The sequence below is a fragment of the Symphalangus syndactylus genome, chromosome 7 (genome assembly GCF_028878055.3).
Source record: "Symphalangus syndactylus isolate Jambi chromosome 7, NHGRI_mSymSyn1-v2.1_pri, whole genome shotgun sequence".
Classification (NCBI taxonomy): Eukaryota; Metazoa; Chordata; class Mammalia; order Primates; family Hylobatidae; genus Symphalangus; species Symphalangus syndactylus.
In genome coordinates, this window is record NC_072429.2 from 28,431,557 (window position 1) to 28,503,645 (window position 72,089).

General features: G+C 38.9%; 1 long non-coding RNA gene across 1 annotated transcript; it reads left to right on the forward strand.

The window, feature by feature from the left end:
* The first annotated feature begins 13,414 nt into the window (after positions 1 to 13,414).
* LOC129486087 (uncharacterized) lies at positions 13,415 to 35,654 on the forward strand. Its single transcript, XR_010121676.1, has 4 exons — positions 13,415 to 13,611; positions 29,968 to 30,068; positions 32,249 to 33,450; positions 34,570 to 35,654. It is a non-coding gene; the product is annotated as an uncharacterized lncRNA (long non-coding RNA).
* Positions 35,655 to 72,089: the final 36,435 nt, after the last annotated feature.

A 72,089-nucleotide genomic window follows, 5' to 3' on the forward strand; every position in this document is an offset into this window, starting at 1 on the left:
ACCTCTTCTGGTATAGTCATCTGTGGCTAAGGATAGAGTCAAGCTGGACCAACATGAGTTCTGGGAGCTTGTCTCCATTCCCTTCTGGATGGTGGGAAGGAACATCCCTGAGAAAGCAAACTGGGCAGAAATTGAAAAGGAAACCTGTAAAATCCTAATGTCTATGATCCTAGAAACAAAATAGCGCTTTAGGTTCATTTATCCCAACCACCCATTCATGGTAGGGATAAGTTCTGCCACATACTTGACTAATAATTGATAATCCTTCAGCCCTGCTGGATTCCCCCGCATGAGGATGGAGAGTTTACACCTTATGATCCATTTAACAAGAAACACATAACTCAATTCAGTTTAAAATTCTCAGGGTTACTTAAGAATAATTATGAGTTGTCCATGTGTGCTAGAACAACAGTCCAGACTTCCTCAAGAATGAGAAGATTATTTGTCTCTCTGGGGTAATGTTTCTCCTGGTTGAGTATGCCCAGTGAAAGAGTTTGCTCAAAAAGTGACCCTGAGTTTTTCCCTGAAAAGTAGTAGACGGGCTTCATGAGTTTCACCCCCAAAGCCATTTCAGAGGTGATTTATCATGTGAACCAAGGTTCTCTATGAACTATGAGGTCTCGGTATTATTAACATTTCTTTCTTAGGTTATAACAAAAATTCTTGCAGCAATGCCCATCCAAAGATAGTTCTAACTATTAAAGCAGCTTGTATCTCTAACTTTGAAGTATATATATATAAAATATATATATTACAAATTACATATATTCATATATAATATATTATCTATAAATTCAAGAGCTTAAAAAGAGGTTAGCAACAGGAAAGATGGTATGAGAAAAAGAGCATAGGTTCTGGTGATAGACTGCCAATTTTCAAATCACTATTCACTAGCTCTGCAACCTTCAACAAACACTTGATCCTCTATTTCTTCAATTGTAAAATGATCACAGTGTCATGAAGATGAAATACTGCAAAGTGGAAAGAACGTTCAGCTAAGTGCCTGACACAGAGTTGAAGCTTAGTATGTGCTAGCTGCCATCATTTTCCTTTAGCATTACTTACTTGTAGAAATACAACAAAATCACATATTTTCTAGGCCTTCTGTCATTCTGCCACTGATATTTCTCAGTTTGACCAGATAACTTTCCTTAAAGGACCTTGTCCATGCCAATGTGTAAGGCAATGACACCGCCAAAATGTTTTTCAGACACAGCCTGGGACTTGTTTCTGGTGAGCAGGCTGGAGAAACATTCGCACTTCACAGACCACCTGTCAAAGGGGCGGGTACCATTCTATTTGTTATTCAAGCATGAAGCTGAAGCCTTCTCGCTCAAGCTGTAACGATGGGAACTGAGTGGAGAGACTACTGCATGTATAGTTTACAGAATTGAAATACAGAAGTTGACATTTTTATGATTTTCATAATCTTTGTGAGTAAGTCGTGTAGCCAGAGTCAAGGAACTCTGCATCCGTTCTCACCTCTTGGGATTGGTGTAAAGGTGTAGAGAGAGAAAAGAAATGGAAACAATTGGAGCTGCCTGAGGGATGCATTTGCTCTTTCCTCTCCCTAAGGAGCCAAGGAGGGTTGCATAATATCAGGCTGCCCTAATGCATGGGGACAGCATTACTCCCTAGGCTGCAGGTGCCCTCAAAGCAAGAGGTACCAAGAATGTGGTCAGCTAACATCTGTTTAAGAGAATTACTATTGCATTTTGGCCTTGCTGTGAATAGTGTGCCTGTGGATCTTCCTGGCAGCAAAATGGAATAGAATTGAGTGGGTATCTTGAAGCAGAGCTTCTTCCATGTTCTGGGGTCACTGAGGGCTTTGGGAATCATGCCTGGGCCACATGCACCACATTGGTTTCCATAATGGTTGCTGGGCAGTCAGAACTTGTCAGATGTATCCCAAGATCTCACTGCTGTGCAGAGATATAATATTAAAAAAGAAAAAGGGGCTGGAGGAATGTCACATGTCCAAGCTAACCATTTACTAAACACAAGATCTATGTGAGGCATGATCTTTAAATCAGCAAACATTTACTATGCACTTGCTATGCACTCTATATGTGGCAGTGCCATTACAAGGGAGGACAGAATATATCCAAGAGCACTAGGAGTGTAGAATATAGCCAGATTCTACCTGGGGTCAGGGAGAACTGAGAAAGTTTCTCAGAAAGTGTGATATTGATGAATGCTTTAAACAATGGTGTCAGTTTCCAAGAATATGTAATCACATGAAAAATGCCCAAGGTGTAATGCTGAGTGAAATACATATATACTAAATCTTTTATAGCACAATTGAATTTGATTACACAAAGCATAAACAAAATATAAGGCAGACACTTTTTTCTATTTTATCTTCTATTTATACCTACCTGATTAATAGATGCAATTATTATCTGCATTTTGTTATATATTTAAGTAAAAAAAAAAAGCCACCAAAATGTTAATCTGAGTAGTTGATTATGAGTAAATTTTGTTTGCCTTTTAATAGGCTATTATAGCATTTAAGGTATGAGATAAAAATAACAAACATGTTATTTTTAAATAGACTCTTACATATATCGCCAATTAACTATATATATGGTCAATTGACAAAGGTGCCAAGACCATTAAATGAGACAAAGGATAGTCTTTTCAACAAACAGTGTTGGGAAAACTAGATATCCATATGCAAAAGAATAAAGGTAAACCCCTACCTCACACCATATACAAAAATTAACTCAAAATGCATCAAAGACCTAAACAAAAGAGTTAAAACTCTAAAACAGAAGAAAGCATACAGGAAAATAATGACATTGGATTTGGCAGGGATTTCTTGGATATGAAAACAAAAGCACAGACAACAAAAGAGAATAAATAAATTTGGCTTTATCAAAATTAAAAACATTTGTGCATGAAAGTACACTATCAAGACAATGAAAAGACTCACTCAAAATCTCACCGTCTTCCTTCTGCTACTCAGTGAAGGCCAGGAAACGCATCCTGGACGCCCTGACCCAAAGCATGGGGCAGTCTTCTCACTCTCCCCACAGCTGATCTATTATTGCTAGGCCTCACTAGCCTTTCCCATGCCACTAAGGGACTGGGGAAATGTGACAACTCAGTTTTAAAGCTTACCGCCCAAATTTTAGTGATGCCACTGAGTGTACAAAAGGGACGCCTGTGTTTTCCTTTCCACGTGATACAGTTACTACTCATAAAGATTGATTTTTCATTTTTTGCAACCCAGGACAAAAAAAGAGTCTTGGGCCAGCAAACATTTCCCAAGTATCATCTCCTAAATGCATTTCCACTTGAAACAGTCCTTGGAACTTGGTGCTAAACTTAAGGCTCACTTATGGGGTTGTCTGAAGACCCATTTTTAAATGAATATGAGGTTTCCTGATTCTTGATTGAGCACCTACCAGGAACACGGCCTATGGGATATACACAAATAAATAACAAGGCTATTGTCCATAGGATATATACAAAGGTAGGGGTGGAAAAGATAGATATTCCCACCTAACTCAAAAGACAGAGGGAAGTCATTACCACACCAGACACACAAATAAAGCATTGCATGGAACTGCAGGGGAGGATCATTCTGTTCCAGGCCAAAAATTACAATTGATATGACCCTTAGATGAATACAGATTCAATGAAGAAAAGTGTTTCAGCTTAGGAAGCAACAGGCACAGAGGCATGGAGGGAAAAAGTTCTAGGAGTGAGGGTATTTCTGACATGGCAATAACTAGATTGTCTGGAGCTATGCTGCCCAATATAATAGCTAATAGGCCCACCAGGTGATTTAAATTTAAATCAACCAAAATTAAATAAAATTTAAAATTCATCTTCTCAGTTGCACTAGCCATATTTCAAACTTACATAGATTAGCCACATGTGGCTAATGGTCACTGTATTGGACAGCACCAACATAGAATATTTCTACCATCACAGAATGTTCTATCGGACAACAGTAGACTAGAGAGGAATAGGACCAAGAAGTAGTTAGAGTTGAGGCTTATTCCTTACCTAGACATTTGGTAGAAAAAGTCAACATAAATTTTAAATTTTAGGAAAGTATTTTCATAGAGTATGCTATGCATTGACTATTGCTCCACATGTGAACCAAATCACATGATTCACATATGTGATTTCTCTATCTTGTCAGCCAAGACGATTAGATTATGCTGCAGTAACAAATAGTCCCTTATCTCCATGGTTTAATACAACAAAGAATTATTTCTTGTGCTCACTACATTTCCAACATGGGTGGTCACTCAGGGACCCAGGCTAGTGAAGACATCATCTTGACAAACACTTCCTTAATTGCCAAGACAGATAAAAAAAGAAGGTTGGTGCTGAGCACCAGCAGCTAAATGCCTCAGACAGAAGTGACACACATCACTTCCATTCACATTTGTTGGTCAACGCAAATCACACAGCCACTGTCAAGGGAGTAAGAAAATATCTCTTCATGTCACCAGAAAGACAGACTGCAATCAGAATACTTGTGTATAACCCTAAAAACTGCCACTTATGTTAATAATCAATTACCCACCAAGATGTCCAAGCAGAACAATTGACCACAAGTGTAAAAAAAATGTCAGAGCTGCAAAGATTGACAGAAACCTGACCAATGAGAGGCCTTAAACAACATCCAGGGACTGTTCTAGAATAAGTACCACTTATTTGCTTCACATTTCTAGGACATCATTTATAAGAAAGAAGAATGAGAAGCCACAGCCATGACTGTGGGGCTTTCTTCCCTTCCCAGAATTGCTCCTTATGTAGCTGTCTATGCCATAGTGGCTCCAAGTTTTCTATACGAGGGGTCTAAAACACAAACCTAACCAAGAGGAATGGAACGAGATTTGTCTTAAGGCTGGGTTTGCTTAGCAAGATTGCTGTTTTTACTTAGAATGAATGTTTATTTGGAATGGCTTATGGTGAGGGGACTGCTGACCAATGTTATAGGAGGTAAAACACTTTCAAGCCTCCACCTTGCACTGTCATCAGTCTGTGACCATGGAAGGGAATCAAAGAAACGTGTGTTGTTCTGCCTCTTCAGACCAAAAAAAAAAAAAAAAAGGTAACCCACTAGGGTGGCCAACCATAGTGGTTTGCCTGGGACGGAGTGATTTCCCAAATGATTTACCAGTGCTTTGGCAACTTTTTAGTTGCCTGGGAACAATCCCAGGCAAACTGAGATGGTTGGTATCCTATGGCCTAGAGAACACGCAGCTCTCAGACATATTTTATTTTGTCATTGGGTGTTATTTTTAAGTTTCAGTAAGTTAGGATCATTTAAGAATTAGGTTTCCGGCCAGGCACGGTGGCTCATGCTTTTAATCCCAGCACTTTGGGAGGCCAAGGCGGGCAGATCGCGAGGTCAGGAGATCGAGGCCATCCTGGCTAACATGGTGAAACCCCGTCTCTACTAAAAAATACAAAAAATTAGCCAGGCATGGTGGTGGGCCCCTGTAGTCCCAGCTACTCCAGTGGCTGAGGAAGGAGAATGGCGTGAACCCGGGAGGCGGAGCTTGCAGTGAGCCGAGATTGGGCCACTGCACTCCAGCCTGGGTGACAGAGCAAGACTCCATCTCCAAAAAAAAAAAGAATTAGGTTTCCTTACCCTCCAGATACATGCCTTTTAAACAATTCAGAAGATGTACCCACTCTGAGACCTGTATTCCCCCAGGGCAGTCATCAACCAGGGACAAGTGGTGGCAGCTGCCCCCTTTAGACAGTTCATGTTCTTCGCATGTCTTCACAGACCTCACCTGAGCTGTTTTCACTTATTTATGTCACCTTTCTGACCTGAGGCATAAGGCTGCACATTAAAAACACCCAGGTGGCCTTTACAGTTCCAATATTTAGACTGCACCCCAAAACAACCGTATAAGGATCCTAGGGGTGGAACTCTGGCATCCACATTTTTCTTAATATGGTAAAATACATATAACATAAAATTCAGCATTTTAACCATTTTGAATGTACAATTCTGTAAATTAAATACATTCATATTGTGCAACCATCACCACCATGCATCTTCAGAACTTTTTTTCATGATTCTGAATATAAACTCTGCACCCATTAAACAATAGCTCCCCATTCTTCCCTACCTCAGCCTCTGGTAACCACTGTTCTATTTTCTGTCTATAAATTTGTCCATTCTAGGTAGCTCACATAAGTGGAATCATACAGTATTTGTCTTGTTGTGTCTAGTTTATTTCACTTAGCATAATATTTTTAATGTTCATCCATGGTATAGCATGCTTCAGTATTTTCTTCCTCTTTAGTGAATAATATTCCACTGTAGGTATATACTACATTTTGTTTATCCATTCATCCTCCTATGGACATTTGAGTTATTTCTGTTTTTTGGCTGTTGTAAATAGTACTGCTATAAACATAGAGGAACATGTATCTACTAGAGTCCCGGCTTTCAATGCTTTGGGGTGCATACTTAGCAATGGAATTGCTGGGTCATGTTGTAATTATATGTTCAATAACATTTGTATTTTTAAAGCCCCCCCAGGTGACTCTATTGTGCAGACAAGGCTGTGGACTTCTGTATTAGAACTTGTAAACTCTGAAGAATCTACACTTTCTCGTTTCCATGAGTGTGTGGCAGGGAAAAAATGAACATCGTAGTTAACTCAGACATAAAATAGGAGTTTAAAAACAGTTTTGAGAATACATAGAATGTCTTTCTGCCATCTTCCTCAAGCCTCTGAAAACAATTCTCTGCAGTCCTTTATTGGATGCTTCCATCAATCTTTCAGAAGAACTACCCTCAAAGAATATTTCAAATTTCATTATATATACTGCTTTAAAATTTTAACTCAATCTGTAGAATTTTATAAAAATGCACTGGATTAGAAAATGACACAAAAATAATATCCACTGGTTTTCTTTTATAATATCATGCAACTAAAGTGACACATTTTGGAGTAGTACAGTTATGAAAATGCAGCCCTGTGCCAGTATGAACGTCACTTATATTTAAAAGGAAAGTAATTTTACATGATTTGCTCTCTTATCTTTTGTCCTAGCAATACAGAGAGATTTGTGGATTCAGTGACTTCATCAGATGGTCTTATTCCCTCTACCATACTACTTTAAATTAAGACTGGAAGCTTTTAGAATCCTTCTTCCCAGGGGAATTTATAAAATGTCGAAATGGTCACATCAGCCACTTGGGGCTGGCCTGGGAATAAAGACTTAAATTTGGCCATGGGAATAGAAGAGGAATATTTCCTTGAACTTCTTTCGCCCTCCTGGTCTTTCTCCTATGAAAACATTCCATTGTGCTGTATCATTGTCCAAACAGAAACACAAGCAGCTGAACTCAATTTATCAGGGAGCTCATTTAGGTATCATCTAGGGATAGGAAACCCACTTCAGTGACTTGAACACTGAAGGGAGGTTATGAATTCATGTAATCAGGAGGAAGAAGGGTAGGCTTCAGAGGAAGTGAGATCCAGAGATTCAATATTCCCATAGTATGCACTTTCCCTCTGTTGGATATCCTGTAGTGTTGTCTTCATCCTAAAGTGGCTGCCCAGCAGGTCCACACTCTCCCCTTATGTGACCAAAAGATCTGCTATAGTTCTGTATTTTCCCTCTTTACACCACGCTGCCCAGAGGGGGTCATGAGGGTCTCCTCTAATAAAGCTAATAACGTCCCCTCCTTGATTGGGAGGCACCAATCCCACCTATATCAGGTGACTGAGAATGGAAAGAGCGTGTTCTCCCATAGGAAACTCAGCATTCTCTTACCAAGAAAAGAGAGTAATCGATTCTGGGCAGCAAACAGTAAGTGTCTACGATGCCAGGTGTGTTCTGTCCAATGCAGAGCACAGAATGACTCTTAACCTCCCTTGTTCCTAAGAACGCTGTCCAGTGGAACTTTTTGCAATCACAGAAATGTTCTCTATCTATGCTGTCCAGTGCAACAGCTACCTAACTATGTGTGACTGACTCTTCAGTACCTGACATGTGGCTTAATGCAACCGAAGCACTTGATTTTTGAGTTGTTTTAAAAAGTAAGTTTAAATAGCCACATATGGCTAGGGGCTGCCATATTGTGTAGTGCAGTTCTAGAAACTGATACTCCATTAAAGCAACAGAAAATCACATTTTTTTCTCTGGGAAGCACATAATATTTATGGCGTATAATGGAGCATATTATCAATAAGCTTTCATATCTTTTTTCTGTTTATGAGGCTACTGTATCATATCCATTCTGTATATTTGCAATTAATTATTTAGACTTAAGTACAAAATTTTACATTTATTTCAGGTTAAGTTTTCAGAGGATCCCCATCCTTAAAGATATTTCTTATCCTGAATTTTAAAAATTCATAATATTACTTGCTCTACCAATCCTATGTTGGTCTCTATCATGAAGGGAATCTATCCTGTAACAGAGATTTTTTTTAATCTGTAGATTATGAATGGCTTCTAAGAGGATGTGAAACTACTGAAGATTTTTGTGTGCTTCTACTATGCTGTTTTTGTTCCCTCCAAGAGAAAGTTAAGTTCATTAAGTTTTCAAAGATTAAAATCAGTCATCAATAATTTACACCTTTGCACAAATTATTAAAGCATGGCAGAAATCTATGACCTGCTGTTAAAAATGGCCATCCAGGTAAACAGGTAAACACCAGTGTTTAAACTACAGGCTCTGTCTCTGGTCCCTGACTGCTGCTCACCATGTGGCAGAGCCACAAAAATCAGAAACTTACACATGTTGGTCTCTTTCTTTAAGTTTTGACTTCTTCCCCAAATTTGCTAACTGTTGTTCACGCTCTAGGGCCCTTGGGTAGTTTTTGTATTTTGTCTACAGTTTATAGTTGTTGTGTGTGAGAGTGTCCTTCTTATTACATTATGCATAACATTTATTTAACCAGATCTCTATTAATGACCATTTAGAATCTGACTTTTTTTTCCAGTCCAATCATTTCTGAAATGAACATCCTTATTTGTGCCTCTTGAGCAAGAATGCAACTAAAAATTGAGAAGTGGAGATGTAGCTTATGGAGTAAGCACATTAAGATTATAAAACATGTGGCAGAAGGTCTGGAAACCAATAATTTTATCATAAATAATATCATCATATGAATTAACTATTTGGTATGAATTAATATACATAATACAAGTCCAACATTTATTCATTGTATCAGACGTACCAAAATGCTTTCAGACAGGGTGGCCGCCCTGTAGTTACCACCAACATGCTTTCCAAAGTGCCTAAGTGCTGCCAATGCCCTGGTATATACAGCTAAAGGAACTTTGAATTTTTTTCCTCTGGAACATTTGAAGAAGAGGGATTTCTATCCATTTGTAGTGAATTTTACATGACTATCAAAAGCCACAATCTACAATGAACTCAAACAAATTTACAAGAAAAAAACAAACAATCCCATCAAAAAGTGGGTGAAGGACATGAACAGACACTTCTCAAAAGAAGACATTTATGCAGCCAAACAACACATGAAAAAATGCTCATCATCACTGGCCATCAGAGAAATGCAAATCAAAACCACAATGAGATACCATCTCACACCAGTTAGAATGGCCATCATTAAAAAGTCAGGAAACAACAGGTGCTGGAGAGGATGTGGAGAAATAGGAACACTTTTACACTCTTGGTGGGACTGTAAACTAGTTCAACCATTGTGGAAGTCAGTGTGGCGATTCCTCAGGGATCTAGAACTAGAAATACCATTTGACCCAGCCATCCCATTACTGGGTATATACCCAAAGGACTATAAATCATGCTGCTATAAAGACACATGCACACGTATGTTTATTGCGGCACTATTCACAATAGCAAAGACTTGGAACCAACCCAAATATCCAACAATTATAGACTGGATTAAGAAAATGTGGCACATATACACCATGGAATACTATGCAGCCATAAAAAATGATGAGTTCATATCCTTTGTAGGGACATGGATGAAACTAGAAAACATCATTCTCAGTAAACTATCGCAAGGACAGAAAACCAAACACCGTATGTTCTCACTCATAGGTGGGAATTGAACAATGAGAACTCATGGACACAGGAAGGGGAACATCACACTCCGGGGACTGTTGTGGGGTGGGGGGAGGGGGGAGGGACAGCATTAGGAGATATACCTAATGCTAAATGACGAGTTAATGGGTGCAGCAAAACAACATGGCACATGGATACATATGTAACAAACCTGCACATTGTGCACATGTACCCTAAAACCTAAAGTATAATTAAAAAAAAAAAAAAGCCACAAGGCCAGAGAAAGTAGAAGTAATTGGGCAATCCAAAGCACTTATTTATCCTTGATATTCTTGCTTACATCTTAAAACTGGGCTCAGGACCACAGGGACCAACCCCGCATGCTTTGCCTTGTCTCATGCTGTGAGGCCATCAGGGAAACATCGTATTTGTACAATCCCGGAGCCGCAAAGTTTGCAAAAGTGCACGCTGTGAGGACAGGATGATGAAAAGGAAGCTCCTCTCAACTGTCCACCCCTAATGTATGCCAGCCCCACTCTGAACAAACAGCAGCCTTCCCAAAGAGCAAACGTTAAGGATTATTAAACCTTCATTTCTTAATTTCCATTTTGATTCAAAAATCGCAGGAGGCTATGATCTTACTTTATGAGTCTTTCCCTATGCAGTTGGAATTGGTGATCTGACATTTATAAGCTGGGAAATGTAGGGTTTTTCTTTATGGCATTAAATATTCTCTTTCATGATGGTGTTTCACTTTACAAATGGCAAATATATCATGATGTGACCTGCGTAGAAGTGTTTTCAAGGGAGGTTTGGGAGTTCTGAAAAATTCGCCTTGCCGTGTGGCATGTTGAAAGCCCGCTATCACGTCTGATGCACTTTATGCTGGCACCATGCACCATATTGGTGAGAGAAAGCTAACCAATACGGGGAAAGACTTGGAGTTTCCGTTTCATATTCAGCAAAGTTATTTTTCTAATAAATTCTAAGAACATAACAAAGATGCCATTGGTATCAAGCTGTTTCATATTTTTTTTTTCAGTCAGGTGTTTATGCAGGAAATACTAAGCATTCACATGTGCCAAACCTCAATCTAGACCCTGTGGGGAATACACACATGAAATATCCTTAGACCAGCTTAGGGTAGGGTCCTAGTTAGTTTCTTGCTCAGGAGAGCTTCCAAGGTCAGGCTTTTTATGCAGTTCAATGTGGCAGTGTTGACATTTTAAGAGAAATACAGTTTGTACCTTTATGGAAAGAATATAGAGCATGTGAATGTTAAGTAAAAAATTACAACTGTGTGAATTCACAATGACGTGAAAGTTCTCACCCTGCTTTATAACTTAAAACCAGCTGAGTTCGTGTCCCTCCCTCCCCGTTAGAGAGCCGACATCCAGTGAGCAATGAGCCTCTTGCTTTTTATCCTCCCAGTTCATTTCATTCTTTCTCCTCCCTTATTGACGGAGTGACCCCTATGTGCCCAGCACCCTGTAAGAATAGGAAATGCACACTATGCCCCCTGGCACTCTTGCTTATGCTACCTGAGGATTCGAGGGCAGGCTTTACCTTCATGGTTCCTACAAGGTGATCATGGCTTTTCCTTCTCTTAGCAGAGTTCTAAGAATGCCCAGGACCATAAATCAACAAGTTGTCCATAGCAAACAATCTACCAGGGCTTCGGGATAGCTGGGCAGTATTTCTCTAGGGAACGAAGGCTGGCTAAATAGCCAAAGTTTATTGAAGTGCTCCATACATTGCTTAAGACTAGAATTCACAGTCAACTGCCTGGGGTGGCTTTCACTCCATCCTTCCTTCCAAGAACCACAGAGATGAAGTAAATGAGCCACAGGAATAGGGATTTCTTCCAGGCTGGAGATATTACAACCCTTCTCTCAATATAAGAGTTGGCTTGAAAAGGCAGCATTCACTATTGAAGGGATAACTCTAAAGAGGGCTTGTGGTTATAATGGTTTTATGATTATTTTGGATCTTTGTAAAGACTCCTGTGTTTGGGTAACTGATTCCACACTGGAGAGATCACACAAACATTCCTTAACATTAGTCTGTGGCTTTGTTAGACAGAATTGAAAGAGCTCTGTGTCCATTCCAGTCCCCACTCACACCCAAAATCATCTGTCATTCACATGACTGTGGATTTTTTTTTTTTTTTTTCAGAATTAGACTCTTAGTCTTCTGGGGTTTTTTTTGTTTGTTTTTGGTTTTTTTAAATTACATATAAAAAAACAGTCTCCAGGAAGTCTGTGCTATGTGTTGAAAACAAAGGATACTTAAGTGAGGTTGTTGTCTTCCAAAAGCCTATAGATAAGAAGGTAACATTTGCTAGTTTAAGTGCAAACATACATACACATACATATATATGTATAAAAACAAGCAAATAAACAAGTTGGAAAAATATCTGCCCCTTTTATCTATCATTAATCAATGGATCAGGAAATATCACCTGAGAAGCTATCCTTTGGGGGAAGTCTACACTATATGTTGAAAATAAAGATGTTTAAGTCAGGTCACTGTCTTCCAAAAACCTATAGATGAAGAGATTTTTCATTGAAATACACACATACGTACATACATAAAAATAAATATTGCATGTTCTCACTGATATGTGAGAACTGAAAAAATTGATCTCATGGAGTTGGAGAGTAAAATGATGGTTACCAGAGACTGGGAAGAGTAGTGGGTGTGGCGGGCATTGAGGAGGAGTAAAGACCCAGTTAATGGGTATAAAAATACTGTCAGGGAGAAAGAATAAGATCTAGTGTTCAGTGGCACAACAGGGCAACTATAGCTAATAATTTATGGTACATTTCAAAATATAACTAGAAGAGTGGAATTGGAATGTTTTTAACAATATTTTTGCTATATTTCAAAATAACTAGAAGAGTGAAATTGAAATGTTCCTATCACAAAAATATGATAAATGTTTGAGGTGATGGATACCCCAATTACCCTGATTTGATCATTATATATTGTATACTTGTATCGAAATATCACATGCACCCCATAAATACGTACAACTATTATGTATTCATAACAATTAAAAATTTTAAAAAATTTAAAAGAATTTAGCAAAAAACACCACACAGACATACACAAAAAAACAAATTACCAGGTTGGAAAAAAAATACCAAAGATGACAAAAGATATGCATTGAGCAAATATTTTCAGAGTATTTGTTTACTAGGCATGTTGTAGTGCCAATAGAGAGCTGTTATTTTAGGGAGATAGACAAGTAATAAACAAGTAAATATATAATTTCAGGGAATAGAAAGTTCTATAGAGAAAAAATAAAGTAGGATAAAAATGAATTATGAGAGAAGTATGATATTTACATAGAGTGCGGTCAGGAAAGTCCCCTCTGAAAAGGTGATATGTGATATTAGGCCATGTGAAAATGTGTGTGGGAAGTAGTCATATGTCCAGATCATGCAGGACCCTGAAGAAAACAGAAAGGGCTCTTCATTCTGTTATTTTCAGTAAGATGGAAGAGAATTTGGGGGTTAAAGGTGAGGACTGGCATGGCCTAAAGTGTGTTTTAATAGGATCACTGTGACTTCTGTGATAAAAGCAGACTGCAAGGACAGAAGCTGAAGCAGGAGGTGAGTTAGAAGGTTCCTGCAATATCCAGGTGAGAGCTGATGATGGCTTTGCCTGGGCTGGCAGTGGAAGTGATAAGAGGTGGCTGAATGAATATTTTGAGGATAGAATTAACAGAAATTGTTTTTTGGTTAGAAGTGAGGTGTGAGAGGAAGAGAGGATTCAAGGAAAATACCAAGGTTTCTGCCTGAGCCTGAGCAATTGGGAAAATTGGTAGCTAAAATAGGAAAGACTGTATGAGGATCTGGACTGCATGGAGGTAGAGATGAAGGGAGGGGTGGTGAATGTCAGGAGCTCAGTTCTGGCACATTGAGTTTGACATGCCTATTAGACTTCCAAGTGGAAATGTTAATTATGCAATTGAATAAACAGGTCTTGAGTTGCAGGGAGAGGTATCAAATTGGGGATACAAATTTGGGTGTATTTAAAACCTTTATTCAACCTAGGGAGTGTATATAAAGAAAAAAAAAGGTGTATATAAAGAAAGAAAGGACTGAACTAAGAGTGGCCCCAAAATTTAGAAGTCAGAGAATCAGAAAGACTCTGCAAAAGAGATTGAGAAGGAGTGGTCTGAAAGAGAAAAAGAAAACCTGGCACATATGATGCCCTGGGATTCAAGAGAAGAAATTGTCTCAAGGAGGAGAAATTTATCAACGTCAAAAGCTATTGCTTGTGCAAATAAGGACTGAGAAATAAATTAAAAGCTAATTAAAGTAAAAAAAAGAGGTAGAAGTATATAGCTAAAAAGTGAATAGAGAAGATTAAATAGAATGTCTAAAAACAAACAAAAAAACCCCAAAAAACTGGTTTACTACAAAATAAAGTGGGAAAAAAGAGAAAAAGGCAAAAGAAGATATAGGACTTTCTTAAATAAAATATAGGACATATTTAAAACCAAAGCGTATTAGTAATTATATTAAATATAAACTGCTAAGTACTCCAATTAAAAGGCAGAGACAGTCGGGCGCGGTGGCTCACGCCTGTAATCCCAGCACTCTGGGAGGCTGAGGCAGGCGGATCACAAGGTCAGGAGATTGAGACCATCCTGGCTAACATGGTGAAACCCCATATCTACTAAAAATACAAAAAATTAGCTGGGCTCGGTGGCGGGCACCTGTAGTCCCAGCTACTCAGGAGGCTGAGGCAGGAGAATGGCGTGAACCTGGGAGGCAGATTTTGCAGTGAGCCAAGATTGCGCCACTGCACTCCAGCCTGGGTGATAGAGCAAGACTCAGTCTCAAAAAAAAAAAAAAAAAAAAAAAAAAAAAAAGGCAGAGATTGCTAGACTAAATAAAAGTAGCAAAATTCATACATATGGTGTCTACAAGAAAAAAACATTTTAAATATAATGACATCGTTTACATGTAAAAGGATGAAAAAGGTATATCATAAAAATACTATTATATAAGAAAACTGGAGTGAGTATATTCACATCAGATAAAGTGGACTTCAGAACAAAGAGCATTGCCAGAGGAAAAAAAAAGGGATATTTCATAATGATAAGGTTAACTTGTTACGATAATGTTATAACCATAATGCAAAACCATGTGTTCCCACTGGAATGGTTAAAATTTAAAAGACTGACAGCATCAAATACTTTCAAGAATATAAAACAACTAGTATTCTCATACATTGCTGATAGCAGTGCAAAATGGTATAGCCAGTTTAGAAATCAGTCTACTAGTTTTTCATAGTTAAATTTACATCTACTTATGAACCAGCAATTTATTCATGTGTATAGAGCCAAGAGAAATGAAAACATATGCTTTTAAACGATGTGGATAAGAATGTTTATAGCAGCTTTGCTCAAAATAGCCCCGACTTGAGACAACCCAAATTTCCAGACAAGAGAATGGAAAAAAATATGATATAATTATAAAATGGAGTACTACTCAGCAATTCAAAGGAATGAATCACTGTTACGCATAGCAACGTGAATGACTCTCCAAACTATTTTTTTTTAGCAAAAGAATTCAGATACCAAAAAAATAAAATGCGGTTTTTGCAATTACTTTTACTTTAAAATTGTAAACCATAATTATGAAGTCCTGGGACAAGCAAAGCTAATCTACAAGGATAACTCAGAAAAGTATGTGCTTCTGGAGTAGTGGATCGGTGGCAGGGTTTAACTGGGATGAAGCAGAAGGCTGCTTTCTGGGATGATGGAAGTGTTCTTTAGCTCTATAGGGGCATGGTTACTTCGCTACAGTTCATCTCACTGTATGATTATTATAACTCAACAAAACTGTTTATATAAAAGGAAAAAGTTTAGAAATAAAATATTTTAAAAGTAAAAAGATAGAGATCTATGATACTTGTCACTTATGCACAAAAAAGCCAAAAAATCTCTATATTTCTATTGATACGATGCATATGTGTAGAATTAAGAGCAGCATTTTTACATTAAAAGAATCTGACTCAGTAGCTGTTCCTGTCTGACTCAGCACTAATCATAACTAACAATAGCATTTTCTCGCTTACATTTCACAACACTCTTTATGTAGTGGTTTGTTTTACTTACTCCATTTCACACATGAAACAACCGAATACTAGAGAGTAAAATGACTTGCCCAGGGTGATATCATTGTCGAGCAGTAGAGTTAGAACTTGACTGCATGTTTTGATTACCCTAGAGTTGGTACCTTTAACCACCACGTTGTACTTCTTTTCTAGAGGGGACACAGGCACTCTCTAAGGGGTCTCCTGAGTCTCTGTAAGATCTCAGACAATCTCACCACGTATTCTGTCTGTCTCCGATCATTCTGTCTTCTGGGGCTTCCAGATTCTATCTCACCCCCTTGTACCTGGTTCTAAGCTGCCTACCTAGCTCCTTTAGACCAATGCTTCATTTAGAGTCACTGCCCAATGCTTCATTTAGAGTCACTGCTTGGCTTTTGTCTTTGGTTTTATGCCTATGTACTATCTTTTGTCTTTGGTTTTATGCCTATGTACTGTACTACTCACTAAAGCAAAACTTGAATGTGTTGGATCTTAGGAAAACCAGTCCTTATCAATCAGAGTTTTAAATGTCTGACTTGCAGATTCTGATAATTCAACTACTTTGTGTTTTCCAAAATTCAAAATTTCTAAAGGCTAAGGCTAGATCTGGCAAGAAAGCAAGAGAAATAAGTAATAGGTTAGAATGTAAAACAAACAACCTTTCAGCAAGCTGTGCCTTTTAACCCTGGGAAATACTCTGGTGCCTTAGAGAACACAGGTCAATGTATCGCTTTTCCACTTTATTAAATTATTAGTATTAAAAAATAACTCTGAGCAAGCAACAAAACACAGCACAGTGCTTTCTACCAATAAAATTTAATTTGCTATCTCAAGAGCTGCTGGCTTTTATCGCCATAGATTGGAGCATGGTATTTTCAGGGATAAAGTTTTTTTTCTTCTTTTTATCTAGTTTGGAGGAAACATGGCCAACATTAGTTCCAAATATTTTATTTCAAACATAAAGCACAGAACCAATACTAATAAACAACAGGCTCTTATGCCAACATTGGTGCATGTTTTTGTTATTGCATTATATTCCATGAGAGTTATTGTGCATAATTAAATAGAAAAAAAACCCTTGAACTTGGAATTATAAAACCGTCACCACAAACCAACGATTCCACTTGATGTGTATGAAGTCATTAAATGTATTATAAAAAAAAAAAAGGAGAGGGAAAAATCTTTTCCTTGTAAATCATTAAAAATGCATGAGAGTTGAAAGCAAAGCAAACAGCCCATACATTTGCTTAGGGAACTACTACTGAAGAAGGCACTGCAATTCAGAACAGAAAATAAGGTTTTTTGAAATCAGCATGCCCTGTTATCCAAATGACTACCATGTGGGCTGTTGGGTAGAAAAGACTTATAAATTCCAAGAATATAAATATTGGTCCTGGCATCCTGTAATAAAAAAAATGCTTGGAGGGTGGCTGTGGTCTAAAGGAGCCTCATGATTGAACAATTCAAAGGATGGGCTGCCATGGGATCTGTGAATGGCAAGAAGATCCAGAAAAACACATGCTGAGTTAGGACCTGTCTTCTGGACAAGGGTCAAGATGCACCACCTTCACACCAATAGCAGAAACAATGGGTTTACAGCCAGTTATTTAGATATCAGTCTATTGATTCTGGAGGATCACCAAATTCATGTCACAATTCAGTCTATGTCAGCAGTGCATATCTGCTCTGAAAAGCTTTTGTTTAATATGCTATAACCACGAGACATTAACAAAATGGGCAGAAGTAGAAAGGGACCAGGTGGCACATATGTCAATCAGCATTCTTTCCCTTGCTAGGAAGATCTTCATTCAAACTGGCTCAGGTAGAAGCATATCTTTACTGAAAGGAAAGTCTAAGACAGTCCAAGACTGGTGTATTAGTCCCTTTTCATACTGCTATGAAGAAATACTTGAGACTGGGTAATTTATAAAGAAAAAGAGGTTTAATGGAATCACAGTTCCACATGGCTGGGGGTGCCTTACAATCATGGTGGAAGGCAAAGGAGGAACAAAGGCATGTCTTACATGGCAGCAGGCAAGAAAGCATGTGCAAGGGAACTGCCCTTTATAAAACAATCAGATCTCATGAGACTTATTCACTATCACAAGAACAGCATGGGGAAACCCACCTTCATGATTCAATTACCTCCCACCAGGTCCCTCCCACAACATGTGGGGTTAATGGGAGCTACAATTCAAGATGAGATTTGAGTGGGGACACAGCCAAACCATATCATTCCACCCTTTGCCCCTCCCAAATTTCATGTCCTCACATGTTAAAACCAATCACAACTTCCTAACAATCCCATAAAGTCTTAACTCATTTCAGCATTAACTCAAAAGTCCACAGTCCAAAGTCTTCTCTGAGAAAGGCAAGTCCCTTGTGCCTATGAGCCTGTAAAATCAAAAGCAAGTTATTTCCTAGATACAACGAGGATACAGGCATTGGGTAAATACATCCATTCCAAATGAGAGAAACTGGCCAAAACAAAGGTGCTACAGGCCCCATGCAAGTCCAAAATCCAGCAGGGCAGTCAAATCTTAAAGCTCTGAAATGATCTCCTTTGACTCCATGTCTCACATCCAGGTCACTCTGATGCAAGAAGTGAGTTCCCATGGTCTTGGGCATCTCTGGCCCTGTGGCTTTGCAGGGTATGGCCTTCCTCCTGGCTTCTTTCATGGGCTGGCATTGAGTATCTTTGGATTTTCCAAGTGCAAGCTGTTGGCAGATCTACCATTCTGAGGTCTGGAGGATGGTGGCCCTCTTCTCACAGCTCCACTAGGCAGTGCCCCAGTGGGGACTCTTTGTGGGGGCTCCAACCTCACATTTCCCTTCCATACTGCCCTAGCAGAGGTTCTCCATGAGAGCTCCGCCCCTGCTGCACACCTCTTTCTGGACATCTAAGCATTTCCATACATCCTCTGAAATCTAGGCAGAGGTTCTCAAACCTCAATTATTGACTTCTGTGCACCCACAGGCCCAACACTACATGTAAGCTGCCAAGGCTTGGGGCTTGCACCCTCTGAAGCAATGGTCTGAGCTTTACATTGCCCCCTTTTAGCCATGGCTGGAGCTGAAGCAGCTGGGACACAGGTTACCATATCCTGAGGCTACATAGAGCAACAAGCCCTGGGCTAGGCTCACAAAACCATTTTTTCCTCCTAGTTCTCTGGGCCTGTAATGGGAGGGGCTGCCATGAAGACCTCTGACATGTCCTGGAGACATTTTCCCCATTGTCATTGTCTTGGCGATTAACATTTAGTTCCTTTTAACTTATGTGAATTTCCGCAGCTGGCTTGAATTTCTACTTGGAAAATGTTGGGTTTTTTTTTTTTCTATCACACTGTCAGGCTGCAAATTTTCCAAACTTTTATGTTCTGCTTCCTTTTTAAACATAAGTTCCAATTCCAAACCATATATTTGTTAATGAATAAAACTGAATGCTTTCAAGAGCACCCAAGTTACATCTGGAACACTTTGCTGCTTAGAAATTTCTTCAGCCAGATACCCTAAATCATCTCTCTCAAGTTCAAAGTTCCACAGATCTCTAGGGCAGGGGAGAAATGCTGCCAGTCTCTTTGCTAAAGCATAGCAAGAACCACCTTTGCTCCAGTTCCAATAAGTTCCTCCTCTCCATCTGAGACCACCTCAGCCTGGACTTTATTGTCCATATCACTATTAGCATTTTTGTCAAAGCCATTCAACAAGTCTCTAGGAAGTTCCAAGTTTTCCCACATTTTTCTGTCTTCTTCTGGGCACTGCAAATTGTTCCAACCTCTGCCTGTTACCCAGTTCCAAAGTTGCTTCCACATTTTGAGGTATCTTAATAGTAGTACCCCACTCTACAGGTACCAATTTACTGTGTTAGTCTATCTTCATACTGCTATGAAGAAATACCTGAGACTGGATAATTTATAAAGAAAAAGAGGTTTAATGGACTCACAGTTCCACATGGTTGGGGAGGCCTTATAATCATGGTGGAAGGCGAAGGAGGAGGAAAGACACATATTACATGGTAGCAGGCAGGAGAGCATGTGCAGGGGAACTGCCTTTTCTAAAACCATCAGATCTCATGAGACTTATTCACTGTCATGAGAAACGCATGGGAAACCGTCCCCCACATGATTCAATTACCTACCACCGGGTCTCTCCCATGACACATGGGGATTATGGAAGCTACAATTCAAGTGAGATTTGGGTGGGGACACAGCCAATCCATATCAACTGGAGACCAATTCAGTTAGGCCACTTAGAAAACTCTATTGGAAGATGGGGCAGGGAGTCTCCCCTCCTTTTCTGCTTCACACAGAGTCACATGTAGGCCTTTTAGAAGAAGGGGCTATATGTGAATAGAGTACATTTCTATTAGTCATCTATTTTTCTAGGCTCATTGGACACATGGTTTTTTAATCCATGCCAGTTCTTTCTGATCAACTGATGGCTTTGCTGCTCCTTTCTAATTTAGGCTATCTGTAACATTGTCATGGCCCAACACTGGCCCCAACTTTACAACTTTACCTCCCATGTAATTGACTTTGCCTTTCCCCTTTGGTTTTTGTTTGTTTGTTTTTTAGAACAAGTTGTCCTGGTTTGGATCAAGGATTTATTCCTGGCCCAATCAGTAATGGCCAGAAGAATTGGTCAACTTCCCAATCACCAGGGATCAGGATGAAAACAGATTCTCTGAGGAAGGGGTGAGGACATGGCAAGCAAATTGACTGGAATATCCACAATCATATCAGGCTCTATAAACAGCCCTAAAATTACCAGAAATTGAACTTGCAGAAAATATATCCTATCCCAGGGTTGAAGACATATATTACTTAAATAATTACTATAGTTCTTCAATTCTAAAATGAATATATTTTTCACATTTTAACATTTTGCAAATTGAGACATAAGACTGCAATCAACCTGTACATTTAACACAGTGTTTTCCCCCTCCACATAATAGCTGCTATTAAATTGATGATGCATCTTAAGTTAAAGTTTCTCTAAAAATTAAGGAAACATGGAAAGCATAATTCCACTGGCTCATAGTTTTGTCAAAAGTGAGAAATTAAAACTTTTTATATAAAATTACTGTTAAGCACTATCTTCCTAATTGTTCTGTTTTTCTCACTTTCGTGGGGAAGATGACAATTTCATCATTTCCTCAGGTAATTCCCCAATCTCATTGTGTTACTCTGTCCTCTGATATCATGCCTAAATCATGTCTCCCTGGATTAACTCATTATTCCAATTAAAGTCCTTGATATATGTCAAAGGCATGCCCTTATTTGTGACAAAGCCATAAAAAATGTGTTGCTTTAATTCCCTCTATAAATCAGTTTTTCTACTCCATTCCCTTAATTATGTGCCAGTTTTCTCCGGAATCACTCCAATGTCTAGGATTTTTTTTCCTTAACCCAGAATGTTTCCAAAATACAAGTGTGGGATACCAATATGGTCTGACAAACCTGCTCTTCCTCGTTAGTGATACCCTTTACACCCAGTTCCAGTGACTCCTCTTTGTCAAATGATTCAAAAAAGAACAAAACTATCTCTAGATTCACCCTGCATGCTTACTTGTGGGGGCATTTGTTCATCATAAAGACTATCCAATTTGAATTATTTTTATATAGATAGCTAATTTTTCACTTTTTATCCTCCTATGGAATCTCTTATTATTATTTTAACTCCGGAGTTATTTATTTAGTCTGGTAGTTAGCACCAGGTGCTGTGGACCCGCATCATCAAGGAGTGGCATATGGTATAACAGGAAGACCATCCTACCCCAATAGAGGTTTTTGGTTTTGTTTTTTGTTTTGAGACAGGGTCTTGGTCTGCCATCCAGGCTGGAGTGCAGTAGTGCAATCTCAGCTCAGTGTAACCTCTACCTCCTAGGCACAAGCAATTCTCCTGGCTCAGCCTCTTGAGTAGCTGGGATTATAGGTGCACACCATCAAGCCTGGCTAATTTTTTTTTTTTTTTTTTTTTTTTTTTTTTAGAGATGGGGTTTCATTGTGTTGGCCAGGCTGGTCTCAAATTCCTGGCCTCAAGTGATCTACCCACCTTGGCCTCCCAAAGTGCTGGGATTACAGGCATTAGCCACCATGCCCCACCCCGTATCCCAATAGAGTTTTAGTTCAGGTTGTGATACTGACACACTATTTGGCTTTAAAGAGGCATTTAATGTCTCTGGGCCTAGCAAGCGGTTAGGAAGACAGAAATGGGTGATTCCTAGGACTTCTTCAGTTCTAACATTCCACAGTATCATTTCTTAATGGTCTGGTTAATATCTTTTCTGAGTTCTCATAGGCTCAAAATCAAACAAAGTCCTGGACCAACACCTGCAATATCTCGCCAAGCCTGCATTCATTACTCATATTCTGCATCTGTCAGGAGGTGACCATCCAGGCTCTTTCAAAGTCCATACCAAATGTACATGTGTGTTCACGCACACACATGCATGCACACACACTTAGCTTTGAAAGTGAGCATTTATGAAATCCAGTCCCACAGAAGTTCAGCTCTGTATCTTTTTTCCTGCTGGATACGCAAGAAAAAAGAAATGGTGTCCTTGTCCTTCACTCTGATAAGAAGGTGGCACACTGCCTTCCCCTCTGATAATCTAAAGAAGGAACTATTTATCTGGAATGATTTATGCCATTTTCTAATATTCTGATTATAAAAACGGGTGAATATACCACAAACTTACCTTAATAGACTGTGGCCTGCCCTGTGCAATCTTTTTTGTGTATTTTTGGTTTAGGACATCCCTCCTGCGTGCCCAGTCCCGTTGATAGGAAGCAGCCATGCCTGGACTGAATAATCGCCATTATGTGACTTCTCCCTAGTTTTAAGATTCCATTTGTTTGGCTTCTGGGTTCATCTCAGATCACAGTTCTGCTTGCTAAATGAAGAAGTAACTACCCAAAATCACATAGGCATGTATCAACACCTTTAATCTCCTAGGAGGCATATTGTCCTGACCTGCTGATTCGTATAGTATGTGTTATGCTCAAATTACTGAAGAATTCCCTTACCAGCCTTTTGTCAATAGTTATTTCTGCAAGGTCTTCGTTACTTTCTAATTGACTGAATTCATTTTCTTCGTTTCTTTCATTAAAGACAGGCTTAGAAATGACATCAATTATGTAGCTTTTCTAATGGCTTTCTTCTTTCAGGCTTGTCCTCGTTTCGAAACAGGTCTGTATTCTACCCTTAGCTTATATCATCTATCTATCTATCTATCTATCTATCTATCTATCTATCTATCTATCTACCTACCTACCTATCTGGCTACCATCTAGCCATCTATCTATCATCTGTCTTTTTGGATTTAATTGAGATTTTGAAAAATCACCAGTAACTGGATGTCTAGCTTTATAAACTTAGGTATGAATAACATTCCCCCTAGTAAGATTCCCCCTTGCCTTAGTGCAATATGCATGGAACTACGTGGCTGGATTAGGAGGAACCCAGCCTCTTTATTTCCTGACCATCATTTTCCCCTGATCTGGGCTTCTAAGATCAAGTCATCCTTGGTCTTTTTTACCTAGTGGATCCAAAAGTTTAATGTGCCTTCCTGAGGCTAGAAAATGCCCTACTACTATATAAAGTTCATTGTCCCAGAATGAACTACATCCCACCGGGCTCTGGGTGCTGCATTCCTTGCCAGTGCAAGTTCCTATTGAAGATTCAACAGGTCTTTCTTCAATGCTACGTTCAATTTGTTTCATGGTAAAAGTGCCCTGAATGCCCAAATTATAATTCAGGTGTGTGTGTTTTAATTCACTGAAAAAGTTGCTTCCCAAGGTTCAGTGTTGCACCTAGAATATCTGAATCTCTGCATGTTCCAGGGTCTTCTGTTCCCTGGGCCCAGAAAAACCATTCCCTTTACCATTTTAACGGAGGGTTGAAGTCCTAGATCTGTGTCTTTCCAAATTATATAAATAACCCTCAGTCATTCATTTTAGGAGCCTTGAAACCTCCCTTCACCAATGAGTCAGTAAAAAGGCACCCTGGCCACTTTACTAGATGGAGACAGCCTAGAATTATAGAGAAAAGGAGGGGCTCCATCATGACTCTCTTAGAAGGTCTTCAGGCTCCAAGGCAAATGTTCTTCCCACTCCATTGGGCTTGCTTAGCAATCGTTTTTCTGGCCAGATACCTCACTGTACACTCTAAATATTCTTAAACATTAAAGCATTTTGCTAGTGGCTTCCTTTCGCATTTCCTTCTGAGACACTATCCACACCTGGCTGACAATTTTAACGATCTGTGTAGCTGGCCAACTTGGCTCAACAAACCACAGTAAGGGTGTGGGTGTTTTTCATTGAATAAACTGCTTTTGCTGTTGTTACTGGCTTGACCAGTCAAGCAAATTAAAAGAAGTTGCATGTGCTTTTAAAAAATTAAACCATTTTTGTCACTTTGATCAGTGTTTTGTTGAAATCTAACTGATTTTTACTTGAGTTTGACACAAGTTGAGGTTTAAAATTGCTTTCATCTATAGACCTCCCCTTTCTATGAATAACCCATAGAGCCAGTCAACCCAGTATCACCATTCAGCTTGTCAGTTTTGCCTTCTGCTACTTGGGCATAAAATCTAATGGTCCGCATTCATTACTTAAGATCAAGATCTTTGAATATGGTAAGACCTTGAGGGGGTCTTTAGCCTGGTTTTGCCCTGCACTAGCTACATGACCTTGGGCAAATTACTTCCCTTTCTTTGCGCTTCAATCATCAAATGTGAAATCAGTTATTACTTCCTCTGTGATAAGTGCTCTTGTGGGTACAAAGATTACCAAAATAAGATCCCATGATCAATTAATTTATATTCTAAATGGAAGAAGAAGACAAAGACACAAATAAGTACATTGAGTAGTGAGTTCATGAGAGATCTACGAAGGGCCATGGGGGCATTAAAGAAGGAGAGATTACTTCTCTGGGGAAGAGGGTTATCTGGAGGCCTCCTTGAAGAAGGTGATATTTAATGAAGAGTTTGATTCAACAGGCAGCAGTAAAAATAAGAAGAAATCAGCAATAGCAACAGCAATAGCAGCTAACACTTTTAGAATGTCTCCTGCAAGCCAGACCCTATGCTGAGCAGGTGACTTGTACAATGTCACTCAACCCTTCCCACTGCCCCATGACTTAAGTATCATTAGCATATTTTATTTACAAGGCTGAGAGAGGTTCAATAACTTGCTGAAGAACACACATCTTGTAAGGTTGTGCCCAGATTTCAATCCAGAGCTTGTGTTCCTAACCACCGGGGATGTACTGCTTCCGGATAGTTGGAAGGGGGGTGACAACAGAACCAGTAGGAAGAGTTTATACACACACAAAAGAGGGCTGCAACAGTGTTCAAGGACAACTGGGTACTTATGTTTGGCTGCAGGAATGCATGAGAGAAGGGCAGGAGTAGGAGATAAGGATGAGAACATAAGCTGAAGTCCCCATAGGGAGAGATGGCCTTTAGGAGCCCTGCAATCAGAGTAAGTCACACAGTCAGAGATGTGCTTCAGGAAGACGGATTTGGAAAGGAAGGTCACTAAGGTTGAACTGAACGGACTTTGGACTGGTTGGATTCAGGGGAAAGGAAGGTCACTAAGGCTGAACTGAACGGACTTTGGACTGGTTGGATTCAGGGAGATGAAGGTGAGGCATGATTGCCAAGTTTCCATCAGGAGACAATGTGGAGGAAAGCATGTTAATAATTAGCAAGTGCCAATCAGATGTAAGATTTCTCTTTTCACTCATGCTTAAGTTGTGTAAGAATAGGGGTTCACCATGCTTTTCTCTCACTAAAGAATATTCAGATTCCCCCAGAAAATCTCCCTCAGGGAACAGAGTGGCAGCAGGGACACCTTCCAATGTCCTTTCTAAAATCATACGTCCTTGCAGTTTCCTAAGCCACAAGCACAACACACATAATGGTAACTGAGTTCTTCATCCCTTCACATCCCTGTCAAGAAGAGGGTTAGAGGTAAAACAGAAAGGTACACGGCTAGGGGCCAGTTTGAAACACATCCTAGTCACTTTCAATTTACATTATTTTGGACCAAGTCACTGATCTCTGTGCACCAAATTATCTCGTTAAATCCTCTTAACCACTCCAGGAGGCATAGTTAATCCCATTTTGCAGGTGCAATAAACTGAAGCTCAAAAAAATTAAGTAAATTACCCAGTGGAAGGGCTGGGGTATGAACTCACATCTGTCATGCTCAAAAGACTAGGGGTTATCAGATCACTAAAGTCTTTAAAAATGTAACATTAATTTATTTGTAGTACTGACAGTCTCTGTTTTAAGTACTCTAAAGTATATGTAGCTTCTCAAGTGACCTTCCAATACTTCTTAATTTTATAACACAGAAGTTTCTAGAACAATTTTTCCAAGCATCTTAGGTTTTGCTGAAAGAGGCTCTTGCATAATTCCAACCCTCGCAAAACTCTCTTAATGATGTTATTTTATACCATAGGCATTGTGGTTGGCCTGAGTCAGCCTTTTTTTTTTTTTTTTTTTTAACTTTTGATTTTTTTCTCGCCCTACCCCATTCTTTTCCGGTCAATATTCATTTTAAATGCAAGAAGTCAGCCTCGTTTTTAGCTGACGAGGATGGTTGTTCACATACCTTTCGGGTGTATAACTGACAAGTGTCCACTCAGGTGTGGGGCTGATTCTAAACAATCCCCTGAAATGTTCAAAGGAGAAAATGCAGGGGAAACCAGGAATTTGCTGAGCAATGGATTTGCTGATAGTTACAGCCAAAGTGGTTCCTAAATGTTGTTCTGAAAAGCTTGGTGATTAGAAAAGGTGAGATTGGCAGCTTTCAAGCATTTCCACTCCAGCCCCCTGTGTCTTCTTTACTAATTCTTTCATGGATGAGAGTAATCTGCCCACCTGGGGCAGCAAAAACCCCTCTTCCAGATGCAACTCTTCATCCAGCCCCAATCTCAGAACTCCTTTTCCCTCCTAGTGCACTCAGTAACCCTCTCTTTGTGGACAAAGTGCCTGCTCGGTGGCATTTTAATCCTAACCGCACGTTTGAATCACCTAGGAAGCTTTAAAGAATGTAAGTACCTGGGCCTCACTAATACTAGTTAAAACTGTGTTCACGGAGGTGGGTCCTGAGGTCCTCAGGTTACACTAACGTGTAACATGTTCAGATCTACCATTTTAGGGAGTCAGAGCTCTGGGCCAGGGTAATTCTGAAGAAGAAATGTTTGAGTAAAAGTTTGTCTTGAGGTCTCACTGTCATCCTTTTTCAAGAGTAAGACATGTTATTAAAAAAAAAAAAAAAACCTTACATTTAATCAGGAGTTAATCTGATTTTCCAAAAAGCAGAAAGCAATACCCATTCTAATTTTGAAAACAAAGGAGAATCAAGCAGCAATGTGTATTAGGATCTCACCATGGTAGCTTTATTTTCTCCACTCCCCTTCTCTCCATCCCAACCAGGCTGTATATTTTTTTGAAAGAAGATGGCATCTCGCTCATCTCTGCATTCTTCAGGCAGTATTTGACATAGGGTCTGGCACTGAGTAGATATTCAGTAAACGCCTATTAATGGAAGTGAATCTGTAATTTACTCTTTGCAACATATGTAGAAGCTTCTGCAACCATAGGCCCAGCCAAGGTGAGGCTCCTATTCCCTATACACTATGCAGAGATGCAAATACTCTTCGCAAAGCCACTTTCCCACAGCATCTTGCTGAACTTGACTTAGTTTCTCACAGACTGTATCCTTAACACCAGTTTCCATTATATGAATGCATGCCAATGATCCCTACAGAGATCAAACACCTGAAGCCTAGTCCAGGTTTGCTTTAAAAAAAATAATAAAATAAACTTTTACATTTTAGAATAGTTTTAGATTTCCAGAAATGTCACAAAGAGATTACAAAGAGTTCCTGGATACTCCTTTCCCAGATTTCCCTGTGGTTAACATCTTACATTACTGTGGTACATTTATCAAAATAAGGAATCAACACTGATACATTACTATTAACTAAACTCCATACTTCATTCAGATTTCACTAGTTTTCCTCTAATGACATTTTTCTGTGCCAGGATCTTATCTAAGACTTTATGTTACACTTAGTTGTCATGACTTCTTAGCCTCCTCTGGTCTGTGACGGTTTTTCCGACAAACAGATTCTTGTATTTGACGACCTTGACAGTTTTGGGAAAAGCTAGACAGGTTCTTTGTAGGACATCCTTCAATTTGGTTTTGTCTGACATTTTCCTTCATGGGGTCATGGATGGGTTGGGAGAGAAAGATGGCAGGGGTGAGGTACCTTTCTCATCACAGGATGGTGCCATTCCTTTCAGATCTTTGGGCTTTACTTTTGAGAGAACTATGCTGTAATGGTAGGTCTAGAGTCAGATGGCCTGATCCCACATGCTGTCTCTACTACCTACTCATGTGTAATGTCAGGCAAGTCCATTGTTCTCTCCAAGTCTCACTTGCTTTATTGGCAAGCTGGAGTAACAAATACATGTCGTATATATTTATAACATTCACCACAGTACCCAGCACATGGTTAAGTGTTAAAGACATGATAACTATTCTCACTATTTATCATTGTTAATCATTATCTTGATAAAATTTTCCCCATGTTTTCTACGTTGAATATGAGAGATGAACCAGGTAATATTTACAGTTCCTTTAAGTCATAATATTCTTGGATTATGGGTAAATGTATTCAGGTGTTTTGCATATTTTTTTAAAAATTGATTCATCACTGTGTGCTGTTTCACAATTCCCCAGTCTAATTTTCTAATTACCCTTTGTAACTGAAAGCTGACTTAGCAATTCTGCCAATACTAGTTTAATTGGGTTTCTCTATAGATCAGAAGCAGCTACAAAGTATGAAAAAGCAGTAGACATAGAATGAGATGTGAGTTCAATCAGGAGATGGGAGTTGACATTATCAGTTGTTAAGTTAGTTTGGAGTGTGTTTCAGTTCTAGGGATGGGTTGACCTTGATTCAGCCAGGCTCCCTTGAATGAGTTCATCCCAATTAGACTGTAAATTATTTGAGAGAAAGTGGCATCTACCTCCATGGTAGATGAAGGGCTGAACCAAGGGTGTGACCTAGGATGATGAGTAGAATGTGGCAGGGCACAGTGGGAAAAAAGAGGCACCTTATGGAACATTTAGCAAACCTAGTCTAACAGGCAAGAATTGTCTAGCACGGCTCCAGGGCTCTCCCTAAAGTATGGCTGGCAGTTCAACCTCAAGTTCGTCATCTACAAAGTGAGAATAAATAATTCCCAGCTTCTGGAATTACTGAGAGGCTCTAATGGGACCATATACTTGGAAAAGCATTATAAACGTGAAAAATGCTATTTAGATTTACTATTACTTGTGAATGTCTAGGATGGAAAACAGTGAATAGTAAGTGGAAATGGGCTTATCATATTTACACAAGCACATAGATTCTTCCTGTCTACAAAGATCAATGACATGGCTCAAGCATAAGCCTGGCAAAGGTGAGCTTTGCTGTCTGTAATGCTTAGGAAGTTTGAGTTTAGGAACTCTTATAAATCTTGAGGCCACTAGGGTAAACCTTGGAACAACTCAGTCAACCAATGGATGTACAGGAGTCTAGATACAGTGGGTTGGGAATTAATGGGAAACTTGCTTCTCTCAGATAAGAGCCTCTGTTAATTAACATTTTAAATTTTAATGTGTCAATAATTTAGGAGCCTAGTTTGCTTAGGTTGTGGTTTGGTTTTTTCCCCCCCTCCTATGAAGAATAATATTGCAGGGCAAAATCACTGAGCAGAGCATTTCTGCAAGTTTATTAGGAAGGTGAGAGGAGGTTAGTAGATTATCTTAACATAACCATTTCTTTTGTTGCAGGGGCTGGTTCCTGATTTTTATTTTATGAGCTCAGGATGATGAATCTGATCCTAAAATCTGAGACACACGTCTTGAAATTGGGGCTATCTCAGAAAATAGAGGTAAATGGTAAATAAGAAGTTTTGCCATTCAATTATTGTCCAGGTTACTACGTTTAGACTGTACCTAAAATGAACCAATATAGTCACCTAGAAAGTGAAAATATCAATAAGCTCGTTGTTTCATCTAGAGCAGGAGTTGGCTAACTATAGCCCGTAAGCTGAATCCAGCCCTCCTCCTATCTTCATAAATAAACATTTTATTGGAACAAAGCCATGCCCATTTGTAGGCATGTCCCCCATGGCTGGTTTCACACTGTTGTGGAGACAGAGATGGCATGACCCACAAACCCTAAAATATTTACTATCTGACCCTTTCCTGAAAAAGTTTGTCAACACAAGATCTGAGATAATTTTAGGCAAACATTGTTTTATTTGAATTATTAAGTGTTCATTTTAAAATGTATTAGAAAAAGATAAAACTGCCAATATGCAGTTTTGTTTTGTAGATTTCTGTTATTGTTGTGAGAACAAGTTAAATAAGATAAATAAGGAAAACTCTGAGTCAGTTTAAGGAAGAATACTACATAAATAATACAAAAAAAGGTCACAGTAAAATGTAAAACTCTAATATTTGAGAAACACAGACACATTGGGCAACAAACAATTTAATTTGTTTGATTTTTATAGTGAATTGACCTCTTTGGTTCCAAGAACATTGGCCTGAGAGGTTTTTAAAAAGTGTCTTTTTAACTTATCTCTAAGTCTAAAATAGTTTGGGCAGAAATTAATCAAGTAGCATTAATGGCTTCCCACTCCTACACACGAAGAAGAGACATAGATGAACACCTCATTTGTAGTAACACCGACATAAGCAAACCTGTTGTGGTGGGGGAGAAGAAACAAGAAAAGAATTTTTGAAGTAAAGCCTTAATTCTGGTCTTTGCTCACCAGAAAATGGTCTTGACTAACTGGAAAATTCCTTAAGGTGTGAAATCAGACCTTAAAGCTGTATGCTTTGTCATGTGATCATGAACAAAAGAACTCAAACTAATCTGGTTCTACCACCAGTGGACAAGTACGTAGGCTATAAAGAAAACCATGTACAGCCCCCATAATGTACCACCTTCAGCTCACTCTAGGCCCGTGTTTCTCTCCAGAGTCGAATCTGCTCAAATTAACTGCAGGACTTTCCAGGATCAGCATAGAGATAGAGGTTGCAATTTTGCCCAAATCTTTCTGACTATAGAACTCTTTTCTCATGGGGCATTTTGGGAAAGGCCTCTTTTAAGGATCTAGAGAAAAATGGACATAGATAGGCATCAATATGACTTGGGGTCTGGAATGTATTTTATTTTGACTTTTTTTTTGGAACTCCTTTTCTTTTGTTTGCATCATCAGTCTAATGAGAAGTGAGTTTCATGGCAGCAGATGGTACAGCTTCCAAACGTGAGAGGATTTGTGCACAGAGAATACTTGGGAACTTTGAAAATCAGTCTGTGTTAAAACTTTTAGGAGACTAATTAGACATAGATACCAAAATCCTTAAAATTGTCCCTTGTCTTGCATTATCTTCAGTCAGCAATTTCACTTTTACAAATTATCCTTCGGAAATAACCAGAGATATACGTATAAGGGGATTCCTTGTAGAGTGATTTATAATACTAAAAAATTGGAAACAATTTAAACGTTCAATAACGAATGATTGTTGAGAGGGCTTAAATATATTAGAATATTAAGTAGGCAATAAAAATCATAAGACTATAGAGTACTTATTGACATAGGAAGTTGTTTATAATATTTATAACATATGTAAGGGAAAGTACTATTAAATGGTATTAGTAGTATTCTACTTTTATACAACTATGCAAGTGAATAAACATGAAGAATATTAAAAAGACACAGGCAGTATAAATAGTGAGATTATTTTGGGTGGTGGAATTATGGGGAAAATATACCTTAATTGTGCTTTTCTGTTTGCCAGTTATCCTGCATTGAGCTGATATCATTTAATTAGAAAAAGAGTTAGACACAATTACAGTAGAAAATCTTACAAAAACAGATTTCTCCTTATATCACTTTTTCCAAAAGGACCTACGACATGGAACATTTTGCAGATGTACTAGGTTACATACCGTTAGGACCAGAAAGGATTTTCTTCCAGGTGCTAGTATGGCCAAGGATGACACCAGAGCCCAGAGGTTTCATGCTAAAAATTGCTCTTTGTGTTTGGTTCTGTTCAGAAACACGTCAATGTGAGGAATGACTGGGCCAGCATCTCAGGAAATGACCTCTGGTTTGTAATCCACATGGACAATTTCCCTGTAGCACATCAAAGCCCTGAGTCAGCTTGTCCTATAGATCTGCTCCCCCTACATATAGCTTAGATCTCCACAGTCTTGTCACTTCCTTCCTCTGTCCACATTTCACCCCGACATGACAATGCCAGAAGTAAAGTATTTGAGTCAGAGTCAAGCTGGAGAATGACGCAGTGTAGGCTAGGCATGGCATCCCAGTTGCTTCTGCATCAGATAGCTAGCCCTATCTTCACCTTGTTGGGTAAAACTAAACCAGCCAGCACAAATCTCTGTCCAGTGCATCTTTAAAGATTCTCCCAATGTCAAACATTATTTAAAGAAAGAAATTTGTGACCCTGCTGGATGGCACTGGCCTGAGGTGGTTTGCTATGAACTCACTATGTGACCTTAGATAAAAAGTCTCCCTGTTCTAGACCTCAGTTTCCTTGCCTATTTAATGAGATGCCTTGATTCACTTTCTAATGTTTATTGAGTTTCCACTCTGGGGCACAAAGGTGCACAAGACAGACATACCCCTTGCCATAGTGGAGCTTACAATTTAGTGGAATAGACAGATAGCATTTTAAAAAGCAAATCTAAAGTAGTGTGGAAGTATTCCACAGAGGAGAAATTATAGGGATTCCACTGAAACCAAAGGAGGGGCAGCTAGGCCAGACTCAGGGAGTCAAGGAACATCTTGGCACCAGTAATATCTGTGATGGTTAATACGGAGCATCAACTTTATTGGATTGAGGGATGCAAAGTGTTGTTCCTGGGTGTGTCTGTGAGGGCGTTGCCAAAGGAGATTAACATTTGAGTCAGTGGACTGTGAAAGGCAGATCCACCATCAATCCGGGTGGGCATAATCTAATCAGCTGCCAGCGCAGCCAGGATAAAAGCAGGCAGATGAAGGTGAAAAAAAACTAGACAGGCTTAGTCTCCTGGCCTACATCTTTCTCCCATGATGGATGCTTTATGCCCTCGAACATCGAACTCCAAGTTCTTCAGCTTTGGGACTCTTGGACCTTTGACTGCAGAATGAAGGCTGCACTATTGGCTTCCCTACTTTTGAGGTTTGGGGACTCAGACTGGCTTCCTTGCTCCTCAGCTTGCAGATGGCCTATTGTGGGACCTCACCTTGTGATTGTGTGAGTCAATGCTCCTTAATAAATTCATCTTTATGTATACATCTATCCTATTAGTTCTGTCTCTCTAGAGAACCCTGACTAATACAACATCTGAAAAGTGACTTTGAGAAGACATACTGAAATATGAGTAAGAGTTAGTGAAAGAGGGTGATGGGAGGAAACAATTGCCTACCAAAGGCCCAGAAACAGGAGGGTAACTGATTAGTTCAGCAGGTTAAAAGAAATTCATATGGTCAAAATGGAGGCTGCAAGAGGGTGTGGAGTGGGATGAAGGCAAGCCATGTCAAAGTTTAGATGGGTGCTGTCCAATAGGTACACAATGTGAGCCACGCATGTCATTTTAAATCTTCTAGTAGCCATATTTTAAAAGTACAATGAAACAACTGAAGCTAATTTTAATAATATATTCCAGTTAACCCAATTATCTAAAATATTATTTTAATATGTAATCAATATAAAATTATCAATAAGATATTTTACAACTTTTTTTTCTACTAAATCTTTGAAATCTGATGTTTACATTTAAGCTTATCTATGTTCTGAATCATCACATCTTGAGTGCTTGGCAGCCTCATGTGTGGCTATTGCATTGGACCAAATAGGTTTAGACTTTATCCTTGGGATGACGCAAAGCCACCAAAGGGCGATAACAAGGGATAAGATGTGATGATCACCAGGCTGCTATGTAGATAGTGGATCTGAAGGGAAAATGTGAGAAGCAGGGAAACAGCAAAGGAGGATACTGAATAAATCTATAGAAAACATTTGGTTAATGGCAGGGAGAATAAATAGATCTCGATGGAGTCAAGAGATATTTCGGAAGAGATTTAAACATCTTGACATGCACATGAGCCCATGAAGCACTCAGACCCAAGAGTTAATTCACAAGGCATAATGATGTATTTATTTTTTCCCCTTTGACCTCTTCAAGCTGAAAGTCACAGACCTGGGTGAGAAGTCATGGAGGCAAGATTGGTTTCCTAGGAGCCGTGTAGCAAATAGTTTTGGTGAATGGTTTGTGGTGCTGTTTTGACCCTTTATAGTCTGTGGAGAGTGAGATAGAGGAATCATCAGACAGCCTGAGAGTGATTATCACTTTTTTTCTCCTCTTTCCATCAGCTGACACATTGAATTTGTGAAGAGAGGAGGGGAAGAGGAGATAGGTGGAGAAAACTGCTTCTTAGGAGTGATTACAGCCACAGAGAGACTTGAAGAGACATCTTTGGACCCCATATTTCTTTTGCCACCAGTGACTTCCAAATCAAATGAGTCCAATCTGCAGATCAAAATGAGATTTTTCTTATTGACTTCCCTGAAAGCTTAGCCGGCTCTCTGCAAATCGAGTCATGTGTATCCTGCATCCTCATCAACCATTGCCGATTGCAGGGATGTCGGAACTGGGCCAAGATTGGCAAATATGTCACTGATGCATGAGGCTAGGGAAAATCCAGCTCTTATTGGCCTGGCAGTGCTGACCTGGTTTGTCCGTAAATGAAGAGCAAATGCAATTTGCAAAACACATAGAACTGATAAGGGATTACAACAAGGCGGGATTCAAGCTGCTTTTCAAAGAGCAGGCCCTCTTGAAAAGGGGACAAAGCCGATTTCAAGATTGAAATCGGACAGTGTTTCTTAAAGTGTGCTCTGTATGCCATCTTTATCATAGTTACCTGGAGTTTATTTTAAAAATATGTATCTGGGTCTAACCCCAGGCCAGTTGAATTAGAGAGTCTGGGGGTAGGGCACGGGAAAACTCCACATTTAACAAGCCCCCGAGTGATTCGTGTGCACATTAAAGTCTAAGATGTCCTTGAAGAAGGAAAGTTTTTCCACTTGGGTATTGGAAAAAACACTGAATTTGGAGTCAGCCCACTTGATCCTTCACACGGACTCTGCTGTTAACTGGCTGGATGACCTCGTAGTGAAGGGGAAAGGAAACGGGATGTGAAATCAGAAGCAGGCATAGGCCTACCTCTCACAGAAGAGCTGTGTAATGACAGTTAATAGCTAAGCTAAGTCTCACCCTCACCACCCGAAAATGCAGAGCTGGGCTCAGGTGACCTTGAAAGGTGTGGTAGCTCTGACGGTCTATTTCTTTAAATCACCTAACATCAGTTTCTTCATCTGAAAAATGGGAAGTTTATGTTCTGTTTTGGCTATGCTTTTTGGGGGATTCAATAAAACAATGTACATACATTTAAAAATATGTATATACATTTAAAAAATATTTTTAAAGGTTGACACAATATAGAGAAGTAGCATTAATTTATGATAGTTATCTCTACTTAGAGCAAGTTTGTCAAACCAATGCCCCAGGGACTACATGTGGCCCAGGATGGGGGCTTTGAATGCGGCCCAACGAAATTCATAAACTTTCTTAAAACATTATGAGATTTTTTTTTTTTTTTGCTATTTTCTTTTTTTACCTCATCAGCTATTGTTAATGTTAGCGTATTTTATGTGTGGCCCAGGGAAGCCAAAAGATTGAACACCCCTGACTTAGAGTATTATTTGTCATAAGACTTCCCACACTGATAAAGTCTCCTTAAAAGCATAGTATTTTTTTTTTTAGCAACACTGAAATCAAGGTGCATTTTACTTTTATGGCATCTTCCAATTACAATAGGCAACAATATTTCTTCCTTATTGCCACACAAAATAATGGTGCATCTTACAATTGATGGCATCTTAGATTCTGTTAAATACAATGAATGTTTTACAGATTTGGGGGTATGTGTTAGCGATACACAGGTTCATATGGAATTATGTTGTTCTCATAGCTTTCATACATTAATTTTTCCAGTAGCGCTACCTGCTAAGTATCAGAAGTTTTCATTGTATTCCGTTTCTTCTTCTTCTTCTTTTTTATTATACTTTAAGTTCTAGGGTACATATTTTTGTTTGTTTGTTTTTTTTACAAAGCACAATACCAAGTACAAAGGGATTTTGTGTTTGTTTTCTATAGCTCACATAGTGTGAAATGGGCCATGTTAACCTCTACTGATCCTCTGTTTAACACTACCGCCTGCCTTGGAGAGCATAAGAGAGTCACTTTGTAATACTCCAGGTTTTCTTTCCAAATATTCAGAAACAGCCCTTATTAATGGCTATACCTTAACTTGGCATTCAAGTCTATCAATAATTTGGCCACTGTCTTCTTATACCTACCCAATACTAGCAAAATTTGATTATTTGATGACATACTTTATATTCTCCTAACTTCACAACTTTGTGCTTTTTTGTGCCATATCCTTGCTCTGAAATGTCCCCTTTATCACCAATATCTGCCCAACAGATTCCTACCTATAAAAATATTTCAACTATTCAGGAGGCTGAGGCAGGAGGATCACGTGAGGTCATAAGTTCAAGTCCTGCCCAAAGAACATAAAAAGACCTTCTCTCTTTAATTAAAAAAAAAAAATCATGGATACATGCAAATATTTAGCTTCAAGAATGTTGACTTTGCTGCTGTATATAAAAGCAAAAGCAAATATGCAAACAAAAATGGGACATGGCATAAATGTCCAACATTAGGGGATTGATTACATAGGTGCAGTTGTACAATAGAATACTACATGCCAATTTGTGTGTTGTTTTAAAGAATGTTTAAAGGCATGGAATGATTGTCATGGTATACTATTAAGTAAAAGAGAAAAGTAAGTACCATTATAAAAAATCTTCTATAGATAAAACATAAATAAAAACAGATGAGAGAAGGATACACGCTGTTGGTTAGGATCTAATTTTTTATCATGTCATAGGGTGATATGGTTTGGTTCTGCGTCCCCACTCAAATCTCACCTTAAATTGTAATAATCCCCACGTTGTCAAGGGCAGGTAGAGATAACTGAATCATGGGGGCAGTTTCCCCTATGCTGTTCTCATGACAGTAAGTGAGTGCTCATGGGATCTGATAGTTTTATAAGGGACTTCCCTCACTTCACTCTGCACTTCTCTCTCCTGCTGCCATGTGAAGAAGAACATGTTTGCTTCCCCTTCTGCTATGATGGTAAGTTTCCTGAGGCTTCCCCAGTCATGGGGAACTGTGAGTCAATTAAATCACTTTCCTTTATAAATTACCCAGTCTCAGGCAGTTCTTTATAGCAGCATGAGAACAGACTAATATATAAGGAGTTTATTATAAGGCCACATAGAAGAAAGGAAAAGCAGGGAAGTTCTTGGAACCAACATGGAGATCTCACAGAGAACACAACATCCTACACACTATTCAAAATTGCAATATTGTTACAGTCACATAATGCAACTTCTCTCAGCTTCTGCTTCCCTCTCAGCTTTTTTTTTTTTTTTATTTCCCGGTATATGTCTCAAATTCCAAACATGAGTAACAGGGTCTGATTCACTCACTTAGTCATCACCTCATACAGAGCCCCTGCACTGGACAAACCTCTCAGGCCAGGCTACTTCATGGCCAGTGGGCTACTCAGCCCATACACTGGTGCCTTTGGCCTTGATCCAATCAGTTGTGTGCAGGGTGGCATGATTGCATGACAGAACATGGAATTGTAGAGGTCAGCAAGTGCTGAGACTGCTCCTCTGAAATGGGGCTGAAAGCAGGGCAGGCACTCCATGACTCATACGCATTCTTTTCCAGTACATTCATCAAAATAATATTTGTGGTTATAACTGAAGGATGGGGGAAAAATAAATTCATTACAGTTGGATTTGGCTCCATGAGATGGAAAACCCCAAATTACAATGGTTTCAACACAGGAGGGTTTATTCTCTCAAGTGGAAGAAGTCTGGGATGGCAACTCACAAAGTCATTAGGAATTCAAGTGCATTCTAACTGCCTGCTCTTCATCATAGCACATAGTATGGAAGTCATTATTTATGTTCACTAATACTCTTTTTCTTCCCTCGTTTTGGGAACATGATAGGACTTCACTTCCTTCCCCTTTGAATGTTGGTGTGTTATGTGACTTGCTTTGAAAAATGAACTATAAAGGGAAGTAACATGAATTGCTTCTAAGCAGAAGCTTTAAGAGTCAATGCACAGTCCATTATACATCCTTCCACCTACTACTGTGATTTTGAAAGCACATGTTGAGAGAAAGCTGCCATCAGCCTGGGTGATGGAATGACTCTAGTTAACACAGGTTCTTTGTTGAAGTCTACTGGATATTTAGGTGAGGTAGAAATAGAATATCATTGAGGTTAGGGGACTGTTTGTTATTATAGCATAACCTGGTCCATTCTGACTAAATACACATAGGCATCATCAAAATCACTTCCTGATCCACCCTGGCTGCTAGAGATTTAGCCATCACCTTCATGTCCCATCAAGAAGGAAAACTAGAGAAGGGCAAAAGGGCCAAACTTCCTAGTGAAGCCATCTCCCTTATGGAGTCTTCCTGGAAGTCCCATACAATGTTTTAACTTACATTGCTCAGAATTTAGTTACACAGCCAATGTATTGATAACTGGCTGCAAAGGGTTCTGGGTAATGTAGTCTTTTAGCAGCACATTGTTGCACTGAATGTAATTAAGGCTGAGTTTCTAAGAAGGAGAAAAAAGATATTAGATAATCAACCAACACCATATGCCATAAAATCTGACCCTCACTTTCTTCTTTTATTTATATTTTCTTTTTTTTTTTTTTTTTTTTTTTTTTTTTTTTTTTTTATTATACTTTAGGGTTTTAGGGTACATGTGCACAATGTGCAGGTTTGTTACATATGTATCCATGTGCCATGTTGATTTCCTGCACCCATTAACTCGTCATTTAGCATTAGGTGTATCTCCTAATGCTGTCCCTCCCCCCTCCCCCCACCCCACAACAGTCCCCGGAGGGTGATGTTCCCCTTCCTGTGTCCATGAGTTCTCATTGTTCAATTCCCACCTATGAGTGAGAACATGCGGTGTTTGGTTTTTTGTCCTTGCGATAGCTTACTGAGAATGATGGTTTCCAGTTTCATCCATGTCCCTACAAAGGACACGAACTCATCATTTTTTATGGCTGCATATATTTTCTTAATTTCTTAAATAAAAACTTTTATAATTTCGTATAAGAAAAAAAGTTTTTGGGACCCTCTTATTATTCATCAGGACAGCTCAAAGTGTCTCTTAATCACCCCCATAAAAGCCCAGTCTTTCCCCTCTAAGTTCTCCCTAAATCTCATATGCCCACCCTTCATTTTCTGATCACATTTGCCATCATTTCATAGTTTCATACCTACCCTACAATAGATCCCCTGAGGGCAGGGCTCAGCTCTTATTTCCTTCAGTCTTCTAAGATTCATTTCATGTATGGTAGATGTTCTATATTGGAAAGAGGAAGGACAAAAGGCTATTTCTCAACTGCTATTTATTTTTATTTTAAAATCCCAAATTGGAAGCAGAATTAGCTAATACTTTCTCCAGAGTAAGTACATTAAGGAAGTGCCTAAGTGCAAAGCACCACGTTCCTATCCTGGTCAGAGTTCTGACAGTAAACCAGCTCCACAGACATTTAAGAGGGGCAACAATGTGACTTCCATGGAAACATGGACAGGTCAAATCTAGGTATGTTTGAACTTAAGAGACATATGGACAGATTGTTCTGGCAGCTGACCGTCATGAAGACTAGCACAGGAATGTCATCCAGAGGATGCCAGAGCCTCCCTCCACACTGCCCATGCCTCCTGGCCACTTTGCATGTGAAACCTTTTTAGAATAAAGTGCATGATAGCATTTAGTAACTAAAGTCCCTGAAATTGTATCCAAGTAAATTTCATACAAAATTTCAATCTACAGCAGAGTATTGTGGGAAGAACTTGATGTACTGGCATTACCCTCTAGGCAAAAGTGTTTTAAATAAGTAAGAGGAGACGAAAAAAGTCCCACATAATTAGGGCAGGAAAGAGGATCCTTATTCTAGAATGGCAGTCCAAAATAACAAATCGAAGAGCTACCACCCTGAGTACTTGTTATATGTGCTATGCACCAGGCACTAAGCTAAGCACTTTATATATATTGCTCATTTTATTCCTACAATGTCCCCATATGACTGGTAGTATTTTAACTCCTATTTCTAAAAATCAAGCTAACAAAAGAGCTCAGGGCTTTTAGGAGATCAGTTATAGTAATGGTGCCAATTAAAAGCCCCCATAGGCACATTCTTTGGTGACTGTGGCTCCTCTTATCAAGGGATTGAGCCTATTTTCCCATTTCTTGGATCAAGGCTGGTTTCATAATTGCTTTGGACAAAATAGTTTCGTAGAAGCAACAGTTCTGAGCTCTGAGAACAGTGCTAGTTCTGAGTCTATATCTTGAGAGAGCTTGCATGCTTCTCTTGCCTCTCTTAAAACTTTGCTACTGCATGTAAAAAGCCTGGGCAAGCCTGCTATATTGTGGAGGCTCATGGAGCAGAGATGAGTCATACTAGCTGGGATCATCTTCAACCAGCCAGCCCCCAGCTGACTCACCAGCTGACCACAGAAGTATAAGGGAGCCCAGCCAGGTTCAGTAGAACCACCCAGCCAACCCCTAGACTCTTGAGCAAAAATAAATGTTTATTGCTGTATGCCACTGAGGTGTTGAAGTTGTTTGTTAAGCAATATTATTGTGGCACTAGAAAACTGGTAGAGGGATAAATAAGTAAATTCCTCAGGGTCACCTACCTAGTAAATGGCAGAGCTAAGGTTTGAACCAAGTGTGTCTAACTTCAGAACCTGCCATGTGTGCAGAAGACTCGAGAAAGAAAAAACCCCTCGCAATATGAAAAGTTCCTCAGGATCTCCAGTCTCCTAGTCAGAGGCTCTGTGTTCCAAGCTGGGGTCTCTGTTAAGTAGTCCAGGCCTCTGGACCTTGGTTTCTTTATCTTTAAAATGGGCATAATAAATATTTATTTTAACAAGATTCCTGTTAGCATCCAATGAGTTACCTGATGTGAAAGCATTTCACAAATGGCTATGTAGATGCCGACTGGGTTAATGATCAGGCACATCATCCTCTCTACCTCTGCCAATACTCAACTACCCAGGGCATCTCTGCCTGGAAGAGGCTTTGCCTGGAAGTCCTCCACCCTTCTCCACTTGTATTAATTATGGAGTGTGGGTGTGCCTGTGGAGGAGAGGGTGTGGATGGTTTGTCTTTGCAGCAGTCCCACTGCTGTTAGCAGGAAAGCTTTAGCTGAGTTTGAAATGGGATAAAAAGGGAGAGAAAAAAAACAACCAACAGCTAAAGCTGCTATCAAACTCACAGAGGCCCTTAATGGTGATTTAATGCTGGAAGATCTAGCTTGCCACAAGACTGTGACAGGACTGTATTTTTTTCTGTCGGGGTTAGGTGAGTGGTAGTGTGGCCTCATTTAAAGGCAACAGAGAGGGGTTGGTGGAAGGGGCATTAATCATGTACCTTGGAGCACGGTCTGGACTATGAGCAGAATTAAAGGGACAGGGTGACCAGGAGATGACTGAGGAATGACGCTTGGGGCTGAATATTATCAAGGAAACACAAAAAGGAGGGCAGATCCACCCCTTGCCCTCACTTACTCCTCTCATTTTTATACCTAAGATCCTCGTCCCTGCATCCCTCACATTCGTTCCAGCAAAGCCTTTACAGACGCAATTTAGTGTCCCTGGTGGTTCCAGATGTGGTCTCAGCATGCAAAAGATCAGGATTCAGAAGCACCACATGCACACCTTACAGTGTCTAGTTAACTCTTCCTTTCACCTTTTGCACATCTAAATACTTTTGAAAAACATACTCAGATTTAATATTTAACCCCAGAAACTACCCAGTACTGTGCACATACCAGCATGCATTTGTTCATTCACTTATCAAACACTATTTGCACTGCCTATTATGTGCCAGGCACTGTGCTAGGCCCAGGGGATGCAAAATTGAGTGACATATGGTACCTGCCCTCAAGGAGAACCCAGCCCATCAGAGAAGCGTAATTGGAGGAGAAGGCTTATCTGAACTTGGAAAATCAGAAACTGTTTCCTGGAGGAAGTAGCATCTGAGCTGAGGCATGCAGGATGAGGGGGCTGCGAAGCATGCACAGGCACAGAGGTAAGAAGCAGCATGGTGTGTGGGGAAATGGGTGTAGCTGGAAACACAGGGAAGAGAACCAAGGGGCTGGAGAAGAGTCTGAAAGGTAGGCAGGACTCAGTCACGGTGGACAGGTGGGAGCTTGTAAGCCAATTAGAGGAGTTGGTAGGTGGTGTGAGACCAGCAAGGGCTTAAGCAGAGAGGTATTATGGTTTAGTTTTCTCCACCTCTACGACTGGCACCCCCTAGTTGCTTCTGCCAAAAACCTAAGTCAACCTTGTACTTACCCACCTCTCTCCTTTCTCTGCATAGCCAATCCATAAGAAAATCCTATACATTCTTCCCCTAGTACACAGCCACGGGTCTTCACCTCACTGCCCCCATAGCTCCCAAAGCCATCTCCTAAGAGCTCCCTACTGCCACCCTGGCGTATCCCTGTTCTCCCCTGAAGACAAAGTCCTCTTTTCTAAACATAAATCAGAATGCATCTCTTTTCTGCTGAAAACTTCCCAAGGGCTTCCAGAGGGCTAAAATCCCAGCATCTATCTCCTTGTGCTCCACAAGGCCTTATGTAATCTGGCCTCTGTCCACCCCTTTGGCCTCCATTCCCTGAACCCGGGCTCACCCACCCCGCCCTGGCCATGTGGAAGCCCCTGCCGCTCCTTCAATAACGGGCACTCAGGCCCAAATCACATCTCACCGCCTTTGCCCTGATCGTCCTCTGCTTAGTGCTCCTCTATCTCACATCATCCCATGATTCACTCTCAGTTTATTCAGATCTGTGATTAAATGTCTCCCTTTCAGAGTAGCTTTGTCCAGGCTCACTAAAATACCCAACCACTACCCCAAGCCCCACCATCCATTTCTGTCTCTTATTCTGCTTTACTTTGGGAGGCTGAGGTGAGTGGATCACTTGAAGTCAGAAGTTCAAGACCAGCCTGGCCAAATGGTGAAACCCCCTGTCTACCAAAAACGCAAAAATTAGCCAGCATAGTGGCGGGCGCCTGTAATCCAAGCTACTCAGGAGGCTGAGGCAGGAGAATTGCTTAAACCCAGGAGGCGGAAGTTGCAGTAAGCTGAGACTGTGACACTGCACTCCAGCCTGGGCGACAGAGCGAGACTCCATCTCAAAAAACAAAAAACAAACAAACAAAAAAACGCTTATCCAACCTTAAATTGCATTGCTTGTGTATTTGTTAATCTCTTATTCTCTGTCTTCCCCTCTAAAATGTTCATGAGCTAAGACAAATATGTCTATCTCGTTCACCACCACATCCCCATCCTTTAGAACCATGGTCTCAGCTCATAAAAGGTACTTAAAAAAAAAAGTTTGTTGAGGTGGAGCATATAGGAAATGAGGAAATGAGCATGTTTAAGGTAAGATGATGAATCCCCTTTTGGAATGGTTGTGGTGTCTAAAATCCAGGATCCATAGCTAAATTCAAATTTTTCTTTACTCTTCTGCACCCACACCTCTCCCTCACACAAACCCAGATCCTGAGAGCACTTTCTAAGGTCTTTAAAAAGTAGTATTTCACCTCTCCGAATCCCACCTGTAAAACAGGAGTAATGAGACTTCCTTAAAAGGTAGCTGTGAGGAGCCAATGAAAGAATATCAGTGAGATTTACTCTACAGGCCTGATGACAGATTTAGACTCCAGGAGATCATCACAGGATATTTTAATTTGATGGATACATAATTATTATTATGCTATATTCTGATATGTAATATTTATTTGAATTTAATGTTTTTTTCTACTAGACTATAAAGACTAATTCTTATTCTTTTTATGCTTCCTCATTTCCCTACCCCAGTGCCTAGCACAGTGTTTACTGTTTATTTCACAGAAAACAAAGAGCTTCTGCTCCAGAATCAGGAGCACTCGGGGATTTTTGGCTTTGTTAAGAGCCATGACCCAGCAGGACACACTGATTCTCTGACTGCCCCATCTCCAGGATCCGATTAATCCTCCCCAACTCCCTGATCTCCTGTTCCCAGACCTCTCTGCTCCTGACCACAAAAGTTACTGAATCCTTCATCTCAGTCACTACTTCCTAGAACATGTGCTTATAAGGACATGCATGTCTCTCTCTCTCTCTCTCTATACTGACATGGTCCTAGGCTGAGGTCAAAATCAGACACACTTCTCTCTTCCAATGTTATACACACACACACACACACACACTTTTCTTATTCCAATATATCCTTTTGAAAAAATTAAAGCAAAGCTGTATATGCTATGTGAATGTTGATTTTTTTAAGATGTAATAGAGCTGGTAAATCATTCCTTTTTGTGACTTGGGCAGAAGTCAAATGGGCAGAAGGCATTCTTTTTCACAGGTGCATATCTTTCACGGTAAGCCATCCCTGAGTTTACTAAACAGATTTTCTACCAATTAGTATTTTGATTATTTCTTAGTTTTTGCTATTCAAAATTCACTGTATACATAGATGGGCATAACCGTAGGATGGATTCATACAAGAAGACTGGCAATTGTAGGTATGCTGGAAATTTGGGATTCTATTGCCAAAAACATTGCACCAATTTAAATTCCAAACAATAGTATATGAGTGGCTAGCTTTCCAGTATTATCAAGTTTTTTATAACCTTGCAAATCTGCTAAGTGAAAAACAAAATCTCATTTCTGAGAATTTCTACCTTTTTTGTGAGGAAAGCTGAGCATCCTTTTGTATATTAATACTGTTAATACTGCTTTTATTTGGACTAGTTCATATTATTGGCTCATTTTTCTTTTGGGTTGTTAATTTTGTTTTCCGATTTGCCAGCACTCCGAAAAATTAAGAAAATTAGTCCTTTATCTGCCATATCTGTTACGAATCTTTTTCTAATTTAGTATTGATTCGTTACAGTATTTTTTTCCATGCAGAACTTCAAACATTTTAGATAGTCAAATCTGTCAGTCTTTTTTATGGCATTTGGGTTTTGTTTCTTCTTTAGAAAGCTCTTTTGTATGTCAAGATCACAAAAGCATTTCATCACCTTTCCTTTTAGTGATTTGTATGGTTTCTGCTAATTTTTTTTACATTTAATTCATTAATCCATGTGGAGCTTTGCATTACTTTTCTATTACTGCATAACAAGTTATCACAAACTTAGCAGCTTAAACTGACGTACATATATTATCTCACGGTTTCTGTTGATCAAGAGTCTGGCAATAGCTTAACTAGGGCCTCTTCTTAGGGTTTCACAGGCTGTGACGAAGGTATTGGCCAGAACTGTGTTCTCATCAGAGGCTCAACTGGGGAAGGATCCACTTCCAAGCTCCCTCACTTTGTTGCCTGAATTCATTTTCTGATGCTGTAAGATTTATGGCATCTTGCCTCATCAAAGCCAATAAAGGAGAGGAGGAGGAAAGGAGGAAGGAAAAAAGAGAGAGAAAGGTGAGACTCTAGAAAAATAGGCGTTACACTTTTACATAATCACATACATGTGATCATTTACAACCTGTAATCTTTGCCACATTCCAGTGGTTAGAAACAAGTCTCTGGTCCTGCCCACACTCAAAAGGGTTACACAAAGGTATGAGTACCAGGAGGTGGGAATCATAGGGACTGCTTTATAGACTGTCACTCATAAATTTATTTTGGTAGAAGGAATAAGGTAGGGATATAAATTTTTAGATGGTTAGCGAGATGTCTCAGTATCACTTATCAGATTATCTAACTTTCCCATACTGATTAGAGATTTTACTTCTGTTTAAGACAGAGACTTAAATGTCACAAACTAGGTAATTTCTCCTTCTTCTCTCATTTCATGTACGCATCTGTGATACCAGAAATGCAGTTTGTCAATCTCATATTCAGCTTATTGGGCATAAAAAGAACATATATTCCCAGAGACAATCATTGTTATCAGTTTCTGTCACATTCATATAGATATAATATATAATCTTTAGTCATATTTATATCTACATACATATCTAGCTATAAATTAAGGTTGAGGGAAAGAAAATGAAGAGAGGTCATTCATTATCTCATTCCCTTCTTCGCAAGAGGTGCATATTCCCAGCAGGGCCCAGACAACCTCTGGTAAATTCAAGCATTTGTTAGAAAACACTAAATCAGTCAGCTTAGTCAAGAGCTTACACAAGTCATGCTCACAAATGAGCCAAACTCAGGACCAAAATGGGGAAGTGGCTAAACAACAGGTAGGCCAGAAATACCTCTGGGGAGATGAGCACATTTTAAAGAAGAGGGCATAGATAAAAAGGGATGGAGAGTCTGGTAGGAAAACCGCTGCTAGTAAATCCTATGTATGTATGTGAACTACCACAATATTCACTTGTGCCTTTGTGATTAGGATCCTGTTATGTTTGGTAAAATTAATACTTTCTGTGACCACTTTACATTTCATACTGGAGTCTGTGACCACCCATTATAAACAATGTCATTGCCTTTTAGAAGCAGGTGATGGAAAGAAGATGAAGCATGTTCTAGCCACGAGATTCCCTGAAAAAATGTCCATCATCTCTATTGTTATGACAACCCATTCCCACTATGCTACAACCTTTATGAAAGAGGCTGTTTGTGTCCTGTGAATTAGTGGAATTTTTGTAATATTACTTGTTGTTAAATTACAAATATATGTGTATGTGTGTTTGTGTGTGTGTGTATATATATATATTATATGTTTGTGTATATATATATATATAAAATGCAATAGTAGCATGCTATGCACAATTTTCTGCACTTTGACTTTTTCACAGTATGGAAAAATATATATATATATAACACACACACATACACACACATATATATCATAGCATGGTTTCATATTAGCACTGTACAACTGCCTAATATTTTTGCTTCATATTTTAATAGTTACATAATATTGATCAGAGGTAATATAATTTATGTAACCATCCCCTATTAAAGGCCATTTGGTCTATTTCCCATCCTTTGCTTTTAGAATAATGCTTTAATAAATGATCCCATACTTCACAACACAGTTTTAATTCATAATCCTTTTAGAGATTAATAAGAAATTATTTCTAAAAAAATTTATGTTGTTTCTATCATGGATTGCCATCTGTCAAAAAGCATTACTATACAACAATTATCAAACTGAGGTACAAAGAAGAGGTCCACACTGATAGTCACTGGCAGAAACTAACATATAAACATGTTGTATTTGGCCCACACCATTATTTTTCAAAGTGGAATGAATCATCAGCATTAAAATCATCCAAGTGTTGATGTAGTTTAGAAATCACATCAAAATCAAGATGTAGGGTGTCTCTTGAATAACAGACTATTCATGTAAATAATGAGAGGAAGTATTTGAGGATAAGACAATGGGGAGCAGTGGTGAGTGTGGGCTCACATTCTTGCACAATAGTAGTTGCTGGAGGTGCACAAGAGCTGCTCAACTCAGATGTGAATGGGCTTCCTCAGTCCACCACACAACCAAAATGGCGACCAAGGTTGCTCCATGTCTTTGAAGTTGTAACAGTTATCAGTTTTCATAACACATTCTGTATTTTCTCCTCCATAGCAGAGTCGAGAAAAAAAGTGAAATATTTTTTGTATTCAAATAAACTCGAAATAGTGGGGGGAAGAAAACTAGGTCCACACTCACCACCACTCCCTATTGCCTTATACTCAGATGATGCTTCTCTCATTTACAGGACTAGTCTGGCCTCTGAGTGCATTTGAGTTTCTAATTGTATACTTAAAGGAAACAGACCTTCCCCAAAGTCAAACAGTCCAAAAGCTGCCTGTTATTTCCCTTCTCTCTTTAGTAAATACTCCATCCATTTGTCACATTTTTTGATGTTTGGACTGGAAAGCATTGTTTGTTTTTTAATACCATTTCTTTAAAAAAAAAAATTCTGAGTCTGTCCAACAGACTTTACAGCTAAAGTAGCCAGTCCGTTGATTCTGGAGGAAGAGCAGCTGGCAAAACTAATCAATGTTGGGCATTTGCATTTTTTTTTCCTTTTTTATGGTCTCCCCTGGTGCTGGGAGATTGGTTTTCTGTGTTGGAAGGAGAGCATGGAGAGCAGCTGCTGTCTCCTGGTCTAGTGCATAGTAAAGAAGAGCGCGTGGTGCAGAATTCATCTACCAAATATCCCAACAGGTTAACCAGTTCTGGAGTGAGGAAGTCACAGCTCTTGCTTTTGAAGGTTCTTTGTATTGAGTATAAAAGATTCTGTGTTTCTGAGAATAAGAAATTTCTCTTCAATTTCACTCTATATACTCTAGGCAGCAAGATGATGCTTCTTAGACATGACGATCTCCTACTAACGAGGTATTGACAAGAAAAAAATTTAAATTCAAGAATGAACTTGAGAAAAATAAACATATGCATGCTCCTGAAAACAGGCGGCAATGTAATGTTCACTACAAGTTAGTAAGGGTTTTCTATCTTCCAGGTATTGTGCCTAGTGCTATGTGTGCAGTATCTCATTTAATTCTCTCAACACTGAAAGATAGGTGCTTGTTAACCCTGCTTTATAGATGTAGAAACGGAAGATCAGAAAGGCACAGTGATTTCTGCAAGGGCTCTGAGTTTGTAAATGACAGAGCTGGGATTCATCTACGTCTTTCTGCCTCCCTTATACCCTCATCTAAATCCCTGGAAAGCTTCTTTTGTAGAGCAAGCATTCTACAAAGAGGTTTGCACTGGATTCTCAATGAGGACCACTGGGTGTATTCTCTTTGGAATCTATAATGCTGCTGACAATAATCATTCAGGAAGGAACCTTTTGATCCTATCCTTTATGTAATGTAATTTTTTTTCCTTCCACATATTCTTCACAAGAAGCAAGCTATTGTTGGCCGCCTTCTCCTCAACAACACACAATTGAAGTAGCTACCCCATGACCTCACTTCTAGTTTGAAAGGTTTTTTTGTTTTATTGGCCACTTTTCTTCCTGGCACTTCTAAGCTCTCCTTGATGTCCTAAAAAGTTAAGTCACTACTCACTAGCACTCGCTGCTGACAGCACACCATTCACTGCAACTCCTTGGCAAGAGGTCAGAGAGCCACATGTAACTCAGGTCACCTGTCCTATAATCTACGAAGCTGAAATTCAGGCTCTACATCTACTTCTGTCCAAAAAAAGTATTTAGTTATATTATTGTTTTAATAATTTTTTTAGTTTGCATACAATAAAATTCACTCTGTGGCATACAGTTCTATGAATTTTAACAAATACATGCCATTGTGTAAGAGTTTGGTAAGAAAACTACCACAATCAAGATACAGAATACTTCCTTCCTGCCCAAACTAGCTCCTAATTTTATCCCTTTGATGTCACTAGCCTCCAGCTCCTAACTCCTGCAGCCACTAGTAATTCTGTGTTCTCTATAAATATACCCTTTTCCATAATGCCATGTAAAATGTAATCATGCACTGGGTCTAGCTTCTTTCACTCAGCCTATGCATTTGAGTGTGCTGAATTGTACAGCTCAAATGATATGTGTTGAAGGAGTTGAGAGCAGGAGAGCCATTAAGGAAACTTTCGTGTTGGTTCAAATAGTCTAGCATAGAATTCTTAGAGAACATATTCCATTAGTTTAAGCTAATTATAAGCTTGCTGCCTGCTATTTGAGATTGCATTTGAAATTCGTCCATATTTTTGTGTGTATCAGTAGTCTACTCCTTTTTACTGATGAGTAATATTCCACTGTATGGGTATTTCACAGATTGTTAATTTATGTACCATTGAGGGACATTTGTTTCCAGTTTTTGATGATGATGATTAAAGCTACTATAAACCTTTCTGCACAGGGTTTTTGTATATAAGTTTTTATTTTATTTATGTAAATACCCAGGAATAGGATTTCTGGATCATATGGTAAATTTGTGTTTAATTTTATGAGAAACTGCCAATCTACTTTCCAAAGTGACTGTAACATTTTGCATTTTCAGTAGCAATAAATGAGAGTTCCAGTTGTTTTACATACTTGTCAGCACTTGATATTGGCAGGTTTCTTTTTTGTTTTTGTTTTGTTTAGCTATCCTAATAGGTGTCAATATCACCACAGTTTTAATGCAATTCCCTAAATGACTAACATTGAGTATCTTTTTATGTGTTTATTTTCCGTCATATATCTTCTCTGGTGAAGTGTCTTTCAAATCTTTTGCTTATTTTAAAAACTGGGTTGTGTTTTCTAATGATACTTTTATAATTTAAAGACCAATTCATTTTAAGTTGATCTTCCTTTCAAATTTAAATATCTCAGAAAAATAACACATTAGGCTTCTGTGAATCACCAACTTCTCATTATAAATTAGTTTTATCCGTTCACTCAAAAGACATAAGCACCTATTTGTAACTCTTTGTCTTGGTACTATGAATGTAAAAATAAGCAAACACAGTCCACTTTCAAAGAGACTTTGCTAGATACATAGGAGATGGCTTACCAGAATAACCACATATGACTATAGTAAAAGGTGGAATATAATTAATGCTCTGTGAGATTATATAAGCAAATTGTTAAGAGAGATTCCAGGGTGGGAGGGATGATATCTAGTTCAGTATTTGGCCTTGATTGATAGGTACTATTTTGAAAAACAGAAATATAAAGGTAGAAAAATATTTCAGGTAAAGAAACAACCTAAGAAAAGGTGAAGGACCTACAGCTAAAATTATACTTAGTGGTGTAAACTGATTGCTTCTCCCTTAAAATTGGAAACAAGACAAGAATGTCTGCTCTTACAGTTTTTATTCAACATTACACTGGGGGTGTGAACCATAGAAATTAGACAAAAAAAAAAAAAAAAAAAGTCATGCATAATGGAAAGAAAGATGTAAAACTACCTCTATTTGCATGTGACATGGTCTTCAGCATAGAAAAATCCTAAAAAGTTGACTAAAAAGGTATTAGAGTTAGTAAATGAGTTCAGTAAGGTTGCACGACACAAGATCAATACACAAAAATCAGTCAAATTTCCATACACTAGCAATGAGCAATCCAAAAATAAAATTAATGAAATAATTCTGCTTATGTAGTATCAAAAAGAATAAAATGCTTATAAATAAATCAAACCAAATAAGTGAAAGATTTGTACACTGTGAACTATAAACTATTATTGAAATAAATTTAAGAACTAACTAAATGGAAAGATATCCACATTTATGTGTTGGAAGGTTTGATATGGTTAAAATGGCAATATTTCCAAAATTGATCTACAGATTTGTTAGGGCTCAGAACGCAATACCCCAAGTATGGTGCCTTGGCATGCCGAGTACTTTTTAACTGAAGGAGAGAGGAGAGCCTCAAAAGCAAGAAGATCTCACCTTCTTCCACTTTCCTGCCTCCCATTCCTCTTTCTCCCCCAAGTCAAGTGATAAAACCTACAAAGATTACTGTCTGGGTTACCCCTGAAAGTAGCTGATAAGACCTTTCTAAAGCAGGTGTCCCACTCTCTACCCAGAGGAAAGGAAAGTTACACAGAGGCCAAAAAGAATCTGAACAAATAAAACATGCAAAAAAATTGAGTTGGACTTCTGCTGCAAACTACATATAAAAATTAATTCAAAATAAACTATAAGGCCTGAATATGAAACTATAAAACTCTTAGAAGAAAACACAGGTATAAATCTCCATGACCTTGAGTTTGGCAATATTTCCTTAGATATCACACTAAAAACACAAGCAAAAAGAGAAAAAAATTAGATGAAAAGGACTTCATCAAAATTACAAGATTTTATGCTTCAAAACATGCTTTCAAGGAAAGGAAAAGATAACCCACAGAAAATGAGAAGATTTTGCAAATCATACATTTGTTAAGGGACTTTTATCCACACTGAAAAACATTTTGGACAGTTCTTAAAGAATGAAACAGAAATACACCACATGATCCAGCAATTCCACTTCTAGGTATCTGCCCAAGAGAAATGGAAACCTATGATAACACAAGGCCTTCACGTGAATGTTCACAGCAGCATTATTCATAACAGCCAAAAATGGAAACAATGTGAATGCCCATCAACAGATGAATAGATAAATGAAATATGACATATCCATACAATGGAATACTATTCAGCAATAAAAAGTAATGCATGATGATGCATGCTACAACATGGATAAATTTCCAAAACATTATGCTAAGTGAAAGAAGCCAGATATATTGTAGGATTTTATTTATATGAAACGGGGTTGGGAACAGAGTGTAAATGGGCATGATGGATCTCACTGGAGCACTGCAAGTATAATGACCATGATTGCACAACCCACTAAAAGTCTTAGAAATCACTTAATTGCATACTTCAAATGAGTTAATTTTATATATAAAGTATACTTCAATGATGTTTTTAAAAATTGCCCTTACAGAAGTAAACTTTAAATCAAGTTAGCAGACCTGGGCCGAGATATACGAAGCCATCTTCAGAAGGCAGAACGGCTCCCAGACCAACAAGACTTGACTATAGTCAGACTAAATGTAGTAAGAAATCTCTACAAATAATGTGTCATTGGAATGGGGGGAAGCGGGTGGTCACTCTTGGGACTGTAGATAAAGGGAAGAAATGGCTTGGTTTATATGGGGATATTAGGGTTTCCACTACTCCTGGAATGAGGGCAGTGGTGGAGAGGAAGAGGGATGCTAAAAAGATAGCTAAGAGTTAGCTGAATGACTCCCCATGCACTGAGTCCAGGCACCAAGTTCTGGAAAGCAGTTGTTAGTTAGCTTTGCTGCAGGGTGATGATGCACTGACAGGCTAGTTCAAGTCCTTCCAGACTGTGGCCTTGTCCTTAGTAAATTAACAAGCTTAACATTCTTGGTACCACAGCAGTTTCTGTGGACCCTGTTAATGTTAACCTAACCCTGTAAAAACCAGGCTTCTGAGCTTATGGGGAAGAGAGCTGAGCTGGAACCTGGAGAGTGGTACGTTCCGCATAGCAGATGTCCCCAGAGAACAGCTCCAAATGATCAGAGACCTCTCCAGTTGGTACCTTCTTTCCTGATGTGTGTTCCTAGACTGTGGTTGGCATAGCCCAGCACAGGTCAGTAGAGCAGTCTGGACAAAAACGTAAACTCTGGAATCAGAGCGCCTGGGTTCAAAGTCTGTGCTACTGCTTACCAAGGTGTGCAACATTGGGCAAGCTTCTTAATCTCTCTTAGCTTCAACTTTCTCATCTGTGAAACACAGATACTAAGAGTACCTACCTCACATGGCTGTTAAAAGGATTAAGTAAGATCATGTGAGAAAACAAGTGGATTTACCCTGTACATAGCAGGAACAGTCAGTGGAAAAAGGTGAGCACTTAGTACAGAGCTTGTCACAGGGTAAACACTCAAACATGAGCCATTATTCTCAAATTGGCACTCTCACCATGTATTTCTGTTTTTTAATTGATTTTCTTACAATCAATGCATAACATTACAGTTCATAATCAGAAAACAGTGTTATTCAAAAAATTTGAAATATGATTTGTGTTCCTCCAGGAGGGAAAATAGAGAAGAGTAAGAAAAAGAGATGGAGGAAGGAAGAGGAAAAGAAGGAAGGATCCAAAGATGCAAATGTGGGACATTTTAGAAGAGCAGAATATTGCATTTCAGCCTTCCTGTCTGATATAAGCCATCTGGTGACTGCATTCAAAAGAGCCCTACCAAGATTATTTTCATGGAGTTATTTTGCCACTGTATATTTCACACTTCATCTTGCAGGAGAATGGATGGATTTACTCGGCACATAGCAGGGGATAGTCTGTGGAAAGAGGTGAGAAGGATAATCCAATAGCAAAAGTGAGGGGTGATGAAGAGTGAAAGGTAGCAACGTCCCCTTCTGCATATTCCTCTCTACTCTCAGTATTGGAATCTAAGTCTGAAGTTTTAGACAAGGCTCAGGGACAGCTTAAACTGTAGATGCAGTTCCCTTCTCTAGTCCCAAAGGCTCCCAGTCAGCCCTAGGCCTTGTGTAGGGAGCTTCCAAATGCCTACTCAAGGTTTAATTAATTTTCTGCAAAAAATGATTGGTTGACATGACAGCAATAAACATCAAATTCCATTAATTAATACTGAGACATCAGTGTCTGCACTGCTTCTCAATTACACATTCAGAGGCAGCCACGCTTATGCTAGCATCAATTTGGTCGTGAAGCCCAGTAAGGGCTGTTAAAATGGAAAGAGGACCAAGGGGAGGGAGGGGTAGGGGGGTGGCATCTGTTCTTATGCAGAGATAATCAGCTTGGAAGAATTCACACTCCAAAGCCCACTCCCCAGAGAAGGGTTTAAGAGACCTAGATGAAAGGATTTAAATTTGGTTGGGTGAGGCATTTTCATTTTGCTGATGGCCTGGAAGGGAACTATCAGCTTGATGAACACAAAGCTTCCCTCGGGTTCTAAGACTTACTCTTCGAACTGGCTCCCCTCCCATTGTTCTTTCTTTCTCTCTTTCTTTTTTTCAGAGCAACAGTCATCTCCAATTTCATGTTAATTCAGAAGAGAGTCAAAGGGGAACAAAAAGCAATCTTTGCTTCTTCCACTCAAGAAAAAACCCTAAAGGGACCACAGCTCCCATCAGGCACATGCTTTAGGGCCTGGAGACAAAGTAAAATGTTCTCATGCACACATGAAGGGTCAGGTCATGGAGATAAAGCAATGTGATTAAATCTTGATAGATTTTTGTTTTAAGAGTGAAAAGGAAAAAAAAAAACTGGCCTTGTTTGCCTGATTACAAAGAGTGCCGTTGGTAATCCCTGGTAAATCAGCATCTTGATGAGCATATTTTCCCTCCCAGGATGAAGGCACCAAGGAAGAATCTATTTGAGGCCGTCTCCGGCCCATTCCCACATGGTGGCTCCATCCCTGCCCCTTCATAGGCTCTGCCCCCGGAAGCAGCAGTTTCATTATTCCAGAAGTTTTATGATAAGTGTTTGTGACTTCAATTTAGAGATTATAAAAATAAAACCCTAGCCCCACCCAGCCTCAGAGGGCAATAGGCAAAGTTGATCATTGTTACATTTCTTCCATACCTTTATAGGGAAGTATTATTCCCTTATTAATAAGTTAATGATCTTTTCCACTTTAAGGATGGCGAGACAAAGACCCAAAAAGTGAAGCAGTTTGCCCAAAGTCACTCTCCAGATGGGTTACAGGTCCCTAACAGACACTGAGTGTTCAGAACAAGGGAGCAACAGAAGGGGGTGGGCTGAAACAAGAACATGCTTACTGCATGCTCCAGCTGGGCCTGGAGGCTCCAGGTGTAGAGGCTGGTGGAGTTAAGATAGGGAGGACTCTTTATTATGATTTATTTCTGTCACCATGTTTCAAAAGGTTGGAAAGAAGGTGACTGGTCTAGACTAAAAAGTATGGAGCTGCACAGATAGAAATTAAATGGTAGAAGTTAGGATGTAATGATTTTGGATTCAGATGTCCTCTGGTTATAAAAAAATAATGAAGAGAAAAGAAAAGGCCCAATCTGACACAAAGGATTGGACCTAATGCTGAGAAAAGAGTCAGAATATTTCATTCTATTCCCAGGCCCCATCACTAACTTGCAGAACAATCTTGATCACCTCGCTTAATCTCTCTGATCCACAATCTCCCTTTTGTTTGAGGATACTTGGTTAAACCTGCTCTGTTATTGGGGTTGGGATGGGATAAGAACCAAATGGCATTTGTTGAGCAGAAAACTCCACTCATTTAAAAAGACCTATACGTGGAGTGGAAGTTGGTTATCTATCACTTAGAGAATAATGGCTAAGGCGAATGAGCTTTTAATATGTCCCAGGCACTAGGCTAGATATTTGGCAAACTAGCCCATTCAATCTTCACAAATATCCTGTGAAGTAAGTACTAGCATTGCTCTAGGTTGCAAGATGAGGAAACTGAGGCTCAGAGATGTCAAGATACTTGCCTGAGAGTTGCACAACAAGTAGGTGGCTGAGCTAAGACTGAAAATAAAATTTGTCTAATTCTGGAGCTTGAGCACTCACACTCTAGGCCATTCTACATGGCAAAAGCACTCCAGTGTAACTCAGAAAAAGCCATCACTTCCCTCCATTGAACACTAGATGAAAAACATCAAATGGGAGCATACACTTGCAAAAAGAAAACAATTTCTGGCCCTAAACAACCTCCTATTTTCCCCAATCAGTACATTTTCAATCCCATGTCTCAGATGAGAGCCTACAGGGAAAGAAGGCAAGTAGAGAGGTTTGGGGCAGACACAGCCCTGAAACATCCTGAATGCTCTATGGATCAGCACGTGGCTCCTTCTGCTTGAGTTCATTCCAAACAAATCCATTAAAAGCACCATCTTAATGAATATTTTATACAGTTATGACATAGTGAGTCCCATTTAGGAGGGGCTCGTACTAAAGGCTGAGACAACGAACTACTCAAATAGCCAACTAATCAGCAAGGCCAACAGAAATCTGGTCGGGGGCACAATAGTTTCACAGAAAGAAAAAAAATGAAAGCCATATACCCTTTCCTTGCTGGTTTAAGATTAAAAAAAAAAAACCTCTACCTACCATGTTCAAACACTGCCAGCCATTAGGAAAAGTCAGCTGTTTGAGTAAGTCATTTGTTTTCCTTGGCCCCTTCATGGCTTCTGAAGAAAGTCAATGTACAATTTGCTTGTTTTTGTTAGATTAGGTTCTATCTTTGAGCTCTTAGTAAACATGCACGTACTCACACTCAAACACACACACATGCCTTAACCTACTTCCCCTAGAAACAAACTGGAGGAAGGAGAGAATCCTCAGGGACAAATTCAGTGATACCCCAGGTGCTGTTTCCCTAAGTCTTGACCCTGACGCAGGAGAACCTGGTGTGATTCAAGGACTCTGGAGGAGAAAAACGCTGATCCTACAATCCAGAGAGCAAATCGGTGGCCTGGGTGTCAATGCACCCTGTGGATGGATTCTGTTTGCTCTGCCAGCCTTGACTTGCCTGCTGATTTTGTTGTTGTTGTTGCTGTTTTATTTGAGACACGGTTTGACTTTGCCCAAGCTGGAGTGCAATGGCACAATCTTGGCTCATTGCAACCTCTGCCTCCCAGGTTCAAGTGATTCTCCTGCCTCAGCCTTCCAAGTAGCTGGGATTACAGATGCCCGTCACTATACCTGGCTAATTTTTTGTATTTTTAGTAGAGACAGGGTTTCTCCATGTTGGCCGGGCTGGTCTCAAACTCCTGACCTCAGGTAATCCACCCGTCTCGGCCTCCCAAAGTGCTGGGATTACGGGCGTGAGCCATTATGCCTGGGTTTGCCTACAGTTTTTAAGAAATTTTAATTCATTGTTAACATTTAAAAATGCAGAGCTTTCACAAACTTTGCTAGGTTTCTGAGTTCTCTTGAAAGATGAAGAGAGCTGAGTGACATCACAGAGCCTAATTTCTGTACAGCCACAGTCAGGTGGAGCCAAGTTGCAGCTGGGAGAAGAGCTGGGATTCCCAGTTCCCAGCCTACACGGTGTTTCCCCAAACAGAAACACAGGATCCATTGGCATTTGTCACTACACTTGTGTGGCTGTTTTCCTTAGAGTTAAAAGGAGAGCAAGGTATTTTTTTATATCAACATCTCTATCTAATGTGGGAAAGTGAATGGCAGATTAGGATAGGCATGTATTTAAAGAAAAAGGAGAGGAAACCATAAGCCTAATTCTGTGTGGGAATAAAGACTATGCATTTGTGTTTGGTTTAAAGTAAGGTTCTCACCTGGTCCCTGTGGGCATTTGAGATTGACACCCTGGTCTCAAGTTACTGAGGATGTCTGGAAATTGGTCTTTAGGCTCTGTTTTCATTCCCATAGTTCCAGGTGGCTTCCTTAGTACTTGGCCCATTGCCAGGCATACAGGAGATGTGCCGAAAAATAAAATGCATAATGAACTAAAATTACATTGCACCCTTTCCCCTTCTTCATTTGAACAGATTTCTGGGCACCACCTACCCCACGGTACCATCCTCCTTTCTTGCTGATTTAAGAATCCTTTTAGAGCCTTTTTTGCTGTCTATACAGCTTTATTTCAGGACCAATCAGACTGGAAAGAGCCTGATAATGGGATCACATAGAGACTTTAGTGACTGGTTTGATAAAGTATTCACTTAGAGACCAGCCAAACTTAGATTTAAATTCCAACTTTGCCACTCACTGTCTTAACCTGGGTTTCCCAAGAGCAGGGCCTGAGATAAAGATGTGTGTGGAGGCTTATTAAGGAATGTGATCCCTGGAATAAGGGGCGGGAAAGTGAAGAGGGAAGGAGGAAAAAGCAATGGAAGGAAGCCTGAACTGCTGCAGGCAATTGGTTACCTCATACAGGAGCTTCCCAGGAGCCTTCTGGAATGTGTGTTGGATCCCTCGGCCAGCAACAATGGCCTTTACCAGCTCCTGCCCACAGCCCCAGGGTATATCAATATCCTCATGCAACCAAAGGAGGCCAGAGAAAGTGGCAAGGCCAAGAAGATGTGAGGTGCTGTGCAAAAGATGTCCTATGCAATGACCTTGATCGAATTACTTCATGTCTGAAAACCTCGGTTTCTCCATCTGTAAAAGGGGAAAACATTAGTGCTTCCGTTTTAGAGATGAAGGGAGGAGGTAATGAAATAATTCATGTAAAGCCTAATAAAATGCATAGCACATAGTACACGTTAATAAATGGCAATTTCTAATATTCTAAGAACTGTGCATCCTGGAGGACTTTATCTGATAGCTTACAGCAAAAATCAATGAAAGTGAACAATAGTAATTACAATCTCAGCATTCGCCTAACAAGAGATGGCAAACGCTGCTACTAAGCCAATTCTGTCTCATAAACGTGTTCTTTTGCACCCCTCCATGCTATATATATGTATATGACATATATGTATAACATATATTTTTAACAGAAATTGATTTTTTGCCAACACTTAAATTTCATAAAATTTCACATAAAATAAGATTTCTAGCTTAACCTTGAAAAATAGAAAGATTTGGCCCCACCGAGCTGGTATTCCCACAGCCAGCTAGAGTTGAGTAGTGGTGACCGTTTCAGATGGAGCACATCTTCTCCAATTATCCAACATCCCTCTGTGTCCACTTTACCCATTCAAAACCTGTCTGCCCCCATTTGAAACCCCTAGTCTGATCTTTAACCTAGAAAAGCAGGGTCCCTGGAAACTCAGCCAGGACCCAGGGACAGAAAATGCCTGGAAACAAGGCTTTGTTTTCCAGTAAGAAAGCAGAAGAGCCACCCGAGGGCCAGGGCCGTGGAACTCAATGTCCCTGTGATGGAGAGCTAAGTGGATCCTGCTGAGGTGAGAGTGTGTGGTTCCAGCGAGGCTGGCTATTACCAACCTGAGGCTGAGGTCACCCCAGCTGCTCCTGGCGCCTGCAACTCTGTTTATTTCATTCTGGTTCATACCAGAGATTTATTTTTATGAACAGTGAACATTTTTTGTAACATTCCCTCATTTAACCTTCATTATCAAAGTCTCTGCCCAAAGCCCATATAAGCACCATTATTGCCCATATAACATTTTCCAACACAAACCATTTAAGGCATTTTTTTCCATTTTTATTTATTTCTCTTCTGTTACATTTCATTTGAAATGTGCATGGGGGAGAATGTGTCTTGTTTTTATGTTGTCTCATACAGACCATAAGCCCTAATGGTGGGGGCTGCCTATTTTGGAGGTTAATAAGCAATGGGGACATTCATCATATGGAACAAACAACCAGGATATGCTGGCCTCTTAAAAAAGGACTAGAAAGAAGTTGTGTATGACTGAGGAAATTGAAAAGAAAATAACCCAGCTTCTTTGTGTCTTCTGAAAGCCAAGAAAACAAAGAGCATGGTGGCTCCAGAGCAGGAAGCTGGGAGTATTGGGAGCACAGTGCTGCAGGCTTGCTTCTCAGATCACCCATTAATAAGCAGATTCTGCATAGAGGGTGACAGTATGCTGTGTATCCCTGAATCCTCCATACCTGGCCAGTGTCTGGTGCACAGTGGGTAATTAAACAGTTTATACTATGGATCTTAGAAACTCAAATGACATAAGAAAAATGAGTAATATATTGGCTCACGTAGTTGGAAAGTTCAAGTTCTTCAGGCATAGCTGTATGCAAAAACTAAAATAGTGTCTGCTATGATCTGAATGTGTCCCCCAAAATCCATATATTGAAATGTAATCTGCATTGTGGTATTATGAGGTAGGGCATCATGAGGGCCCTGCTCTCATGAATGGATTAGTGCCTTATCAAAGGGCCAGAGGCAACTAGCTTAGGCCTTTTTTACTCTTCTGTTCTTTGGCCATGAAGGGACATAGATTTTGTCTCTTTTTTGCCCTTTTGCCATGTGAGGATGCCACCATGAGGAGACACCATGGATGGACAGCAGGCCCTCACCAAACACCAAATCTTCTAGCACCTTAGTCTTGGACATCCTGGCCTTTGGAACTGTGAGAAATAAATTCCTATTGTTTAGAAATTAGCCCAGCTCAGGTATTTTGTTATAAAAGCAAAAACAGACAAAGGCAGTGTATTTAGCTTCTCTGTCTCTGTATCTCTCCTGAATATTCACTCTTACTTTCTCTCTGATGATTTTACTTTAAGCAGGCTTCCTTCTTTGAGTAGTCAGATGTTCATCAAGAAGCTCTACGCTTACATTCCTACAAATTCAATAACTCCAGTGATAGTGGAAGGAAGGAAAGAAGGGAGGGAGGAAAAAAGAAAGAAAGAAGGAGAGGGAAAGAATAAGTCTTTTTTCCAGCATTTTCATCAAAGGTCCTCATATCAATCATCTCAATAGCCCAGTTTGGATCCTTGAACAAATGACCATGGTCCGAGGTAAGAAATGCATTCATTCGAAGGTAAGTCAAAGGTTAGCCTACCCTCCCTACAGGGGCTGAGACTGGAAAAGGTAGAATGCATTCTGTGTGGGCATAAGCAGCAGACCCCCCACCACAGAAAGGGTGGATGAAGCTATTGTACAAAGACAACAGCCAGCTAGGAAACCTTGCAAAGTCCATTTAATTCATTGCCACAAACACGTACTGCCTCTTACTATGTGTTAAGATTGTGTTAAGGTCTGAGAAGGCAAAGTTGCAAAGCCATTGACAATGATCTTGACAAAACTAACACCTGGTAGAAGACACAGCTAACAAATCTTTAGGAAGCCCTGTGCTGGAAAAAGCAGTGGAAATATGTGCAAGGTGCAAGGGCACTTCATCTGTTGGGAATTCTGGGAGCCAGTGTGGAACATACGCCTCCAAATTATTAAACAAGGAATTGTGGGGGCTGATGGTGAGGAAACTGGGGTACTTACATCTGAATTATGTTGATCATTGGCTAAGAGATGCTGGAGGATAAGGACGTAACTCCCCAGGCATTTCTGGCCTGCCATATGTGTGGACACAGATTTAGTCTAGCAATCTGTATTTTATACTTCCACACTGGTTTGTCTCAATTTTAAAGCAATCTAAAAATGCATGGAAAATGGGTATGTGGTAGGAGGTGGAGGCAACTGGAAGAGTGAGACGGCTAACGATTTTGTGGTAGAAAATCCAGGACTCCACACAAAAATGTATTCATCATAACAGTCTTACTTGTTTATAAAGGATCTGTTTACTTTTAACCCTACAGTCTTGGCCCCTGCACTTGCAGGGTAGAATAATTACAGACTATGGGCCATGGTAAGAGGACCCTCAAGGCTGTGGTTTCATGGAACAGATGAAGGTCACTAAGGCCAGAGGATGGTTATGCTCCTGATCAAGCGCTCTTCCCTTTGTGCACAGCCAGTGTCAGAAACCAACAGGTAGATGTAGTAAACCAGGCTTTATAGAGAAAATTAATTTCTTTTCTCCATCTAAGGGCTTAATTCCACATCACATTAGTACTTTCAAAGCTTCCACCCAACCCAGTGAGGTTGGTTGTATTTGCTTACATTATTTTTAGCATTTCCTACTTTTGGAAGTGTTTTACTGGCAGTTAAATAGACAGGACCCCAAAATATTATTGCAACAGGCCCATGGCTCTATGTGGCTACAGTTTCAGAGTAGGGCTCCCCATTCCAACAAAATCTTGTTCCCCAGAAATCTGCCCATAAAACAAAAACTCCCTGTGAACCCACACTAGGCCCTGTACAGAGCATGTGAGTTCCCAGGGAGAGGTTTATCTTCTTCTTCTTTCCTAAGATGTGTTCTGATAAATTACATTTCTCTAGTTTTGTTCCTTCCCTTATTTATGAATTGTGTTGATCATTAGCTAAGGGATGCTGGAGGATTCTTTTTACATTCCATAGAGCACCACTACTGTTGTTTCTAAAGGAAGCTCAAGAATTGCATTTAATTGCAAAGGATGGAGCATTTAAAGTGGGAAGTCTGGGGATGATTTTAAAAATCCCATGAAAAGACATTAGCGTGTGTTTATTAGTCATATTAGTGTTCCTATTTTATTACTCACATTAGTGTTTCTATTTTACAGATTAGGAAACTGATTACATCTTCTTTTTAAAAAATATTATACAGAAAAAAATGTTAAAAACAACATTTCTAACTACTACTTCTGTGACTATTGCTACTATGATTAATATTAACAATGCAGTTAAACGTGAATAAATTAATTATTAATAATCAATCATGGCTGGATGCAGTGGCTCATGCCTGTAATCCCAGCACTTTCGGAGGCCAAGGAGGGTGGATCACCTGAGGTCAGGAGTTTGAGACCAGCCTGGCCAACATAGTGAAACCCTATCTCTACTAAAAATACAAAAATTAGCTGAGCATGGTGGCACGTGCCTGTAATCCCAGCGACTCAGGAGGCTGAGGCAGGAGAATCCCTTGAACCCAGGAGGCAGAGGTTGCAGTGAGCTGAGATGGCACCATTGCATTCCAGCTTGGGTGACAGAGCAAGACTCCATCTCAAATAATAATAATAATCAATCATTAATTAGTTAATTTAATCATTAGTTTATTGAAGCATTATTGAACACTCAAAGTTCAAAATAGTGCTAGACATTATTGATAAAAATAAAAGAAACAAGAAATTACAGTCAGCTATATCCAAACAGTATTAGGGCATAAGACCGTACCTTGGGAACAACTGTACGCAGTCTGTTTCCTTAAGCAAAATACTATCATTGCTCAATACTATATACCTAGAATGAAAAACACAGGAAATGAAAACATGGGATTCTTAACTAAATTCTTCCTCAATTTTGACGTGTGTTTAAAATGTACAAATAAAATTTTTAGAAAGCTTCAGAATAAAAGTGATATGCATGTATCAAGCACTTGTTAATTGAACTTCATAAGAAAGAGGTGGTTTTTTTAAAAGCAGCCGTAGGAATAAAGGCTTAACTTTTGTTTTTACTTTCTTTTAATTAGTGTAAGTACTAATTTGGGGATACTGTATGCTGATATGACAAATAAAATATCTAAAATAAACACGTACACAATCATTATCCAGGTCTTAAAGACATACTGATATTGCTCTGAGTCTTGTTTTAGACACTGTCATGCCATTATTTTTACTACATAAAATATGAAAATGTATTAATCTAAAAGGAGTAATTTCCTTGACATGTAAAGAGTTTTTACAAACTAATAAGGTTAATAAACAGCACAAGAATAGCAATAAAACAACCTAATATAAATTAGACTAACATACAACCCAAGAGAAAATGGGAAGAAGACATGAAAACAATTTACGATAAAATACTTTGGCTTGTAAAATGTATGGCAAAATGTTAACCTCATTTAAATCAAGCAATAAGACACCACCAGTTAAAGTTTGAAAGACACTGTCAGGGAACACATATTTCATTGTCCCCTAGTTTATAATAAACATTGCAGGTAGCTCAAATGTTGGTCTCAATGCTCTTCATAAAGATTTCTATTGTTTTTCCCTTTTATTATTCTTTTATCCCCAGGCTGTGATTTTTCTCACTTTGGCCTTTTCATATTTTCCCTCCAGCAACAACGTTGGCTATGTCTGCACAGAATTTCTTTTTTTTTTTTTTTTTTTTTTTTTTTTTTTTTTTTTTTGAGACAGAGTCTTGCTCTGTGTCCCAGCTGGAGAATTTCTAATCCAAACAAGTGACTCAAAATATTTTGGAGGTTGTGTGTGTAGGCAGCATCAGAGAAAAAAAGTCCCATGAGTCTCAATCACGATTTACACCTAAGGGCTCATTAACATTAAGAAGCCCTTAGGTGTAAATGCTGTATTTCCAAAGTTATCAACATTTTTTAAAAAAGAGCTGCCCAGATGAAATTGGCAAAGCTATCATTTGCTGCCAAACATCAGTCAACCAGGGGAAAAAAAGAGGAGGAAACCATTTAAATAAGTGTTATTCTTAATTTGGATACATTTTTAATTTTTGAAAAATGTGGGTTATCTTATCTATAAAATCAACCAATACTGCCTTCTTAAATTTGAATGTAAAGGTTTAAATGTAAGTAATACTTGTTAATAATCATGTACATGCCTTATCACATTTAATTATTAAAATAACCCTATGACGTAGGTACTATTATTAATTATTCCCAATTTACAGATGAAAAAGCTAATGTTTACAGAGATTAAAGAATTTGCCCCAGTTGATATAGCCCAAATAGTAAGTAATCTGGATATTCTATTATCTTGATTTTTAACTGTTTTGATTCAGGTGTTCCTTTGTAATGAAATTTTTGGCAAATTAAAATTTCACAACACTACTCTTAGAACAGGATATAGGAATCTCCTAAGTTAACACGTGGACTCCTTTGTCAGATCTAGCTGTAGTTGTAAGTATTTGCCTTGCTTACTTTGATGCTGCAGTCCTTGGTATGATGATTTCCAAAGAATTGGAGAGTAAATTTAATAATCTTGTCACTTTATTTAGCTTGGTTCTTCAATTCATTGGATATTAAGATTTTGGTCTTTAGAATATAGGGTGTGATTTGACTTATAGTTAATAGGTTATACATGGCCATACTTAAATCTCTAATGATACGCCTTTGCACTTAGGAGAAGATACAAAATCTTTGCAGTTATGTAACCTGGATTTTTAAATTTCAAGTTAGTTATCTTTACAAATTTTTATACTTTTCCACCTTATAATAAACATGAAACATTAATAGATTCAGGGAATTAAATCTTTTTCTTAAGAAGACAAAATTAAAATTTTATCTTATCAGAAAATATAATTTTAGGGTATTAACTATTAAGATATAGATAAGGAATGAGACAACCTATAGATAAGCTTTACCTGCTTTATTAAGTCTAATGCATACTAGAGACTTTTTTAATCTTCGAGTTTCAGGAAGTTAAATTAGTTCCTCTATCTCATAAGGTAGTATTATAGTTTGTGAGAAAGTTCTAATTTAACAAACACTTAAGAGGACTACCGTGTTTAAGGCATTTTCTTCAGTTCCAGAAATATAGTCTAGCTGAAAAATCAAAATCATAATGTGTATTATATATTATGAATATGTATAATAGAGTGTAATAGGTAGAATAATGGAAGCATGTATAAAATACAGTGGGGAAACTGGTAAGTACGAGGTTAATTTTGTTTGTTGCTCTCTGACAGAAATCTTAGAAAGTTAGTGGCCTTTAACCCTCAGTACAACACCAAGGTCCATTGGATTCTGTTTTACTTTTGAGTTTCTGTTTTTGAGCAATTCTGAGAATTTATAAGGATTGATATTTTATGACTTCTGTTATTTTCTAGGACTCTTCCAAAGAGCAAAGAGAAAAATTGTTTATTTATATACATATATATATATATATATATATATATATATATATATATATGTTTTTAAATTTTGTATTTACCACCTGGATCTATTGGGCCTTTTTATAAATCTGTGATATATTTTTGTAAAAAAAAAAAAAAAAAAAAAAAAAGAATTTGCCCCAAATGACATGACTAGTAAGTGGCAGAGCTGTGATTTGATCCCAGGTAGTCTCTTTTTGAAATCCAGTTTCTTAAGTACTCTACTATTCTACCTATAAACTCTTGCTGTGCCCAGAAAATAATTTTGTTTTCCCTCATACTGAGGATCAGCATACATTTTCATAGAGATAACTTTCCTTTCTCAGAATCTACTGCCCCTCTGAGTGAGACTGGAATTTGGTGATATTTAGAGAGGGCAAAGGGCACCTTCTCTGTGCTTTCCTTACTTCTAAGTTCTCCCAATGGACTAGCTCCAGACACTTCTCTTGATTGGACACGATCCAAAATGTTCTTTTTTGCTTCTGCTTCTAGAAAGCTAATCATCCCAAATCATTAAGCAAAATCCCCTTTAAAAATTAGTAACAGATCAAGTCCCATGGTATCATCAGAGGTTTGGCTAAGACCACAGGGAAAGAGCTAATGTCTGCCATATGCAAAGACTTCTTCACAGATACTTGTTATAGGACCTAAGGATACACAATAAAAGCAATCATGGAGAAATAAATTTCAATTCCACTTGAATGAGCTTATTAATAATTAGAGTTTTCGGCCAGGCGCGGTGGCTCACGCCTGAATCCCGGCACTTTGGGAGGCCGAGGCAGGCAGATCACGAGGTCAGGAGATCAAGACCATCCTGGCTAACATGGTGAAACCCTGTCTCTACTAAAAAGACAAAAAAAATAAAAATTAGCCAGGCATGGTGGCAGGCGCCTGTAGTCCCAGCTACTCGGGAGGCTGAGGCAGGAGAATGGCGTGAACCCGGGAGGTGGAGCTTGCGTGAGCCAAGATCGCACCACTGCACTCCAGCCTGGGCAACAGGGAGAGACTCCATCTCAAAAATAAAAAATAAAAAAAATTTAGAGTTTTCTCAGGAAAAAGTGAGATTCTCTGCTACTGGAGTGATGCAAGTGGAGAATGAATAACTAATTGGCAGAAATACAAACGAGTCTCAAATCTCAGGTGAAGAGTTAGATTAGTTAAAAAGTTTTCAACTTTGCTTCTTGATACATTGCTAGGTCTATAATCACTCATATGGGCTATCACAGATAATTTATTACTACTAATAGAGAATATTTTTTGATTAATTTTAAAATCATATAAATTAAAGTGGATCTGTATTAGTTCCTTGATTACAAGCAATAGAAACTATTGGATGGGGATGGAATAGCTCAGATAATTAAAATTTTAAAATCGCATATACCCAGAAACCATATTGTTTTTATAGTTAGTAAACTTGCCTGACCTACATCCACGGGAGGTTCTTACCATTATCTACATTATCCCTCCTGTGTGTTGTGACAGAGTGAAAGCTGAGGATCATTGTATGTTTGGTTTTTAAGATTTCTTCCAAGCCTCAGATGCTGTGATTCTGTGGTTCTGCAGGGTGGGGGAACAATAACACAGAGCAGAACTGTTCCGGCCTCAGATCCATACTGGGTTTTGTGCGAACACAATTAACTGGCCATGTTGCTAAGCTAAGTCTCTGCAATTTATGGCACTAGAAGGACAGGCCAGCCCTTTGGGTTCGCTCTGAGAGAGTTGCAAGGGATAAAATAATGGAGTTACTTTATTTCTAGAAGAAACCAGGCTATCTGTGTGAGACTCAAGCGGTGAAATCCAGGGAGAGAAAGAGAAGGAAGAGGAAGAGAAAGATCTTTACCCTAGCACTGATAGAAGGATTTACTCACCCACAAAAGTGCATGAAATAAGGATTGATCTGAGGAAATTATCTTAGACAGTATGAAGTGTGTGTGAGGGTGTATGTGTGTATATATTTGTGTGGGGCGGGGGGGAAGAGAGGAAAATCTAGTTTAAAAAATCAAGCATTTTGAAGAAAATATTTGTCTTTGCTCTTCATGGAGTTTTATGTGACTTAGATTATTTTCATATTAATTTTCTTTCATTCAGCTAATACATACTGAGCACAAAGTATGTTCCAGGCTCTGGATTTAACTAGAATAAACATATAAATCTCATTCTTCATTATTCAGTTCCTCAAAAAGCCGTGCTGTCTAGACCTAGTGAAGGCCACCTTTGCCTCATGAGAGTTACCTATGCAGTGACCATACATTCCAGCTTGCCTGGGGCAATCCTGCTTTACACATGTGGTCCTAACATACTTATTTAAAAGAACCTCTTTCACCCTCAAAAGTGGTTGAATGAATTTCCAGCTTCTATCCCAGGATGTAGAGAGCTAGGAGTGCTGCTCACAGTTACAAAAATTAAAATAAAAGAGCCAGACTAACTTCAAATTCATGAAGTTTAAAAAATCCACTGGAGAGCTAAAGTGGCAAAGTCTTGCCCAAAATCTAGAGAGACAGTGAGAGGAGAGATGTGAGCACATGCTTACATAGGGAAGAGAACCATCCGTCCACACACCTAAGATCCTGGAATAGGGTTTATGTTTATGACTGAGGATTAAAGAGAACAATTGAGATCACATCCCCACATTCAATCGTCACTAAGCTGGTATGCTTCAGATAACATATTAGAGAAGGATACTCCTGTTTTGAAAAGAACAAGTGAGAAATAAGCATGTGAAAAAAAATGCTTTACGAGGCACAAAGGGAAGACCTAAAATTCAGAATTGAACACAAATTTCTCTGTTTTTGTACTACAACCACAGGTATATCTACAATAATTTAAAGCCCATGACACTCTGAGGGTAACCACAGTAACCAAAAAAAAAAAAAAAATCTAAATGCAGCCAAATCCCTAATATAACTCAAACTCCCATACTTAAAGCCTAGCAGAGGAAAAGACATGCCCAGTGTAAGTTTAAAAATCTACTTATTTCAGTCTCTACTTTACTACACAAGATGTCCAGTTTTCAAATAAGAACAAAAAACCAAAACAAAAAGCATGCAAGAAGGCAAGAAAACCACATTCAGAAGTAAAAGAGCAATCATCAAAACCAGACTCAGAAATGACACAGGTGTTGGCAATATCTGACAGAGAATTAAAAAGAACAGTGATTAATATGCTAAAAGCTCTAAAGTAAAAGGTGGACAGCATGCAAAATGAGATGAATAATTTCAGTAGAGAAATGAAACTACATGAAAGAATCAAGTAAAAAGAGTATAAAGGGAAAACACAAGAGGAGCAGCTAAGAATGCCTTCAGCAGATTCAAAAGCAGACAATACAGTTGCTGAAAGAATTGGTGAACTGGAGGACAGGTCAATAGGATTACCCAAATTGAAACAAAAAGAGAAAAAGGAATGAGGAAAAAAAAAACACACACACAGTGAAAACACCCAGAAAAGAAGTCTGTTTATTGATTGTAAAAAAAAAAAAAAAACCAGAACCAAACATTCAAGATCTGTGAGACAACACAAATCACTCTAAAATACACATAATTGGAATCCCAGGAAGGGGAAGAAAAAGACAATGGAAGAGAAGAAATATTTGAAGAAATAATGGCTGAAAATTTTTTTTTAAATCTTATTTATCTAGGAACTTAATATTTAAATTGCTGTAAACAAAAAAGAGAAAATCTTAAAGATAACTAGAGAAAATAAGACATTACATACAGAGGAGCAAAGGTAAGAATTACAGCATACATTTCATCTTATATCATGCTAGCCAGAAGACAATGGAGTGATATTTTTAAGGCACTGTACAGCACTGATAGAAAAACAACTGTCATCCCAGAATTCTATATCTACAGAAAATACCTTTTAAAAATGAAGGAGAAATAAAGACTTTCTGAGCAAACAAAAACTGAACTTTATTGGAGCATATCTGTTTACTAGAAATATTAAAAGATATTCTTTAGGCAGAATGTTTTGAGTGGATGCTGTTAAGCTAAAGTCAGAAAAACGTAAACAAATACTGTACCCTGGCTGGAAAATTTGTTTAACACAAGGGTATGGGTTAGAAATTCTGTGGAATGAATAGATAGACACAGGTAAAGGCTAGGGAAATAAATATAGATATGTATGTATGTATGAGTTAGTACACATACTAATATATATATATTTCCTAACAATATCCACTGAGGGGACCTAGAAACAGTGACACTTCAGTAGCCATAATTATACCTTGTACCCAGACCTTGGCTTTTTAAGTTCTCTAATAAAAGGAACCAGGCTCCTTGAAGAACTGTGATACTTTCTGGGTTGGGGTAGGGGAAAATACACATTGAACCTAAAATATCTTGTGGTGCAAGAAAGTAAGGAAGTTCTTAAAAATTTTTCTTTTAATGGAGGCATATTGGAAGGACACAGGAGGCAACCTGAAAACACTACCAATGGCTAAAATTGGAACAATCCAGCAAAAAAAAAAAATAATAGTGGATTATAATCCAAAGAACAAAAACAAAACAGGAGCTAATACTGAATAAATAACTGAATAAATAAATGAGAAATGACTACGTTTTCTTACAGAATTCTAATTAATAATGTAAAAAGAATGAGAGAAATAGAAGATCACCGTTAGAACTTCACCATAATAATTGTTGCAGGCAAGACCCACCAATGCATAATTAAGTTGGTGAGTGAAAGTTTACACAGAAATAAAATATCTGCATGAACTCAGAGTATATTCCCAAAAATATTTAGTAATTTTAGAGGGAATAAATAGTAAATTTACAGTAGAGAGTCCAGGCAGAGAGCCAGGTGATCAATGTTAGCTAAGTGATCAGGGCTAATATTACTAGTAACATATATTGATGTTGGTGTCCCCTAGGGCACATCTTCTCTGTTGTAGCCTTCTCAACAATGCATAACCTCTATATAATCAAGGGAAAACCTCAGACAAACCCAAATTGCAGAGCATTCTACAGAATAGCTAACAAGTGCTTTTCAAAAGTATTAAGGTCATGACAGACGAGGAAAGATGAAGGAGCTGTCACAGAATGGAAGTGAATAAGGAAACGTAAAACTAAAGGTAACATAGGATCCTGGAAGAGAAAAAGAACATCATTGGAAAAATTAGTAGAATCCAGATATGTTCTATATACTTAGGTTAACAGTATTGAACGAAAAATAAGCTGTCAGCATAAGTGTATACTACATGAAGGCTCTATTTACTATATTGGTAACTCTTTTCTAACTCTAAAATTATTTCAAAATATAAATTAGTTTTTCAGAAGTTAACAATGACTTATATAGTCACCCTAGTTAGCAGTTGTATCTGGAAAGAACATTCTTATTCCCTATAACTAATGTAACATCCTCCTATACCAGAAGGTTGCCATTTTAAAAAATGACTCTTTAACCAATTATTTTCTACTTACTTGCCCTCACTGGTTCTCAGGATTTTACCATTGTTCATGAATCCACTGGCCTTTCCTAAGGATAAAAAAACAACAGAGATGGGGCACGGTGGCTCACACCTATAATCCCAGCACTTTGTGAGGCCAAAGCAGGTGGATCGCTTGGGCCCAGGAGACTAGCCTGAGCAACATGGCAAAACCCCGTTTCTACAAAAAATGCAAAAATTAGCCGGGCATGGTCATGCGCACCAGGAGCCCCAGCTACTCATGAGGCTGAGGTGGGAGGATGGCTTGAGCCCCGGAGGCGGAGGTTGCAGTGAGCTTAGATCACACCACTGCACTCCAGCCTGGGTGACAGAGTAACACCCAGTATTTTAAAAAAAAAAAAAAAAAGAGAGAGAGAGACAGAAATCATTCAAATGGTAAAGAAAATGCAGAGTATTCTGCTGGCTGGAAAAATCTCAAGCTGGGCATGGTCCTATTTTTGTTTATCATTCCTCATTTGCATATGTGTGTAGATACATATGTATGTATGTATATTCTTATGGCTATCTGGGCCTATTGAGACCCATGCACTGTTCTCCGATTAAATATTA